This window comes from Phyllobates terribilis, unplaced genomic scaffold (genome assembly GCF_046119375.1).
Source record: "Phyllobates terribilis strain yellow unplaced genomic scaffold, ASM4611937v1 Scaffold_8__6_contigs__length_399053987, whole genome shotgun sequence".
Lineage (NCBI taxonomy): Eukaryota > Metazoa > Chordata > Amphibia > Anura > Dendrobatidae > Phyllobates > Phyllobates terribilis.
This window is the reverse complement of record NW_027362768.1, coordinates 383,784,945-383,845,892: the sequence shown is the minus strand read 5'-3', so window position 1 is coordinate 383,845,892 and position 60,948 is coordinate 383,784,945. Positions and strand designations below refer to the sequence as shown.

The following is a 60,948-nucleotide window of genomic DNA, read 5'->3' as shown; positions in this document are numbered from 1 at the left end:
AAAAGAGAAGCCCCCGATGGCGTACATATACTTTGTACTTTTATACTTTAGTATTTACTTTTCAAAGTATTTACAAATCTTTCGATACTAGAGAATATTTTATTCACAAGAAAACAAGGGGTTAATGTATAAAATGTTCATCAATGAAGCGAGTGACAATTGATGATACGAATCACATAATGAAGAAGGTTCATTATATCCGGCTTACAACCCATCCCATGTAGACCGGTCCTCACTGTCAAGATCATCACCTTCAGCTGAAATACTCTGTGCAGCTGAGAGCCCTGCTATTACCACTATCTAACGCTCAGCCTGTGACTTCCCAGTAGATTAGCACACTGCTCTCCTGAACTACTCTGTGCTGCAGAAGGAGCCCACTTTGCCGGTGACTTTTCGCTTCAGTTGCTGCAGTCTTATTGGATGGAATACCACTTGCAAAAAAAAAAAAAAGAAGATTTTTAAGAGGAAAGAGGATGAAACAAAAAAATCATCAAGCACATATAGACAATAATGAATTCCCGTGGACTCTAATTCCTATGGGTAAGTATTTATAGAAAAAGGACTAGGTAGAGTAATAGTAGTGACAACTCCTGTACCATATACTAGAGAATGTGGCCATACAAATGAAGTCATAGGTCATATGCCATGTTAGTGAAGGCCCTAAGGTTGGATACAATAGTATGGCTCACAAAAAGGATCTATATGGAGAGAATAACAGAATGATGCTTGCCCTAAGGGCAGCACCAACCCAGGCCATTTAACTTACCCATCAGGAATATCGCTGCGTGCAGTCCCGTGCTAAAAGTAACGCCCCAACGCGCGTTTCGCACACCCAGTGCTTTCTCCCCTTGTTATTATATATTTGCAAGTGGTATTTGGAATTATTCCAAGTTTAGGTGCTATGATTGGGGACTCACTCCATAGTTTTTCCTATGTTGATTAAATGGGGAGATATGATATATTTTATCTCTAGCTAATATGTACTATATATGCTTTTGGAGTAGTGTTCAGTCTTATTGGATGTTAGTTTCTTCTGAAATTTGCATTATATAAAACAAAGATAAAAAATCGAATCGGTTTATATAAGAAGATTATTGATCACTCTGGTTTCTTGCTATCGCGGGGTCCGTGAGATTCCCGCCGCTTGTCGTGTTGGCGCCACATGATTACTGCACCTCCCAGGATTCTGCTGTCTTTCCAGTTACAGCTTCACTGAGCTCCTGAGTTTCTTGTTCTTCTGTTTTCTGACACGTGCATAGAACGACGATAACAAATAGAAGGATGAGAACGAGGCCGACCATCTGCAAGAGAGAAGAAAAGACTCAAATGCCAAGATGTTAAAGTGCAGAGAATAACAATTTTCTTTGCTGTGCTGCCGCACACTATATGTACTGTTTTTCAGTGCTTTATGTCTTTCCTTCCCTTGCTCTATTGCTGAGTTGTGATATCTTCTCACTATCAGGATGTCTAGTGTGTAGTATAATATAGAACATTACACACTGTATATGATGTGTATTTGTGCTTAAAAGTTTACATACCCCGGCAGAATTTTTCCTTTCTTGGCCTTGTTTCAGAGAATATGAATGATAACAAAAAACCTTTTTCTCCACTCATGGTTATTGGTTGGGTGAAGCCATTTATTGTGTTTTCTCTTTTTAAATCTTAATGACAACCAAAAACATCCAAATGACCCAGATCAAAAGTTCACATACCCTGGTGATTTTGGCCTGATAACTAGTGTTGAGCCACCCCCGTAGTGTTCGAGTTCGGTTCGTCGAACACCCGTGTGTTCGCCGAACTGTTCGTCGAACACCTTCGAACACCGTTAAAACCAATGGCAGGCAAACAAAAACACATAGAAACACATAGAAAACACCTTCAAAGGTGTCCAAAAGCTGACAAACTGCTCAGAAGACACAACTAACACATGGAAAAGTGACAAGTACATATAGTCATGCGAAAAGAAAAGAGGTGGAGGAGTAAAAGGAGGGGGAGACACAGATATAGGCATGTCATGCCCTTCTAAAATCCAAAAAGTGAGAAGCCGACACGGCCAGTCCGTTCCTGCCTGTGCCACCTCTGTGTCGCCGGGTTTGTGCCAGAGCCGCGGTGAACCCTGATGGCCAGCCCCCCTCTCCCAATACTGGTGCCTGTCCGCCGGTGGGTCGAGGCCCCCCACGGTGGGGGGGGGGGGGGTAACATCTGCAGAAGAAAGACCATCTTCCAGCCAAACTAAGATGTCGACTTCTTTTCGTGGACAATGTGATACGATCCCTTTCTTACGGACACGCCCATCGCTACAAATTCTAGATGAGGCACAAAAACAGCAGGTGCTTCAACGGATATCAAGTGCTCCTTCAAGTGGGCTCTCCATCACCTCAATTTCAACATCACAAATACTCCAGTCCTCAGAGGTTTCACCCCAATCGCACTTGCTTCCTCACAGCTCCCAAGTCTCCAGCTGCCCGTCTGAGTATGAGGTAACACAGATGGCTGAGTCTGCCCAGCTGTTTACTCATACTATAGCCTGGGAAACGAAGGTCTGCTCCAGAGCTTCTGTTAATCCAGATGAGGAAATGATCTGATCCGATGCCCAGAATCTTTATAAGTTGGATCCAGGACCAGATGAAGAAGGTTCTGAGCATAATGTAGACCCTTGTTCCCAAACTGTAACTCCTGTTGGTGGAGACAATGATGAAGACGATGATGAGACTCAAATACCTGATTGGAGCGACAACTTGACTTTTCGGTCAGGGCAGGAAAAGGTTGGCTCTGAGGGCGACGGGTGTGATAACACACAGGGTGATGATGACGAGGTTGGAGATCCCACTTACTGTCAACCCACAGTCAGACAGTCGATGAGGTCAGCAGAGGAGGTGGAGGAGGATGTGACTAGCCCTGGGGATGGGGATGACTCGGTACCCGGGCATTTGCCTGGCCTTGGGGATGTCGCGGTGGTCGGCTCCCTGGCCCGTACCCTGGGGTCTCTCTTTAAAAGGGTGGATAATTGTTAATTTTATAAGAGTTCATGACGCCACCTGTGGTATCTGGTGACAAGCACCAGCGCTGCAGCAGTCCACTGAGGCCGGTGATAAGGCAGCTCGATGGTATAGCTCCCCACAGGTGGAGCTAGGTCTCAGGGCAGCGTATGCAGGTGGAATGCAGGACAGGCGAGACCCAGCTGGGTCAGAGCAAGAACGGGAACGGACACGGTAGTCACTTCAGTACCTTTTACTGGTGGAAATTCAGGCACATCCCGGAGCACTGTAGGGTGAAGGGTGCATATCAGGATCCTCCCCAATGAGCGGGTGTAGGGCCTCCTGTTTCTTGCCTCTGCGTAGTAAGTTTCTGACCTGCCTGGAGCTAGGCCTAACTTTGTCTCTGTCCTGCGCTGGCTGACCTTGTGGTAGGGCCTTCTCTTGGAGTTCACGCTCCCAGTATGCGGGGCCTAAGCGTCTTCTGGCTCTGTTACATATCAGCACCTTAGCGATCCTGGGACTTGTAGTTCTCCAGGGATTCCGGTTATGCCTTACTGGGTCATAGAGATACCGGTAAGCTCGGATCCTGTGTCCGGTAAATGCTTCGGGGTGAGCTGGTTAAGCTCCTCTGCCCCTTATGTACTAACTCGCCACTCGCCTTCGGCCTACTCGGGCCCTCACTAGGCTATACACACTAACGGCAGCTTGCCGCGCTTCACTGATCTTACGGCACCGGCACACCTTAAGCTCTATCTGGGCTCCCTGAATCTAGCAAGCAGGAGCCTCGTGCTCCACTGCTGAACTATTAACTGCGTTCTCTAGACTAGACTGAGCTCCACTGCAGACTGACCTCTCTTAGGCTTCTCTACTGCAGGAACTCTTCAGAGGAACTGAACTGCCTAGCTCCACCTTCCCTATTTATATCCCTAACGGGCTCCCTCTGCTGGTCTGAGGTGGAAGGTGGAGATGTATGAATGTTTATGGGGGCCTCTTGTGGAGGATTCCATCAATGCACTCTTGTAGGATCTGTGATACCAAGCGCAGCGGGGCATCACAGATGCTATTGACGACGAGGTTAGGTTGCGCCTTCCTGAACAGAGACTTAGTACTGGAAGCACGTCAACAACTGCATCCTCAACCACAACTCTGCCTCTGACCACAAGTCGTAGTGGCTCTTCAGGTCACATGGGCTCTAAGCCTTGCATAGCCTGGGCATTTATTCAGATCGATAAGGATGACCCAACTCGTGTTATCTGTAATATTTGTCAGCAAAAGCTAAGTAGAGGCCAAAAAATACATAGTTTGAGTACTTCATGCATGTACCGTCACATGGATATGAAGCATAAGTTGCAGTGGGAAGCTCACTGTGCTACAATGCGGCCTAGCCGGCTGGGCCAACCACCATCTGCCCCATCTTGTGCATCCGCAGCCTCTTCATCCTCTGTGACTGGGGGGACAGCAGTCACACATGTTTTTGGACGCAGACCTGCCACCTCTTTACCCGCAACAGCCAGTGTGATTGGCAGGTCGTCAGTTCATTGGGAAGTGGAAACACCTGCTAGTGTTGAGCGCTCTCCGACATCGAGAGCACCACCTTTGGATCAAGGCAACCTAACATGTCCGCCTGCATCTTCCTCACAGACGGGCAGTTGACGGGGACACCCTATTCAACACCGTCTAAGCACAACAGCCAGCCCTCGGTCCCTCAGATGTGGAAAAGTAAAAGACCATTTCCTCCTAGCCATGAGAAAGCTAAGAGGTTGAATTTCCCCATCTGCAAGCTGTTGGCTACAGAAATGCTGCCTTTCCACCTGGAGGACACAGAGGATTTTCAAGACCTTATGTCCGTCACAGTGCCCCAGTACCAGATGCCCAGTCGGCACTACTTCTCAAAGAAAGGTGTGCCTGCGCTCCACTAGCATGTCGCACACAACATCACCGCTTCTTTGAGAAACTCTGTGTGTGACAGGGTGCACTTCACCACAGACACTTGGACGAGAAGGCATGGACAGGGGCGTTACATGTCGCTGACTGGGCACTGGGTAACTATGGTGACAGCAGGACAAGGGGCTGCTGTCCAAGTCTTACCGTCCCCACGAGTTGTGTGTTAATCCTCTTTATCTCGAACTTCCTCCACTGCTTCTGCCTCCTCAACCTCCTCTCGGTCCTCCACCTGCACCCAAAGCCTGTCTGGTAATGCCACCTGCTTCCTAACTGCGCAGAAGGAATCCTGCACACCTCCTTACTATGCTGGCAGCAGGGCTCAACGCATCAGTGTTTACTTTGAAATGTCTGGGAAATGTGAGTCACACAGCTGAGGAGTTTTGGTCAGCTCTGGAGACCCAGTTTCATGAAAGGTTGTCTCCACTGGACCTGCAACCAGGGAAGGCCATGTGCGACAATGCTGCAAACCTGGGTGCGGCACTTTGCCGGGGCAATGTCACACACGTGCCTTGTATGGCTCACGTGTTGAACCTGGTTGTCCAGCAATTTTTAGCCCACTATCCCGGACTAGATGGCCTTCTGCAGAGTGCACGGTCGCTGTGTGCTCACTTCCGCCGTTCGCATCCCGCAGTTCAACGACTTACATCTCTACAGAAGTCGTTGGGCCTGCCAGTTCACCGGCTGAAATGCGATGTGCCGACACGGTGGAATTCAACTCTGCACATGTTGCAGCGACTGTGGCAGCACCGACAAGCCCTGGTGCAATACGTTCTGACGTATAGCCTGGGCCAACGAGATCCAGAGGTGGGGCAAATCACGCTGGAGGAGTGGTCTCAGATCAGGGACCTATGCACCCTTCTGCACAGTCTTGAAATGGCGACGAAGATGTTTAGTGCTGATGGTGCCATTATCAGCATGACTATTCCGGTGATTTACATGCTGGAGCACATGTTAAACAGAATTCGGAGTCAGGTGGTGGGACAAGAGGAGGTGGAGGAAGTAGAGGAGGAGTCGTATGCGGAAGGGATAACATCTCCAAGGTCCAGACGGTTGGCAGCAGCAAGGCGGCAGGCATGGGAGGGTGGGGGGGCGGGATTAACCAGGGCGCGTGGTAGCAGCCAAACTGTTGAGGAAGGTGCAGGAGCCGAGGAAGAAGTGGAGGACGAACTGGCAATGGGCATGGAAGACTCATCAGATGAGGGAGACCTTGATCACATTTCTGTTGTGCGAGGTTGGAGGGAGAGGGCAGAGGAAGGAAGCATGATTCTTACCTCGCTACCAACACAACAAGGACTTGGTCCTTCTGGATGCGCAAGACACATGAGTGCCTTCTTGCTGCACTACCTGCAACATGACCCCCGGATTGTCAGAATTCGAAGTAATCCTGACTACTGGGTTGCCACACTCTTAGATCCCCGGTACAAAAGTATATTTGCCGAAATAATTCCTGCCATAAAAAGGTATTGACGAATGCAGGAGTATCTGTTGCAGAATCTTACATGTGCTTTTCCACAAAACACCAGTGGTGCACGTAGTGAATCTCACAGTTCTAACTTGCCAACGGTGGGACTGTCGAGTCTTCATCACTCAAACAGTAACAGTAACACAGTATCTGCTGGTAACAGCAATTTTGTGGAATCGTTTCACCACTTTTTTAGACCATCCTTTGCAAGGCCACAGGAGACAAGAAGTCTGACACATAGTCAATGCCTAGAGAGGATGGTACAGGAGAATCTCCAAGTGAACATCGAAGCCATGACTGTGTCACTGGACCCTTGCTCATTTTGGTATTCCAATCTTGAAAAATCGCCGGAGCTCGCCACTCACGCCTTGGAGATCTTGTCATGCCATGCAGCCAGCGTTCTCTCTGAACGTGTGTTCAGCGCTGCTGGTGGTGTGCTGACAGATAAGCGCACGCGGCTGTCCACTGAGAATGTAGACAGACTCACGTTCATAAAGATGATCAAATCATGGATTCGCAAGGAGATTTCTACCCCTGTGTCATCCTTGGGAGACTAAAAGCTTGGGGATTTGGTAAAATCACCTCACCAACCGTTTTAAGCAACAGTGGGGCAATTGATGCCACTTAACCCTAGAACGCATGACCATAAAAATCTACACTTTCACATACCTGGGGCCCTTTAGGCCCGTGTGCAAATAACATGGAATAACTCAAACTCAAATAACAAACAACTATATACATGAAGAATACCTAGAGTTTCAAAATTCTAACTAAAGCAATCTTGCAGAAAATAGAAAACAATTAAATGGGCGGGCCTGCAAGGCCACAGGTATGCGTTCTAGGGTTAAGTGGTGTCTGTGCCACAATTTTGGGAGTCCCCTTGCTGTGTCTTACGTGACGTTGGCATCGTCAATTCCAGGTGGGTTTGGTCGCACCCCCCCCTTTTAACTGTAAGAAACTACATACACTATGGCTTGGGGTAACACAGATGGTTGAGTCTGAAGAGCTGTTTACTCAGAGGTCTGCTCCAAATCTTCAGTGTCTGCTAGTCAGCGTAGAATTTTTAACTGCATCTAGCCTAGGCAATACTTTGGGCGTAGTAGCCCAGCTGCGAAGCAAGCTGCACCGCCTGTGTATCTAATAAGAATTTTTAAATTAATCTAGCCTAGGCAGACTGTGGGGACCCCCAACCAAACCCAGATGCTCAGCCCCCTTACCGCCCCCCTTTCATGGACAACCCAATAATGTAACTCTTACAACTGGATGGGTGAGGATCGGTCACAGCTTTATTAACTCTTTATACTCATTCCATTAGAAAGGCATTTTATTTCTAAAATAATTCAGCTTGTTGCAGCATGCCCTGGGTCCCCACTCCGGCAAGTTGGCCAACAAGTGTAACTCTCCAACATGTCCTTTCTATTTCCAGGCCACGGAGAATCCAGCGTACTCGTATGCAGGACTCTGACCCCCACCCATCACTCTTAACGCTTGTTCCACTCCGTCCTGGAGTCCTGACAGGAATATGTCCAGTCCAATATCTATTAAGTGAACACCGTCGGGCCGTATGAGGCCTGCTTTATCTCCTTCCAGTTGTCGGTGTCGTATCACTACACCGCCTCTGTCTCTTCTAAATTTTGCCATCCGAATATTTATTACCCGCCTTGTCCATTCGATGGCCGTGATGTCTCGCGCACCTTGCCATACCGCTATCGGCACAATCTCTGACCATACTATAGCTAATTTTGTGAAAAATTCTCTGAAGCGCTCAGTGTCTAGTTTCATTATTGCCATTAGTTATGCGCTCTTGTGATGACCTAGGTTGTTTCCCCCGGCCTGTATAACTAAGATGACCGGACCTCTTGCCTCTCTCCCTACCTTGATTACCTCCATTAGTACCTGTGGCCATAGCAGGCCTCTAATACCTCTCCAGTTGAAATATGTGTTATGAAACTCTAATTTCCTCCCGCCTGGGCGGACTTTCGCCCTTTTTTGTGCCCAATATATATACGAGTGGCCTATCACTCACACTGTTGGCTTAGCGTCACCTGTAAAAGAAACAAACCACGTTAGGATAACAAGTCCGGTCTTATGTATCTCGCCAAACACGTGGATCGCCATCTCCCTATCCTCTGAACTTCCGTTTCTGACAGTCCTGCTCTTGCTGCTTCCGTGGCCGCACCTATGCGGAATGAGTGTGTCCCGTAATCTTTGGGGTGGTTCTCTGCCGATGTTATGCATTTATTAAATATAGCTTGGAACAGGTATCTTGATAATGGCGTCCCATCAATGTGTGATAGGAACAAATTACTTTGTGATCTGATGGTTAGATATGTTTTTACTATTGTTACCCGACTCAGTGTACCGTTTGTTGGTTGTAGAAGTACCCAAGTACCCCTGCCCGCTGGAACCGTTTTTGATTGGTGTATGCGTACACGTATTGCATTATTGGCTATGACTACTTCCTGGTGTAATAAGCGTCCACTGGTGGTAATTTTGGATTGAGGGACTAATTCGCTTATACATAGCACCCCGAAGAAGGCGATCGCAAATGCAGTAGACATTAGTGTTGCTTCAAATTGTGAGTGTCATGTTAATGGTGTTAGGGATAAGATGTGAGAAATCAGTTTTAGTGACACGGGACGGGACGTCTACATTCCTGACTTGGCTGACCCCTTTTCCACCCTTTTATGGATTGTCTGATGATGAATCTTTGTCACATCTCCCCAATTCAGTAGTTGGAAGTGAAATGCTACTCCGGTCAGACACCGCTGCGCTGACGCCCCTGATATGCCCCTCATCATTAGCTGGTGGAGAAATTCTATGGTGACTTGTGATCTGGCTTGTTCACATTGGTCAACCCGTCTGCCTGCTACTAGTCGTGTCCACTCTTCCCATGCCTTACCGTATGCTTGCCACGTTGACGGGGCAACTGACGCTCTGATTAATGGCATCAACTATTCGCCACTAGATCCCATAGGGAGGGTGGGCAACTGTTGCCCGATGGGTGGGCGTTGTGGAAGAGCTCTGTGAAAATCTGCCAATTGAATTGTTATAAAGAGTTAGCAGCAGCTTTAGACCCCTCAGCATCGTGGCTCGCGCGGACCCATACATTGTGTTTTAGGCACAGGAATACTAGCCTGCGTAGTAGGCCTAGCACTGGGAGAGACGATGATGCCATCTTATTAATGCAGTGCGCTAGGCTGGTGTTTTGTGTTATGAAGCGTATATTTTTGTTAGCCAGGCGCGCGCCCCATATTTCTATTGCTACCACTATTGGGAAAAATTATTTTCAGGGCTAGATGCAGCTAAAAATTATTATTAATTTCAAAGCTGGTGGAGCTTGGTATAGATGGCCTAATACAATGAGTCCCACACACTGCTAGAAGCCCAAATATTTTTTCAAAGGTAGATGCAGATAAAAATTATTTTTAATTTGCAACCTGATGGAGGTCAGTATAGATGGACTAATAGAGAAAGTCCCACACACTGCTAGAAGGCCAATATTTTTTCAGAGCTAGATGCAGATAAAAATTATATTCAATTTGCAACCTGATGGAGGTCAGTATAGATGGACTAATAGAGAAAGTCCCACACACTGCTAGAAGCCCAATATTTTTTCAGAGGTAGATGCAGAAAAAAATATATTCAGTTTGCAACCTGATGGAGGTCAGTATAGATGGACTAATACAACAAGTCCCACACACAGCTAGAAGCCCAATATTTTTTCAGAGGTAGATGTGTAGCACCCTGAGGACTCGGCTGCTACAGGGGTATTGCACCTCAATCCAGAGGTGTGGTATTCCACTCCCGGGTAAGGATGGAGTGTGGGACTGAGCTCAGCTAGCTGCATGCACTACACTCATCCCATTTCCGGGGGACAGATCAATGGTACTCCCACTAGGTGAATGTGCAGGTACGACAGTGTCTGTCCCTGGCTGGAGTGGGAGGGGGGGTGGAACATCCCAGTAGTGTAGGGGCAGATAGGGGAGGGGCTCTGGGCATAGAGGTAGGAGCCCATTGGGTGCTAGTCACCTGGGCTCACACATAGAGGGAGTATATATGGTGGGCACCATCTAGAGATAGGGTCAGTCAGTCTGTCAGGAGAGTTCTGAGGAGGAGTTCAGCCAGGAGGGCTGACAGGGAGCTGTGGCTCCGGCTGGGCCCAGCTCCAGGGCCAGGCCTGAAGCAGAGAGGAAGAGGAAGAAAGGCCCAGAGGCATAAGACCAAGAGGGAACCCTGAGATCCCACGAGTGAGCTAAAAAGGGTGAAGGGTTGGCAGAAGAGGGCACCGGATCCCAAACTGACGGAGGCAAAACATCCTTAATCAGGAACCGGAGGTCGTGGTCAAGTTTTGCCACGACCCTCACCACATTCACCAGGAAGGTACACCACGAGTAGGGTCGGGAAAGCCTTAAAAGGTTTTACCATATAGAGGCCCAAGGGAACCGGACAAAGGTGGATCCCTGGTGGGGACGGCCAGCAGAAAGAGAGAGAGGGGAGCTCAGGACCACGCTCTGGAACTGCCTGGAGGTTAGCCGAGTCCCGCACCTGGTGGACGCAGCACGGCTCGGGTGGTCACTCCCGGCCGAAGTGACTGAAGCAACACCAGTGAGTAAAAACCCTGAAACTGCATCCCACGTCTCTGTGCCTCCTTACCGCACCATCACAACCTTCATCATCTACACCTGCTGCCCTGAGGCCGTACCCCTCCCGTTGGGGGTTATATCATCTACGCTGCACAATTATAACACCGGCCTCAGCGGACTGTCTTGCAGCAGCGGCCCTAAAGCTGCATTCAACGGGTGGCGTAGTCGTCCAACATCTACCGCTAATACATCGCCGCTCAGTTTGACTCCCTGGGCACGGACCGGGTCACCGCCACGAGACTACAACCCTCAACAGATCCGGCTCCGGGTAAGCTCCCGTGCGCGCGATGCCGCGCGACGAAGGCCCAGGGGCGCGTCAACTTTTGGCGTAGTCGGCAGGATTACGTGCCCGCAACCACCGGGTACTGCGTGCCTGAAGAAAAGTTCATATTTACCGTAAAAAGAAGTCTTCCGCCGGTTCCGGAGGGTCCCCGCCATCGGACGCCATCTCGGATCGTTTCCCGCCGTTTGCCCGCCATCTGCAGTCTTTTCCCGCCATCCACAGAGTTTCCCGTCATTGGGAGACGGTTCCCGCCATCTGAGAAGATTTCCCGCCCTGGCAGAGCGGATGCCATTATGGGCGTGCCAGAGGGTGGCAAGAGACTACCTCCCATCGTGGGCCTGGTCCCAGAAGAGCGCCAAAAGCAAAGACCGCCCCCACCAGCAGAGACTGCAATGATAGAGATGTCCATCAGCGTGGGGGGACTGCCCCTGGAACTGACAATCACCAAGTTGCCCCGGGACCACCCAAAAAGTGGGCGGATCAAGAACAAAAGAGAGAGGATGGGTGCAGCCTGGAGGAGTCTGGAGAGATCGCACCCGGAGATGGAGGGAGAGTCAGGCAGCACCGACCCTGTGGTCAGGAGCCTGTTGCAGGCCGCCATCCCCGAAGGCCTGGTGGAGATTCTGGCACAGCTCCCCCGAGATCGGGAGCATGCACAGACCGCACTGGAGGGCTTGGCTCGGAAGATGGCCCGAGTGCAGCAAGAAGTGCTGGCCGAGTGGAGCAGGGAAATGGCCCTGCAAGCTGGAACCCGCCAGCAAAGGCCGCCACCCGCAACGAGGAGCACGCCTGCCCCTGAAGATGGTGCAGGAGGGACGAAGGCCGGAGACGACGCCGTGGAAGGAGCTGAAGAGATGGAGGCAGGTAAAGGGGACGTCACCACCCCTAGCCTAGTAGCCGTAAGCCTGCCCCAGCTCCCCGTCGCAGAGCCCGAAATCCCCCTTACCGAGCCCGTTGCTGCACCGTCACCGCTCCAAACTAGGCCTCAAGCGGCAGGAGCCGCGGCCGCGCCCTCTGTGACGTCACGCGCCTCAATCCAGAGCGTGGCCAAGCAGGAAACGCCACCGGCCTGGTCGCAGGGCCGAGTACCCCCGGGCGCCGCAGTTCCAACAGCGCCCTCTACCTCCACTAAGCCATCGGCCTGGTCGCAAGATCGAGTACCCCCGGGCGCCGCAGTCTCCAAAGCGCCCTTCATCTTCAGGGTGCCGCCGGCCTGGTCGCAAGGCCTGGTGAATCCGGGCGCCGCTACCACCACCGCGCCCTCAACCTCCACTGTGCTACCCTTGGGTGAAGACCTGTTCACGCAACATACTTGCCCGGATGGGCAGCCCTTTGTGTGGCCTCCGGAGTACACCACTCCCCGACTCCAGAAGGAATGGCCTCTGTGTGAGCCCCTGATTCCGGCTCCGGCACCCGCCAAGATCACCCCACTCCCGTTGGAGGAGGCGCAGTTCGCATGGGACCCCACTGGAGAAAACCTCATCGGGTTCACCCAAGAGACCCGGGCGGCCGCAGCCCAGCGAGCGGAGTGCTGCCGGCAACAACTGGAGGTCTTCGACAGGGAACGGCGAGAGAGGCGGGTCCGCGAGGAGCGGCTGCAAGTTCAGAGTGCGGAGCAGAAACGTCGGACCCGGCGAAACCCCCGTGCAGCCCACGGTCCCCGCGCCACCGGGACCATAATCAAGTTCCAACTGGAGCACGGTTGGGGCTTTATCCGGCATCACAGAACCCCCGGCGACGTCTTTGTCACCCGCAGAGATGTCGAGAGTCATCTGCCGGAGGGACACAGAGGACGTGACCTTTACCCGGGTGACGAGGTCACCTTCACCCGGCATCAGTGTGCTAAGGGACCATATGCTCTTCATGTGCACCGACTGACCGAGGAAGAGCTACAGTGCGAGGAGGAACAAGAGGACCCGGACGGGTTTGAAGACTACCCGCGGGAAGGAGCAGGAGGACGCCGTTACTGAAGTACGGTAAAGTGGAACTGTAAATAGTTACCCGTAAGGGTACAAGAACTGCTGCTAATTAAAATATGGTCCCCGTTGGGACTAGTGAATTGTTCCCATGTGTCCCTATCCCTAACCAGGCCGAGGACTGTGAGCAGCCATCCCTTTATCCCCACTGGCCGAGGACTGAGAGCGGCCACCCTGTAAATAGTTGCGCTTCCTAAGGCGCCCCCTAACGGTTTTATAAGGAACTGTTTTTGTGACTGTTGCACTTTTACCTGGTCATAAATTGCACCGTGGCCAGAAGATCAAGAGTGTGTTTTATATATGAGAATGTTTTATATGCAAGAGTTTTATATTGAAAGTTAATGTGTTTTATATGTAAGTGCACTTTAAAAATTTTTGTATGTTTTATATTGTTTTGCTCTTTTACAGCCCGAGGATGTGCTGTGGTTTACCAGGGGGGAATGTAGCACCCTGAGGACTCGGCTGCTACAGGGGTATTGCACCTCAATCCAGAGGTGTGGTATTCCACTCCCGGGTAAGGATGGAGTGTGGGACTGAGCTCAGCTAGCTGCATGCACTACACTCATCCCATTTCCGGGGGACAGATCAATGGTACTCCCACTAGGTGAATGTGCAGGTACGACAGTGTCTGTCCCTGGCTGGAGTGGGAGGGGGGGTGGAACATCCCAGTAGTGTAGGGGCAGATAGGGGAGGGGCTCTGGGCATAGAGGTAGGAGCCCATTGGGTGCTAGTCACCTGGGCTCACACATAGAGGGAGTATATATGGTGGGCACCATCTAGAGATAGGGTCAGTCAGTCTGTCAGGAGAGTTCTGAGGAGGAGTTCAGCCAGGAGGGCTGACAGGGAGCTGTGGCTCCGGCTGGGCCCAGCTCCAGGGCCAGGCCTGAAGCAGAGAGGAAGAGGAAGAAAGGCCCAGAGGCATAAGACCAAGAGGGAACCCTGAGATCCCACGAGTGAGCTAAAAAGGGTGAAGGGTTGGCAGAAGAGGGCACCGGATCCCAAACTGACGGAGGCAAAACATCCTTAATCAGGAACCGGAGGTCGTGGTCAAGTTTTGCCACGACCCTCACCACATTCACCAGGAAGGTACACCACGAGTAGGGTCGGGAAAGCCTTAAAAGGTTTTACCATATAGAGGCCCAAGGGAACCGGACAAAGGTGGATCCCTGGTGGGGACGGCCAGCAGAAAGAGAGAGAGGGGAGCTCAGGACCACGCTCCGGAACTGCCTGGGGGTTAGCCGAGTCCCGCACCTGGTGGACGCAGCACGGCTCGGGTGGTCACTCCCGGCCGAAGTGACTGAAGCAACACCAGTGAGTAAAAACCCTGAATCTGCATCCCACGTCTCTGTGCCTCCTTACCACACCATCACAACCTCCATCATCTACACCTGCTGCCCTGAGGCCGTACCCCTCCCGTTGGGGGTTATACCATCTACGCTGCACAATTATAACACCGGCCTCAGCGGACTGTCTTGCAGCAGCGGCCCTAAAGCTGCATTCAACGGGTGGCGTAGTCGTCCAACATCTACCGCTAATACATCGCCGCTCAGTTTGACTCCCTGGGCACGGACCGGGTCACCGCCACGAGACTACAACCCTCAACAGATCCGGCTCCGGGTAAGCTCCCGTGCGCGCGATGCCGCGCGACGAAGGCCCAGGGGCGCGTCAGATGCAGAAAAAAATATATTCAGTTTGCAACCTGATGGAGGTCTGTATAGATGGATTAATAGAACAAGTCCCACACACAGCTAGAAGCCCAATATTTTTTCAGAGGTAGATGCAGAAAAAAATATATTCAGTTTGCAACCTGATGGAGGTCTGTATAGATGGATTAATAGAACAAGTCCCACACACAGCTAGAAGCCCAATATTTTTTCAGAGCTAGATGCAGACAAAAAATTATTTTGAATTTGCAGCCTGATGGAGGTCAGTATAGATGGACTAATACAACAAGTCCCACACACAGCTAGAAGCCCAATATTTTTTCAGAGCTAGATGCAGACAAAAAATTATTTTGAATTTGCAACCTGATGGAGGTCAGTATAGATGGACTAATAGAGAAAGTCCCACACACTGCTAGAAGGCCACATATTTTTTCAGAGGTAGATGCAGAAAAAAATATATTCAGTTTGCAACCTGATGGAGGTCAGTATAGATGGACTAATACAACAAGTCCCACACATTGCTAGAAGCCCAATATTTTTTCAGAGGTAGATGCAGAAAAAAATATATTCAGTTTACAACCTGATGGAGGTCTGTATAGATGGATTAATAGAACAAGTCCCACACACAGCTAGAAGCCCAAATATTTTTTCAGAGGTAGATGCAGATAAAAATTATTTTTAATTTGCAACCTGATGGAGGTCAGTATAGATGGACTAATAGAGAAAGTCCCACACACTGCTAGAAGGCCAAATATTTTTTCAGAGCTAGATGCAGATAAAAATTATATTCAATTTGCAACCTGATGGAGGTCTGTATAGATGGACTAATAGAACAAGTCCCACACACAGCTAGAAGCCCAATATTTTTTCAGAGGTAGATGCAGAAAAAAATATATTTAGTTTGCAACCTGATGGAGGTCTGTATAGATGGATTAATAGAACAAGTCCCACACACAGCTAGAAGCCCAATATTTTTTCAGAGGTAGATGCAGAAAAAAATATATTCAGTTTGCAACCTGATGGAGGTCTGTATAGATGGATTAATAGAACAAGTCCCACACACTGCTAGAAGCCCAAATATTTTTTCAGAGGTACTGTAGATGCAGATAAAAATTATATTCAATTTGCAACCTGATGGAGGTCAGTATAGATGGACTAATAGAACAAGTCCCACACACAGCTAGAAGCCCAATATTTTTTCAGAGGTAGATGCAGAAAAAAATATATTTAGTTTGCAACCTGATGGAGGTCTGTATAGATGGATTAATAGAACAAGTCCCACACACAGCTAGAAGCCCAATATTTTTTCAGAGGTAGATGCAGAAAAAAATATATTTAGTTTGCAACCTGATGGAGGTCTGTATAGATGGATTAATAGAACAAGTCCCACACACAGCTAGAAGCCCAATATTTTTTCAGAGGTAGATGCAGAAAAAAATATATTTAGTTTGCAACCTGATGGAGGTCTGTATAGATGGATTAATAGAACAAGTCCCACACACAGCTAGAAGCCCAATATTTTTTCAGAGCTAGATGCAGAAAAAAATTATATTCAATTTGCAACCTGATGGAGGTCAGTATAGATGGACTAATAGAATGATGCTATGCCCAAAAGATTTTACTTCACTAGGTGCAGTAAAAAAATTGGTATTCTATACACAGGTGGTATATCTTGCAACACAGATAGGCTACTCCACTGACTAACACACTCTGCAATAGGCCAAAAAGGATTAGCTTTGCTAGATTCAGCCAAATGCTGTGAAAAAAACTTGCACAGCACTGGCACAGACCTGCCTGGCAAAAACTGATAGGAACTGATGTAACCTAGTCCTGAAAAGGACTCCAATTACAATTAGTCTTTACTCCCACAATCTATATATTTAAGAGCACAGACCTGCCTGATAAAAGTCATAGGAAATGCTGTAACCTAGTCCTTAAAAGGATTGCAATCACAACTATTCCCTACTCCCAAGCTATCTGTAGATTTGTGCGAAAATTGGCTTGAAATTAACAAGGTATAGCGCACACAGCAACAGCGGTGCCGTCTAACACGCAGCTGCAGCAGTGAGAAAATGGTGGCGACGGGGAAAATGGCTTGGTCTTATAGGGCAAGGACATGTGACATACACTGCCAATGACACATGCCCTTGCTTGTGTGAAAAAAAGCACTTCGCTCCGTGTGTGCGCTGCTGATAGGCTGACAGATTGCGCCTCCCCACTGTAAATGCGGGAAAGAGAAAAAAAAAATGGAGATCTTCATTGTTCCTGCAGAGATCCATCCCCTGCCCCTCCCCCCACCCCGCTGTACACTCAAACTGCGTATTAACATTAATTTTCATCATTACTGAGAAAAAATCCAGTTAAGATTTTGGTGCACGAACAGTTATCGAACATAACCTCGAACAGCCGAATTTTTCTCAAATTGTTCGTGTTCGCCGAACGGCTCGAACACCGCCCAAAACAGCTCGAATTTGAGATTGGCGAACAGTTCGAGTAGAACAACGCTCATCTCTACTGATAACATGCACAGAATTTGACACAAATGCGTTTGAATGGCTACTAAAGGTAACATCCTCACCTGTGACCTGTTTGCTTGTAATCAGTGTGAGTGCATAAAAGCTGAGTGAGTTTCTGGGATCCAGACAGACTCTTGCATCTGTCATCCAGCCACTGACGTTTCTGGATTGTGAGTCATGGGGAAAGCAAAAGAATTGTCAACGGATATACGGGAAAAGGTAGTTGAACTGTATAACACAGGAAAGGGATACAAAAAAAAATATCCAAGGAATTGATAATGCCAGTCAGCAGCGTTCAAACTGTGATTAGAAAATGGAAAATCCAAACCACGGTCAGGTAGACCAACAAAAATTTTGGCCACAACTGCCAGGAAAATTGTTCGGGATGCAAAGAAAAACCCACAAATAACATCAGCTGAAATTCAGAACTCTCTGAAAACTAGCGGTGTGGCTGTTTCAAGATGCACCATAAGGAGGCACTTGAAGAAAAACGGGCTGCATGGTCGAGTCACCAGAAGAAAGCCATTACTGCGCAAATGCCACAAAGTATCTCGCCTACATTACGCCAAACAGCACAGACATAAGCCTCAAAACTTCTGGAACAAGGTAATTTGGAGCGATGAGACCAAAATTTAACTTTTTGGCCACAACCATAAACGTTACATTTGTAGAGAGGTCAACAAGGTGTATGATGAAAGGAACACCATTCCTACAGTAAAGCATGAAGGTGGTTTGCTGATGTTTTGGGGATGTGTGAGCTACAAAGGCACAGGAAATTTGGTAAAAGTTGAAGGAAAGATGAATGCAGCACGTTATCAGCAAATACTGGAGGCAAATTTGCCCGGAAGCTGCGCATGGGACGTACTTCGACGTTCCAACATGACAATAATCCAAAACACAAGGCCAAGACAACCTGTCATTGGCTACAGCAGAACAAAGTGAAGGTTCTGGAGTGGCCATCTCAGTCTCCTGACTTCAATATCATTGAGCCACTCTGGGGAGATCTCAAGCGCGCAGTTCATGCTAGACAGCCCAGGAATTTACAGGAACTGGAGACTTTTTGCCAAGAAGAATGGGCAGCTTTACCATCTGAGAAAATAAAGAACCTCATCCACAACTACCACAAAAGACTTCAAGCTGTCATTGATGTTAGAGGGGGACATACATGGTATTAAGAACTGGGGTATGTGAACTTTTGATCATGGCCATTTGGATGTTTTTGGTTGTCATTAACATTTAAAAAGAGAAAACACAGTAGTTTGACAATAAATGGCTTCACCCAACCAATCACCATGAGTGGAGAAAAAGTTTTTTTGTTATCATTCATATTCTCTGAAACAAGGCCAAGAAAGGAACACTTTTGAGCACAACTGTAACTATATATATGTATATATGTAGCGCCCCGAGGGTTCGGCCGCTACAGGGGTATTTGTGACACCCCAGGGGTCTGGTTGCCACAGTAATAGAGATATTATGTCTGACAGCAAGTGGGAGGTTTCTCTGGTCAGGAGCCCTAAGCATGCAACACGGCCCACCCAGACCTGGGAGGGGAGGAATCTGCCCTTATAAACTGGGTCTGGGGCGGGATTAGGTTAGACAGAGACAGAGCCTGCAGAACAAGCAGAGCAGTCAAAGCCTAGAGTGAAGCTGCAGACACAGGAAAAGATACATCAGGAGCTCTGTAGGAGCAGAGGCAGAAGGCCAGGGGCTGTGAGCAGAGATATAGCTCGCCCTGGCTGAAGTTACTAAAACCGGACACAGGAGTCTGAGGCTATGGGGACTGATATATACCCAGCAGCAGAAACCAGCCGGCAGGGGATTCCAGGTCCTCTGGCCATAGAAGCCCGGAGGCTCAGTCACAAAGAAGGGACCAGCGCCGCCATCCAGGAGCGGAGGCTAACAGAAGGCCCCAAGTCACCAGCCATACGGGTGAGCACCACACGGTATACTCAGGGACGTGGGCTACTTGTAACCGCTGACAGCAAGGTAGCCAGGAAGAGTGCAGATAAACGGGGAGGCCTACAACTCCACCTGGCCGGGGGAACTCCTGCTTGCTCGCAGACTGACCAGGCCCCTTATACTAGCCAGTACTCCCGGGAGGGTCTGCCTTGTACCATTAGTAAAGACCCTGAACTGCACCTCACGTCTCTGTGATTCCTTGCCGCACCAGCACCATTAGCACTGGGACCCTCACACCATCACTCCCATCATCTCTCACATTAGCTGCCCTGAGGCAATACTTCTCCCGTGGGGAGTTATCCCATACTCGGCTGCGCAAACAACATCAGCCTCAGCGGTCGGCAGCGCAGCGGCGGTCCCCACTGACCGCAATCCACGGGTGGCGTAGTCGGACATTTGCTATACATTAAGACTGCCACTGGTTTGACCACCCTGGGCACGGACCGGGTCACCGCCACACGGAGACTAAAACCCCCAGCATTCTACAACAGGCCCGGTTCCGGGTTCCCCTGCACAACACAGGCCCAGGGGGCGCGTCAACTTTGGCGTAGTCGGCAGGATTTCGTGCCTGCAGCCACCGGGTACTGCGTGCCTGAAAAATAGACTTTTATACTTACCTGTGGTGAAGTTTCCCGCCATTCGGAGCCGATTCCCGCCATCAGACGCCATCTTGGACCGTTTCCCGCCGTCTTCTGCCTTCTTCCCGCCATTCGCAGCTGCTTCCCGCCTTCGGACGCCATCTTCGGGACGCCGCACAGGAAGAAGAGGGGCGTGGACGCCGAAAGCGCGCGAGATCCGAAGCTCCGCCCCACGCTCCGCTCCACGCTCTGACGCTGCGCAAGGTCCTGGAAGGGAGGAAGAGCGACGCTGACGTCATCGGAGCGCGACGCCAGGTCCTCAACCCCGACGATCGACTGCGGAGCCGCGGCCTACGGAAGAAGAGCATCGCAAGGTAGGCCACGGTCCACTAGGGGGGGAAGGAGGATGCCGGATACCGAGGGGAACTCCACTGCCACAGCCACCGCCAGCGCAACCGCTGCAGCAGTCATGCCATTCACCATGCCCTATATCCCGGGGGCAACCTGGCTACCCCAGTACTCAGGGGAGTCACATACTCTAAATGACTTTAGAGAAAGACTGGATAGCCTCTTCCAGGTGTACCCTCTCACAGAAGAGCAAAAAGTGAGCATCCTGGTGGCCCAATTAATCGGGGCAGCCCAAAGGGAGGTAAAGTCCTGGCCACCTGGGAGGAAGAGGACTGTCAGAGAAATACTAGCCCTGCTGAAAGACACATTTGATACCCGCACCTCAGCCGAAATAAAGCTCAGATTTTACGGGTGTAAACAGCGGGCACATGAGAGTATAAGAGACTATGCTCTAAACCTACAAGAGGCCCTGAGAGCCATTAAGCAGGCAGACCCTGACAGCGTGGGAAATGAAGATAAGCTGTTGACTGAACAAGTTATTGAGGGTCTACTGTGCAATGCCCACCGAACCCAGTTGCGGGCAATGGCCTTACAGGACCCTGACCTGGACTTTGCACAGTTCAAGGACAGAGCCATCCGGGTGCTCCGAGAACCGGCACCAGGTGGCGCTGTGACCCACAGGCGCCCTGCTATCACTTACCACCAGGGGACGGCGCCCTTGTCTGCAGGGCCTGTGGGAGCTGATGCGCAGGCTTTAAACAGTGACCCGGCTACAGACCTGCACCATCAGGTCCAAGAGCTGACTAAGAGCGTTGCCGCGCTAACCAGAACTGTGCAGTCTTTACAGGTATCTTCTCCAGGAAAGATCCAGCTGGCATCCGGACCGGAGGACGTCCCGTGGCGCCGACTGAGGAGGACCCCACGGGCCAGAGGAAGACCCAGCGACAGATACAACGAGGACGGACGACCCATCTGCCGCCGCTGCAATCGACCCGGACATGTGGCAAGGTACTGTCATTTAAACGAGCACAACCTGGGGTAGAGGGCCAACCCCCAGGCATAAGACTATCAGGCCCATCAAACTGGCGTGATAAATACGTAGGGGGACGTCCAATCTTGCCTGTGGTACTGGATGGCATTCCTATGAGTGCCCTACTAGACACTGGGTCACAGATGACCACCGTCCCGTATGTGCTCTTTAAACAGTACTGGAATGACTCGGACATAACCCGCTACCCAGATGACGACCTGAGTATCATCGCCTGCAATGGTCAGCCCGTGCCGCAGGTGGGATTCAAAGAGGTGACCATTAAGATCGGTAAAGTCGAACTGGCGGCAAAAGGACTGATTATAGTGGACATAGACCGTCATGAGAGTCACCCTAGAATAACCTTGGGAACTAATGTGATTGAAAATTGTCTTGCAGAGGTGATTCTCATTTTACAGTAGGTTGCCAAGAACACCAGTTCCGGCCAGCGGCGTGTGCTCCAAAAAGAGATCCGGGCACTGATGAAGTGGCAACAGGTGGAACTATCTGGTGGTGAGATAGGTAGCGTAAGAATGTGTGACCCGTTCCCTATTGCCATGCCCCCAAAAAGTGAGATGATGATTTGGTGCCGGGCAGCTATTGGTCTAAGAGGTAGAGACTACCAAGCAATGGTAGAACCCGTCTACTCAGACAGTAGGCCCACCATTTTGACAGCACGGGGGGTGGTCGATGTACGCCATGGGAGGGTGCCCGTTCGCATCATAAATATCGGGGAGAGAGAAGTACACCTGCCCCGGTATGCCACGCTAGCCAAGTTGTTCACCATCAACCAGAACTCTGTACAGGCCGTGGAACCCTTGCCTCCATCTCAACCAAAGGAAGGTAACGGCTCTAAGAAACCAATGGAGGACTGGTGTCAGCAACTGCATTTGGGTACTGACTCCACTCCCTCACACGAGAAACAGGGAGTCTATCGGGTGGTTCGAGAGTACGAGAGAGTGTTTAGTAAACACCCGCTAGACTTCGGGCGAGTAAAGGGGGTAGAACACCACATCCCCAAGGGAGACCATCCTCCCATAAAGGAGAGATACCGACCCGTACCCCCGGCACACTACCAACACGCCAAGGGGATGCTTAGAGACATGAAGGAGGCTGGGGTAATCAGGGACAGCTGTAGTCCCTGGGCAGCTCCACTAGTCTTAGTGAAAAAGAAAGACAACACCATGAGAATGTGTGTAGACTACAGGAAGGTCAACCGTATCACACACAAAGATGCGTACCCGTTACCAAGGATAGAAGAGTCCTTAGCTGCATTAAAATCTGCTAACTTCTTCTCTACTTTGGATCTCACTAGCGGGTACTGGCAGGTTCCTGTAGCAGAGGCGGACCGGGAGAAGACCGCATTCACCACCCCGATGGGTCTCAGCGAATTTAACTGTATGCCGTTCGGGCTCTGCAACGCACCAGGAACCTTCCAACGGTTGATGGAATGCTGTCTCGGACACCGGAACTTCGAGACGGTCCTGTTATACCTGGACGATGTCATCGTCTATTCCAAGACCTACGAGGACCACCTGAAACACCTGGCAGAAGTGTTCGAAGCTCTGGCAAACTACGGCCTAAAGGTGAAACCCTCCAAGTGTCACCTCCTGAAACCAAAGGTGCAATACCTGGGACACGTGGTGAGTGCTGACGGAGTGGCTCCTGACCCTGATAAGATCACCGTGATTAAGGACTGGCCAAGACCCTCCAGCATAAAGGAAGTGCGGCAGTTCCTCGGGTTGGTAGGCTACTACCGAAGATTCATTCCCGATTTCACCAAAATAGCAGCCCCTATGCAGGACCTCCTGATAGGTCAATCTCGGAAAGCCAAAAACCAGAAGCCGCCCTTTAGGTGGGAAAAGCTGGAAGAGGAGTCCTTCTGCCAGCTGAAGATGGCCCTCAAGGGGGATGAAATCCTGGCATATCCAGACTACAGCCAGCCCTTTATCCTCCACACGGACGCAAGCAACATCGGGCTAGGAGCTGTACTGTCCCAGATCCAGCAAGGGAAAGAACGGGTAATCGCTTATGCCAGCCGAAAGCTATGGCCCACGGAGAGGAACCCTGAGAATTATAGCTCATTCAAGCTGGAGTTCCTGGCAGTAGTGTGGGCAGTGACCGAACGTTTCAAGCATTACCTTGCCTCCTCCAAATTCACCGTGTACACGGATGACAACCCGTTGACACACCTGGACACTGCAAGGCTCGGTGCCCTGGAACAAAGATGGATGGCCCGCCTGTCCAACTTTGAATTCACCATCAAATACCGGGCAGGACGCTCAAATGCCAACGCGGATGCCCTGTCTAGAATGCCGAACTTACCGGACGTAGGGGAAGATCCAGAAGATCTGGAAGAAGTTGAGCTCCCTGCGTTCCACCGTCATGGGATTACCCTGTATTCCCACCGTGTGAAGGACAGGCGCTCCGTGACGTTCAATCCCTTGCCCCACTACAACTGGGCGGAGACGCAAGACAGTGATCCCGCAGTCCATTTGGTGAAGGAAATGCTGACCCAGGCCGATGCCCGTCTTGACCCAGATGCTCCGGAGGAGACCAAGCAAGTGTGGAAGGAGAAAAGTAAGCTGTTCCTCTACAGGGAGAAGCTGTGCCGGAGAATGGTTAACTCTCGAACACATGAGTTGACCTGGCAGGTAGTGGTCCCAAGACGAGACGCGGCTATGGTTCTGGAGGCATACCAAAATGGAGCAGGGCATTTCGGATGGAAGAAGCTGGAGTTCTTGTTGCGTGAACGGTTCTACTGGGTAGGCATGAGAGGAGCCATCGAGAGGTGGTGCAGAGACTGTGGCCCGTGCCACCTGAGAAGAAAAGACCGAGCCAGCCAGAAGACTCCCCTGCAGCCCATCATCACCAGACAGCCACTGGAACTGGTAGCCCTGGACCATGTGAAACTGGCTCCAAGCAGATCTGGGTATGTCTACGCCCTCACAATCGTAGATCATTACTCCCGGTTCCTGGTGGTGGTCCCGGTCAAGGACTTAACGGCTCAAACAGCAGCTAGAGCCTTCCAGCAGCACTTCTGCCGTCCACACGGGTACCCGGACCAAGTGTTGACAGACCAAGGACCAGCCTTCGAAGCGGAGGTCTTCCAGGAGTTCTGCAACCTGTATGGCTGCAAGAAGATAAGAACAACGCCCTATCACCCTCAAACCAATGGACTCTGCGAGAAGATGAACCAGGTGGTGATAGATCTGCTAAAAACATTGCCCCTGGAAGAACGCAGTCTGTGGCCTGAGAAACTGCCCAATCTGGTGGACCTGTATAACCACATCCCTGTAGGTTCCACCAACTGTACCCCGGCTTACCTAATGAGAGCAAGACCTGGTAAGCTGCCTATTGACCTGGATATGGGAGTCCTGACACCTGAGGACACCTCGCCAGAGGCAGACTGGGATATAGAACGGCAGCAGCAGTATCGGAAAGTACAGGAGAGCGTCGAGCGAAGTCTGTCTCAAGCTAGAGAAAGGCAAGAAAAGGCTTATAACCAGTATGCTCCCGCTGTTCCCCTGGTACCTGGAGAGCAGGTCTTGAAGAGGAAGAGGCGGCTCCATAAGTTGGACGACCAGTGGGAGAAGGACCCGTACACCGTACTGCCATCAAGCCATGAGAACCCAAAAATCTGCGTAATCAGTAAGGATGGAGGAGAAACCACAGCCATTGTCTCCAGAGACCACCTGAAGAAGTGTCCCGAGCAGCTGCAAAGCCCTGAAGAAGATCAAGGAAACCCTCAACCCGCAGAGGAAAGGGAAGAAATGATCAGTACCGTACTCGGAGACTTCCCCCGGTCTTGGACACAAGTAAACGGCGCTGTCGTGGTACCCGTCCTCACCTTTCTCCAGCCAGCCCTGCAAGTGCCTACAGAGGAACCGGTAGAGCTGGAAGAGCAGCCGGCCCAAGAGGCAGAAGAGTCCACACCAGCAGTACAGGAGGATCAACCCTCTGCTAGTAGTGAGCCTGCCGTGCCCCTAGTGAGCCAAAGAGTGCGCAGACAGCTGCCCAGCTTACCCATAACACCTCCTACACCCTGTAGTGCAGAACCAGTTAGTGAACTCCGTAGGTCCACTAGAGTCACTAGAGGTCAGATGCCCGCTCGCTGGAGAATCTAAACTAATGCACTGTGAATTAATCTGTTTCTTGAAAATGTTTATGGTTTATGTTTGTTGCCTGTTATTAATTATGTTTCTCAGTTACCTTGCAGATTTTTATGGACTAACAGGTTATGGAAGCTGGATAACCGGAACAGTTTTGTAGATAGTTGCACCTTGGTGCCTCTTGCGAAGACGGCCGCGGAAGAGAAAACCTGTCTGGCGTGGCCTCCTTGCGGCCCAAAGTAGTTAGTCTACCCTTGCAGCCATGCCCAAGGACAACGCAAGGGGTTTGCTTTGGACAGGTCCCCTACTTCACTTAAAGCTTCACCTTGGGTGATATGGACACCCGGTTGCGGACACGCCGTGACCTTTAAAAAACTAAAGCTTCTTGTAAATATGTTATTGTGTTATTGTTATACCCTGTATTTATGTTTTAAAAATGTGTTTAGTCCCGGAGTACTAAAATTTACTAGGGGGGAATGTGACACCCCAGGGGTCTGGTTGCCACAGTAATAGAGATATTATGTCTGAGAGCAAGTGGGAGGTTTCTCTGGTCAGGAGCCCTAAGCATGCAACACGGCCCACCCAGACCTGGGAGGGGAGGAATCTGCCCTTATAAACTGTGTCTGGGGCGGGATTAGGTTAGACAGAGACAGAGCCTGCAGAACAAGCAGAGCAGTCAAAGCCTAGAGTGAAGCTGCAGACACAGGAAAAGATACATCAGGAGCTCTGTAGGAGCAGAGGCAGAAGGCCAGGGGCTGTGAGCAGAGATATAGCTCGCCCTGGCTGAAGTTACTAAAACCGGACACAGGAGTCCGAGGCTGTGGGGACTGATATATACCCAGCAGCAGAAACCAGCCGGCAGGGGATTCCAGGTCCTCTGGCCATAGAAGCCCGGAGGCTCAGTCACAAAGAAGGGACCAGCGCTGCCATCCAGGAGCGGAGGCTAACAGAAGGCCCCAAGTCACCAGCCATACGGGTGAGCACCACACGGTATACTCAGGGACGTGGGCTACTTGTAACCGCTGACAGCAAGGTAGCCAAGAAGAGTGCAGATAAACGGGGAGGCCTACAACTCCACCTGGCCAGGGGAACTCCTGCTTGCTCGCAGACTGACCAGGCCCCTTATACTAGCCAGTACTCCCGGGAGGGTCTGCCTTGTACCATCAGTAAAGACCCTGAACTGCACCTCACGTCTCTGTGATTCCTTACCGCACCAGCACCATTAGCACTGGGACCCTCACACCATCACTCCCATCATCTCTCACATTAGCTGCCCTGAGGCAATACTTCTCCCGTGGGGAGTTATCCCATACTCGGCTGCGCAAACAACATCAGCCTCAGCGGTCGGCAGCGCAGCGCCGGTCTCCACTGACCGCAATCCACGGGTGGCGTAGTCGGACATTTGCTATACATTAAGACTGCCACTGGTTTGACCACCCAGGGCACGGACCGGGTCACCGCCACACGGAGACTACAACCCCCAGCATTCTACAACAGGCCCGGTTCCGGGTTCCCCTGCACAACACAGGCCCAGGGGTCGCGTCATATTGCACCTCAGCCCAGAGGTGTGATATTCCACTCCCAGGTAAGGATGGAGTATGGACCAGGGCTCAGTTAGCTGCATACAGCACACACACCCCATTTCCGAGGGACAGCTCAACGGTGCTCCCACTAGACAGAAGTGCAGGCACGACCGACTATGTCCCTGCCTGGAGTGGGGAGGGGGGGGTGGAACACCCAGTGCTGTAGGGGCAGATAGGGGTTGGTTCCTGAGCGTAGGAAGGAGCCCATTGGTTGCTGGTCACCTGGGCTCATGGTCAGAGGGAGGTATAAAAGGTGGGCACCATCTTAGATCTAGGTTCGTTCGTTCAGTCAGAGGAGAAGACCGGGAGTGGAGGCTCTGTAGGAGCTCCACTCAGGAGCGGGCCTAGAGAGAGGCCAGAAGAGAGAGAGAGAGAAGGTGAAAGGGAGCTGTGATTAAGTCTCATCCCAGCTCCACGAGAAAGGAACAGAAAGGAACAGAGAAAGAGAAGGAGAGACAGAGAAACAGAAGGGCTCAGGAACAAGAAGGTGGAAGGGACCCTAAGAACCCACGAGAATCCAGGGTGAAGGGTCGGGCAGATTAAGGGTACCGGATCCCAAGTTGGTGGAGGAGAAACTACCCTCAGCCAAAGACCGGTCGTCGTGATCATTTATTGGTGCGACACCTCATCAAACCTGCTAGGAAGGCACCATATAGGACAGCGGAGGACGGGGCCCACGTTTAACTGCACAAGTCCGCGGCAGCTGGACAAAAGTGGGTCACTGGTGAGGCAGGCCAGAGAAAGGATTAAAGGGGGTCCTGTGCCATGCTCCTGAACTGCCTGGGAGTTGACCGAGCCCCACACCTGGTGGACGCAGCACGGCTTGGGCGGTCACTACCTGTACAGAAGTGACCTGGAGTACCTGAACTGTGAGTAAACAACATTGGACTGCAGTACGTTGTCTGTGTGCTCTTTCGCTCCTCCAGCACTATCAGCACCGGGACTCTCACTACCATCACTCCCACCATCCACTACACTGCCCTGGGGCCGCACTCTTCCCGTGGGGAGTCACACCATCCCAGCTGCATTCATCATCAGCCCCAGCGGACTGCCTTGCAGCGGCGGTTCCTAATAACCGCAATCCACGGGTGGCGTAGTCGGACATTATCTGAAGCACGTAGCAGACTACCATTGGTCTGACCACCCTGAGCCGCGGGACCGGGCCGCCACTACTACCCCCATCGTTCCCCTATCGCCCGGATCCCCGTGCCCCACGGCCCAGGGGGCGAGTCATATATATATATAGTTACAGTATATTTATATATATATATATACAGTGCATTGTGAAAGTATTTGGCCCCCTTGAACTTTTCTACCTTTTGCCACATTTCTGGCTTCAAACATAAAGATATAAAATTCTAATTTATTTGGGAAGAATCAACAAGTGGGACACAATCATGAAGTGGAATGAAATTTATTGGATATTTTAAACTTTTTTAACAAATTAAAAATTGAAAAGTGGGGGGTGCAATATTATTCGGCCCCTTTAAAGTCAGTGCAGAAGTTCAGTGAGGATCTCTGAAGGATCCAATGTTCTCCTAAATGACTGGTAATGATACATAGGATCCACCTGTGTGTAATCAAGTCTCTGTATAAATGCACCTGCTCTGTGAGAGTCTCAGGGGTCTCTGCTCTGTGATAGTCTCAGGGGTCTCTGCTCTGTGATAGTCTCAGGGGTCTCTGCTCTGTGATAGTCTCAGGGGTCTCTGCTCTGTGATAGTCTCAGGGGTCTCTGCTCTGTGATAGTCTCAAGGGTCTCTGCTCTGTGATAGTCTCAGGGTTCTGTTTCAAGTGCCGAGAGCATCATGAAGACCAAGGAACACACCAGGCAGGTCCCAGATACTGTTGTGGCGAAGTTTAAAGCCGGATTTGGATACAAAAAGATTTCCCAAGTTTTAAACATGTCAAGGAGCACTGTGCAAGCGATCATATTGAAATGGAAGGAGTATGAGACCACTGCAAATCTACCAAGACCCGGCCGTCCCTCTAAACTTTCATCTCGAACAAGGAGAAGACTGATCAGAGATGCAGCCAAAAGGCCCATGATCACTCTGGATGAACTGCAGAGATCTACAGCTGAGGTGGGAGAGTCTGTCCATAGGACAACAATCAGTCGTACACTGCACAAATCTGGCCTTTATGGAAGAGTGACAAGAAGAAAGCCATTTCTCAAAGATATCCATAAAAAGTCTCGTTTGAAGTTTGCCACAAGCCACCTGGGAGACACACCAAACATGTGGAATAAGGTGCTCTGGTCAGATGAAAACAAAATCGAACTTTTTGGCCACAATGCAAAACGATATGTTTGGCGTAAAAGCAACACAGCTCATCACCCTCAAAACACCATCCCCACTGTCAAACATGGTGGTGGCAGCATCATGGTTTGGGCCTGCTTTTCTTCAGCAGGGACAGGGAAGAGGGTTAAAATTGATGGGAAGATGGACGGAGCCAAAGACAGGACCATTCTGGAAGAAAACCTGCTGGAGTCTGCAAAAGACCTGAGACTGGGACGGAGATTTATCTTCCAACAAGACAATGATCCCAAACATAAAGCAAAATCTACAATGGAATGGTTCAAAAATAAACGTATCCAGGTGTTAGAATGGCCAAGTAAAAGTCCAGACCTGAATCCAATCGAGAATCTGTGGAAAGAGCTGAAAACTGCTGTTCACAAACGCCCTCCATCCAACCTCAATGAGCTCGAGCTGTTCTGCAAGGAAGAATGGGCAAGAATTTCAGCCTCTCGATGTGCAAAACTGATAGAGACATACCCCAAGCGACGTGCAGCTGCAATCAATAATATATATATATATAATGTGTATATATATATATATATATATATATATATATATACAGTATATATATATATTTATATCTATCTTTGTACACTGTGTATATATATATATATATATATATATATATATTATTATTATTCATTATTATTATTATTATTTATTATTATAGCGCCATTTATTCCATGGCGCTTTACATGTGAAGAAGGGGTATAATACAAGAACAATTACAATAATCTTGAACACAATGTGACGGTGACTGGTACAGGTGGAGCGGGGACCCTGCCCGCGAGGGCTCCCAGTCTACAAGGGATGGGTGAGGATACAGTAGGTGAGGGTAGAGCTGGTCGTGCAGCATTATTTGTGGAGTGGTGGTTACTGCAGGTTGTAGGCTTGTCAGAAGAGGTGGGTCTTCAGGCTCTTTTTGAAGGTTTCCACGGTCGACGAGAGTCTGATGTGTTGGGGTAGAGAGTTCCAGAGTAGGGGGGAAGCACGGGAGAAATCTTGCATGCGATTGTGGGAGGAGGAGATAAGAGGGGAGTAGGGAAGGAGATCTTGTGAGGATCGGAGGTTGCGTGCAGGTATGTACCGGGAGACTAGGTCAGAGATATATGGAGGAGACAGGTTGTGAATGGCTTTGTATGTCATGGTTAGGGTTTTGAACTGGAGTCTCTGGGCAATGGGGAGCCAGTGAAGAGATTGACAGAGAGGAGAGGTGGGGGAATAGCGGGGGGACAGGTGGATTAGTCGGGCAGCAGAGTTTAGGATGCATTGGAGGGGTGCGAGAGTGTTGGAAGGGAGGCCACAGAGCAGGAGGTTGCAGTAGTCAAGGCGGGAGATGATGAGGGCGTGCACTAGTGTTTTTGCAGATTTAAGGTTGAGGAATGTGCGGATCCGGGAGATATTTTTGAGTTGGAGTCGGCAGGAAGTGGAAAGGGCTTGGATATGTGGTTTGAAGGAGAGTTCAGAGTCCAGGGTTACCCCGAAGCAGCGAGCTTGATGGACTGGGGAGAGTGGGCAGCCATTGACTATGATGGATAGGTCAGTTGGGGGGGTTGAATGAGATGGCGGAAAGATGATGAATTCTGTTTTGTCCATGTTAAGTTTTAGAAATCTAGCAGAGAAGAAGGATGAAATAGCAGACAGACATTGTGGGATTTTGGTTAGTAAGGAGGTGATATCAGGTCCAGAGAGGTAGATCTGTGTGTCGTCAGCATAGAGGTGATAATGAAAGCCATGAGACTCTATGAGCTGTCCCAGGCCTAAGGTGTAGATGGAGAAGAGCAGAGGTCCTAGGACTGAACCTTGGGGGACACCGACAGATAGGGGGCGAGATGAGGAGGTGGTCTGTGAGTGAGAGACACTGAATGTCCTGTCTGTTAGATATGAGGAGATCCAGGATAGGGCCAAGTCTGTGATGCCGAGAGATGAGAGAGTTTTTAGTAAGAGGGAATGGTCCATTGTGTCGAAGGCAGATGACAGGTCTAGGAGGAGGAGGACAGAATAGTGTCACTTAGATTTGGCGGTTAGTAGGTCGTTGCTAACTTTGGTCAGTGCAGTTTCAGTAGAATGGTGCGGTCGGAAACCAGATTGTAGGTGGTCGAAGAGGGAGCAGGAGGAGAGGTGGGAGGACAGCTTAGAATGACGTGTTGTTCAGTAGTTTTGAGGCATAGGGGAGAAGTGATATGGGACGATAGCTAGACAGAGAGGATGGGTTAGGGGAGGGCTTTTTGAGGAAGGGTGTGATTAAGGCATGTTTGAAGCATGAGGGGAAGACACCAGTTGTTAGTGACAAATTGAAGAGGTGGGCTAGGGCTGGGATGAAGATAGTGGTAAGGTTTGGGATGAGGTGGGACGGGATTGGGTCAAGTTTACAGGTGGTGAGGTGTGATTTGGAGAGTAAAGAGGAAAGTTGATCTTCCGTAATGGTGGAGAATGTGGTTTTGGAGGAGGAGGGTTGAGTAGGTGTGGGGAGGGGCTGTGGGGGCTTTAGGCAAAAGCTTTGTCTGATGGTGTCAATCTTCTGTTTGAAGAATGAGGCAAAGTCTTCAGCTGAAATAAGAGGAGAGGAAGGAGGATGGAGGAGAGAATTGAAGGTGTTGAATAGTTGTTTGGGGTTGTGAGACAGGGAGGATATGAGAGATGAGAAGTATGTTTGTTTTGCTGCAGTGAGTGTGGACTTGAAGGTAGTGAGGGACTGTTTGAATGCGATGAAGTGCTCATTGGAGTGGGACCTTTTCTATCTACGCTCAGCAACCCTGGAGGCCCGTCGCAGTTCTTTAGTTAGGCTGGTGTGCCAGGGTTGTCTGTTGATTGCGCGAGCTTTGGTATGTGTGAGGGGGGCGACCGAATCGAGAGCTGCAGCTGTTGTGGTGTTGTATAAAGTGGCAGCAACATCTACATCATGTAAGGAACTAATGTCTGTAAGAGGGAGAAGGGATTCAGAGAGTGAGTGTAGGTCAAGGTGTTTGAGATTTCTGCGAGGGTATGCAAGTTTGTGAAGTGGGGATTGTTGCCCTGGAGAGGAGAGGGTAGAGAATGCAAGTAGGTTGTGGTCAGAGAGAGGGAGAGGTGAGTTAGAGTGGTTAGATAGGGAACAGAGGCGGGTGAAGATGAGGTCCAGCGTGTGGCCGTCTTTGTGGGTGGGTGTGGAAGACCACAGGGTAAGACCAAAGGAGGAAGTGAGGGATAGAAGCTTAGAGGCGGCTGAAAGGGAAGTGTCAATGGGGATGTTGAAGTCTCCCATGAGGATAGTGGGGATGTCAACGGAGAGGAAATGAAGTAGCCCAGTGGTGAAGTGGTCAAAGAAAGTGGTGGCTGATCCTGGGGGGCAGTAGATGACAGCCAGTTGGAGGTTGGAGGGGGAGTAGATGCGCACGCAGTGCACTTCAAAAGAAGGGAGAGTAATTGAGGGTGGCAGTGGGATATGGGTGAAGGAGCAGTTATCTGAGAGGAGGAAACCTATTCCTCCACCGTGCTTGCCGGTGGGGCGGGGGGTATGGGAGAGGTGGAATCCGCCATACGAAAGTGCGGCAGGAGAGGCCGTGTCAGAGGGGGTGAGCCAGGTTTCAGTGATGCCGAGGAAGGAAAGCTTGTTAGTGATGAAGAGGTCGTGAATGTAGGAAAGTTTGTTGCAGATGGAGCGAGCGTTCCATAGAGCTCCTGTTAGGGGGATTGGGGAAGCGGGGGCTGGGCGGATGGGTATAAGGTTAGAAGGGTTACGAGAGTTTGGGATAGATTGTGGGTAGGAGGTGGAAGTGACTGTGGGGATGTGGTGAGGAGGGCCAGGATTTGGAGAGATGTCGCCAGCAGTGAGGAGGAGCAGAGAAAGCATTAGTAGGTGGGAGCAGGAGAGGGCATGAGGTGGCTGTCTGTGTTTGGAGACAAAGGATTGTATGTTGATGAATAGCTCTGAGGAGGAGGTGAGATGGGTGGGGAGGATGGAGGGAGAGATGAAGAGTTCCTTACTAGGTGTAGGGATTAGGGGTGGTTGTAAGAAGTGAAGGATTAAGGGGGTGAGAGTGAAAACAAACACAAACATTGCTTACTGTGACTTAGTATCCAGTTACCTTCAGTTCACTTCAGATTCAATTCAGAATTAATTCATATTTCTCACACTTAAGCAATGGACACTTAAGGTGATGGACACAGACTAAAGTCTGACACAGACTCCTGGCTCACAATATATTTATATATATATATATATATATATATATATATATATATATATACACAGTGTATATAGATAGATAGATACATTTAATATATTAGTATAATAACATATTATTATTATTATTATTATTAATATATTATTCCCCATATATAATATGTATGTAGACGTGATGGAATTGATGTGGATTTGAGGTGCAGATCACACACCACATATTCAGAGCTGGATAAAGTACGATAGATGTGGGGAGGTCATTTCATGGCAGATAAAAACAAGTATATGAAGAAGTAGTATATGAAGAAGGCCAAAATCAATTTTCGTAGGATATAAAAAAAATTGTCTCCTGCCCTCATTCATGCTCTCAATGTGTTCGACCCCAAGGCTGTAGGTCTGGTGGGGGGAGAAACAAAAAACAGGCGCAGATCTAAGTGTAGATGTATATATATATATATAGAAACAGAAGAAAAATGAACTGCTCACCTTTAGCAGATCTTGTACCAAGGCTTATCGACCAATTCTGGTCTAATGTGGGTAGCTGGTCCACTGGTATGCAGCTTCTATCTGGATTAAACGGATCTCCCAGCTGGAGTCCGTAAGAATAGGGTTCAGAGTATGTATCCAGCCAATTGAGCGCTCCCAGGGTCACAAGGAATGATTATCCAAAAAAAGGATTTAATTCTTCAGAAGATTTATTCAGGTTGGTAAATAGATAAAACTTATAAATAAAACAACGCGTTTCGGCTATTAAAATTAATAAAAATAAAAATTCTTTCCTTTCTTTTTCTATCCCTTTAAGAGGAGAAAATAAGTGCATTAGTAGAAAAATCTATACCATGAACCTGAATTTAAGAAGATTTTCATTCAATAGGTATATCAATGAAATTCAGATAAGGGGAGTAAAAAATAAAAAATAAAAAAACGCATAAAAACGCATCAAAAAACGCAACAAAAAACGCGAGAAAAAAAAAAAAAAACGCGAGAAAAAAAAAAAAAAGGGATAGAAAAAGAAAGGAAAGAAAGAGAAGGAGAAAGTATAATATCTTCATTACCAAAATTTTATTATGGAAAATTTTATTATGACAAATTTTATTATGACAAATTTAGCTGCTCTATAATTTGTTTATTCTATAATCAGAGGAAAAAGCTGGAAAATCCTAACTCTGAGAAAGCTGAGTCTCTATAGAATGGGATTTGGGCGTTCCAACTCAAACCAATTTACATGTGATTAGGATAATTATTTCACTAGGTAGGTTTTTATAGTGACTATATAACCACCACTATTGACTCTCTTACATTAGACCTGAGGAAGGCTATATATCTTTAATTTTAATAGCCGAAACGCGTTGTTTTATTTATAAGTTTTATCTATTTACCAACCTGAATAAATCTTCTGAAGAATTAAATCCTTTTTTTGGATAATCATTCCTTGTGACCCTGGGAGCGCTCAATTGGCTGGATACATACTCTGAACCTCATTCATGCTCTGAGAATCTGGGTAAAAAAAATCAATTGGGTAGGAGCACCAAAAGGCTAAGGCCGGCCCTGGTCCGATATTGTGAGATGCGCTGGAAAACCTAAGACTTATAGAGATCGCACCGAGCAATGCAAAGTACCTGTATAACTTTATTTTTTGCATATCAATTTGAATTCTGATTTCTCGGTAACGGAGGCACAGGCCGGCCATGTAAAGGGATCGCTGGACTCCTCTGTGAAAGATCTACATGTGCATATAAATAGTTTTGGGGGTGAAATCCTGCTGAAAGACTCCTTTTTAGAGGAATGTGCCTTTTAACGACCTTGGTGCACCTTTTGGCTGCTGTATGCCAGTATTACAATTTACTCTTTATTGTGGCATAAACAATGAAGAATCTGCCACCTCTGCCAAGTTCCTTGCACGCCTCAACAAGTGGTTGGAGCTCAGGTGGCGTAAAAAGCACCAAACGTAACGTTTTTGTGCAACTGCAGAACTTGTGAAAACTGTTTGCTGATCAGCCAAAGGCTTGTCTTACATTTGTCAGAAAAACATCTAGATGACCCCAAAGACAAAGATAAAACTTTTTGGGGCATGGCAACTGTGAAATCTGGTGTAAAACTGACACCACATTTCACCATAAGAACATTATATCAACAGTGATGCAGTGGTGGTAGAGTCAGGGTTTGCAGCTGCTGGGGGTGGTAGTGTTAGGGTGTGTGGCTGCTGCTGCTGGTGGTAGTATAAGAGTGTGTGGCTGCTGGTGGTAGTGGTGTCAGGGTGCGCAGCTGCTGGTGGTGGTGGTGGTGTAAGAACATAAGAACATTATATCAACAGTGATGCAGTGGTGGTAGTGTCAGGGTTTGCAGCTACTCGGGGTGGTAGTGTCAGGGTTTGCAGCTGCTGGGGGTGTTAGGGTGTGTGGCTGCTGCTGCTGGTGGTAGTATAAGAGTGTGTGGCTGCTGGTGGTAGTGGTGTCAGGGTGCGCAGCTGCTGGTGGTGGTGGTGGTGTAAGAACATAAGAACATTATATCAACAGTGATGCAGTGGTGGTAGTGTCAGGGTTTGCAGCTACTCGGGGTGGTAATGTCAGGGTTTGCAGCTGCTGGGGGTGTTAGGGTGTGTGGCTGCTGCTGCTGGTGGTAGTGGTGTAAGAGTGTGTGGCTGCTGCTGGTGGTGGTGTCAGGGTGCGCAGCTGCTGGTGGTGGTGTAAGAGTGTGTGGCTGCTGGTGGTAGTGGTGTTAGGGTGCGCAGCTGCTGCTGGTGGTGGTAGTTTAAGAGTGTACGGCTGCTGGTGGTGGTGGTGTCAGGGTGTGCAGGTGGTGGTGGTAGTGTAAGAGTGTGTGGCTGCTGGTGGTAGTGGTGTCGGGGTGCGCAGCTGCTGCTGGTGGTGGTGGTAGTGTAAGGGTGTGTGGCTGCTGGTGGTAGTGGTGTCAGGGTGCTCAGCTGGTGGTGGTGGTGTAAGAGTGTGTGGCTGCTGGTGGTAGTGGTGTCAGGGTGCGCTGCTGCTGGTGGTAGTGGTGTCAGAGTGCGCAGCAGCTGGTGGTGGTGGTAGTGTAAGAGTGTGCGGCTGCTGGTGGTGGTGTCAGAGTGCGCAGATGGTAGTGGTAGTGTAAGAGTGTGTGGCTGCTGGTGGTAGTGGTGTCGGGGTGCGCAGCTGCTGCTGGTGGTGGTGGTAGTGTAAGGGTGTGTGGCTGCTGGTGGTAGTGGTGTCAGGGTGCGCAGCTGGTGGTGGTGCTGATGGTGTAAGAGTGTGTGGCTGCTGGTGGTAGCGGTGTCAGGGTGCGCTGCTGCTGGTGATAGTTGTGTCAGGGTGCGCAGCAGCTGGTGGTGGTGGTAGTGTAAGAGTGTGCGGCTGCTGGTGTTAGTGGTGTCAGGGTGCGCAGCTGCTGCTGGTAGAGGTAGTGTAAGAGTGTGCGGCTGCTGGTGGTAGTGGTGTCAGGGTGCGCAGCTGCTGCTGGTAGAGGTAGTGTAAGAATGTGCGGCTGCTGGTGGTAGTGGTGTCAGGGTGTGCAGCTGCTGCTGGTGGTGGTAGTGTAAGAGTGTGCGGCTGCTGGTGGTAGTGGTGTCAGGGTGCACAGGTGGTGGTGGTAGTGTAAGAGTGTGTGGCTGCTGGTGGTAGTGGTGTCAGAGTGCGCAGCTGCTGATTGTGTAAGAGTGTGTGGCTGCTGGTGGTGGTGGTAGTGTAAGAGTGTGTGGCTGCTGGTGGTAGTGGTGTCAGAGTGCGCAGCTGCTGATGGTGGTGGTAGTGTAAGAGTGTGTGGCTGCTGGTGGTAGTGGTGTCAGGGCGCGCAGCTGCTGCTGGTGGTGGTGTAATAGTGTGCGGCTGCTAGTGGTGGTGGTGTCAGGGTGCGCAGCTGCTGGTGGTGGTGGTAGTGTAAGAGTGTGTGGCTGCTGGTGGTAGTGGTGTCAGAGTGCGCAGCTGGTGGTGGTCGTGGTGTAAGAGTGTGTGGCTGCTGGTGGTAGTGGTGTCAGGATGCGCAGCTGCTGATGGTGGTGGTAGTGTAAGAGTGTGTGGCTGCTGGTGGTAGTGGTGTCAGGGTGCGCAGCTGCTGGTGGTGGTGTAAGAACATAAGAACATTATATCAACAGTGATGCAGCGGTGGTAGTGTCAGGGTTTGCAGCTGCTGGCGGTGGTAGTGTCAGGGTTTGCAGCTGCTGGGGGTGGTAGTGTTAGGGTGTGTGGCTGCTGCTGCTGGTGGTAGTGTAAGAGTATGCGACTGCTGGTGGTAGTGGTGTAGGTGCGCAGCTGCTGGTGGTGGTGGTAGTGTAAGAGTGTGCGGCTGCTGGTGGTAGTGGTGTCAGGGTGCGCAGCTGCTGCTGGTGGTGATAGTGTAAGAGTGTGTGGCTGCTGGTGGTAGTGGTGTCAGGGTGCGCAGCTGATGGTGATAGTGTAAGAGTGTGCGGCTGCTGGTGGTAGTGGTGTCAGGGTGCGCAGCTGCTGGTGGAGGTAGTGTTGAGAGTGTGCGGCTGCTGCTGGTAGTGGTGTCAGAGTGCGCAGCTGCTGATGATGGTGGTGTAAGAATGTGTGGCTGCTGCTGGTAGTGGTGGTGGTAGTGTAAGAGTGTGCGGCTGCTGGTGGTAGTGGTGTCAGGGTGCACAGCTGGTGTTTGTGGTGATAGTGTAAGAGTGTGTGACTGCTGGTGGTAGTGGTGTCAGGGTGCGCTCCTGCTGGTGGTGGTAGTGTAAGAGTGTGCGGCTGCTGGTGGTAGTGGTGTCAGGGTGCACAGCTGCTGGTGGTGGTGGTAGTGTAAGAGTGTGTGGCTGCTGGTGGTAGTGGTGTCAGAGTGCGCAGCTGCTGATGGTGGTGGTAGTGTAAGAGTGTGTGGCTGCTGGTGGTAGTGGTGTCAGGGCGCGCAGCTGCTGGTGGTGGTAGAGTAATAGTGTGTGGCTGCTGGTGGTAGTGGTGTCAAGGTGCGCAGCTGCTGATGGTGGTGGTAGTGTAAGAGTGTGTGGCGCTGGTGGTAGTGGTGTCAGGGTGCGCAGCTGCTGGTGCTGGTGGTATAAGAACATAAGAACATTATATCAACAGTGATGCAGTGGTGGTAGTGTCAGGGTTTGCAGCTGCTGGGGGTGGTAGTGTCAGGGTTTGCAGCTGCTGGGGGTGGTAGTGTTAGGGTGTGTGGCTGCTGCTGCTGGTGGTAGTGTAAGAGTATGCGACTGCTGGTGGTAGTGGTGTAGGTGCGCAGCTGCTGGTGGTGGTGGTAGTGTAAGAGTGTGCGGCTGCTGGTGGTAGTGGTGTCAGGGTGCGCAGCTGCTGCTGTTGTTGATAGTGTAAGAGTGTGTGGCTGCTGGTGGTAGTGGTGTCAGAGTGCGCAGCTGATGGTGATAGTGTAAGAGTGTGCGGCTGCTGGTGGTAGTGGTGTCAGGGTGCGCAGCTGCTGGTGGTGGTAGTGTTGAGAGTGTGCGGCTGCTGCTGGTAGTGGTGTCAGAGTGCGCAGCTGCTGATGATGGTGGTGTAAGAATGTGTGGCTGCTGCTGGTAGTGGTGGTGGTAGTGTAAGAGTGTGCGGCTGCTGGTGGTAGTGGTGTCAGGGTGCGCACCTGCTGGTGGTGGTAGTGTAAGAGTGTGCGGCTGCGGGTGGTAGTGGTGTCAGGGTGCACAGCTGGTGTTGGTGGTGATAGTGTAAGAGTGTGTGACTGCTGGTGGTAGTGGTGTCAGGGTGCGCTCCTGCTGGTGGTGGTAGTGTAAGAGTGTGCGGCTGCTGGTGGTAGTGGTGTCAGGGTGCACAGCTGCTGGTGGTGGTGGTAGTGTAAGAGTGTGTGGCTGCTGGTGGTAGTGGTGTCAGAGTGCGCAGCTGCTGATGGTGGTGGTAGTGTAAGAGTGTGTGGCTGCTGGTGGTAGTGGTGTCAGGGCGCGCAGCTGCTGGTGGTGGTAGAGTAATAGTGTGTGGCTGCTGGTGGTAGTGGTGTCAAGGTGCGCAGCTGCTGATGGTGGTGGTAGTGTAAGAGTGTGTGGCGCTGGTGGTAGTGGTGTCAGGGTGCGCAGCTGCTGGTGCTGGTGGTATAAGAACATAAGAACATTATATCAACAGTGATGCAGTGGTGGTAGTGTCAGGGTTTGCAGCTGCTGGGGGTGGTAGTGTCAGGGCTTGCAGCTGCTGGGGGTGGTAGTGTTAGGGTGTGTGGCTGCTGCTGCTGGTGGTAGTGTAAGAATATGCGGCTGCTGGTGGTAGTGGTGTAGGTGCGCAGCTGGTGGTGGTGGTAGTGTAAGAGTGTGCGACTGCTGGTGGTAGTGGTGTCAGGGTGCGCAGCTGCTGCTGATGGTGATAGTGTAAGAGTGTGTGGCTGCTGGTGGTAGTGGTGTCAGGGTGCGCAGCTGATGGTTATAGTGTAAGAGTGTGCGGCTGCGGGTGGTAGTGGTGTCAGGGTGCGCAGCTGCTGGTGGTGGTAGTGTTAAGAGTGTGCGGATGCTGGTGGTAGTGGTGTCAGGGTGCACAGCTGGTGGTGGTAGTGTTAAGAGTGTGTGGCTGCTGATGGTAGTGGTGTCAGGGTGCGCAGCAACTGGTGGTGGTGGTGGTAGTGTAACAGTGTGTGGCTGCTGGTGGTAGTAGTGTCACGGTGCGCAGCTGCTGGTGGTGGTGGTAGTGTAAGAGTGTGTGGCTGCTGGTGGTGGTGGTGTCAGGGTGCGCAGCTGCTGGTGGTGGTGTTAGTGTAAGAGTGTGTGGCTGCTGGTGGTAGTGGTGTCGGGGTGCGCAGCTGCTGCTGCTGGTGGTGGTGGTAGTGTAAGGGTGTGTGGCTGCTGGTGGTGGTGGTGTCAGGGTGCGCAGCTGGTGGTGGTGGTGGTGTAAGAGTATGTGGCTGCTGGTGGTAGTGGTTTCAGGGTGCGCTGCTGCTGGTGGTAGTGGTGTCAGGGTGCGCAGCTGCTGGTAGTGGTGGTAGTGTAAGAGTGTGCGACTGCTGGTGGTAGTGGTGTCAGGGTGCGCAGCTGCTGCTGGTAGAGGTAGTGTAAGAGTGTGCGGCTGCTGGTGATAGTGGTGTCAGGGTGTGCAACTGCTGCTGGTGGTGGTAGTGTAAGAGTGTGCGGCTCCTGATGGTAGTGGTGTCAGGGCGCGCAGCTGCTCGTGGTGGTGGTGTAATAGTGTGCGGCGGCTAGTGGTGGTGGTGTCAGGGTGCACAGCTGCTGGTGGTGGTGGTAGTGTAAGAGCGCAGCTGCTGGTGGTAGTGGTGTCAGGGTGCACAGCTGGTGGTGGTGGTGGTGTAAGAATGTGCGGTTGCTGGTGGTCGTGGTGTCAGGGTGCGCAGCTGCTGGTGGTGGTAGTGTAAGAGTGTGCAGCTGCTGGTGGTAGTGGTGTCAGGGTGCGCAGCTGCTGGTGGTGGTAGTGTAAGAGTGTGTGGCTGGTGGTGGTGGTGTCAGGGTGTGCAGCTGCTGGTGGTGGTAGTGTAAGAGTGTGCGGCTGCTGGTGATAGTGGTGTCAGGGTGCGCAGCTGCTGGTGGTGGTGTAAGGGTGTGTTGCTGCTGGTGGTGGTGGTGTCAGGGTGCGCAGCTGCTGGTGGTGGTGTAAGAGTGTGTGGCTGCTGGTGGTGGTGTCAGGGTGCGCTGCTGCTGGTGGTGGTGGTGTAAGAGTGTGTGGCTGCTGGTGGTGGTGGTATCAGGGTGCGCAGCTGCTGGTGGTGGTAGTGTAAGAGTGTGAGGCTACTGGTGGTAGTGGTGTCAGGGTGTGCAGCTGGTGGTGGTAGTGTAAGAGTGTGCGGCTGCTGGTGGTAGTGGTGTCAGGGTGCACAGCTGCTGGTGGTGGTGTAAGAGTGTGCGGCTGCTAGTAGTGGTGGTGTCAGGGTGCGCAGCTGCTGGTGGTGGTAGTGTAAGAGTGTGCAGCTGCTGGTGGTGGTGGTGTCAGGGTGCGCAGCTGCTGGTGGTGGTGGTAGTGTAAGAGTGCGCGGCTGCTGGTGGTAGTGGTGTCAGGGTGCGCAGCTGCTGGTGGTGGTAGTGTAAGAGTCTGTAGATGCTGGTGGTAGTGATGTCAGGGTGCGCAGCTGCTGGTGGTGGTAGTGTAAGAGTGTGCAGCTGCTGGTGGTAGTGGTGTCAGGGTGCGCAGCTGCTGGTGGTGGAGGTAGGGTAACAGTGTGCGGCTGCTGGTTGTAGTGGTGTCAGGGTGGGCAGCTGCTGGTTGTGGTAGTAGTTTAAGAGTGTGCAGCTGCTGGTGGTAGTGATGTAAGGGTGCACAGCTGCTGGTGGTGGTAGTGTAAGAGTGTGCGGATGCTTTTGGTAGTGGTGTCAGGGTGCGCAGCTGCTGGTGGTGGTAGTGTGAGAGTGTGCGGCTGCTAGTGGTGGTGGTGTCAGGGTGCGCAGCTGCTGGTGGTGGTAGTGTAAGAGTGTGCAGCTGCTGGTGGTAGTGGTGTCAGGGTGCGCAGCTGCTGGTGGTGGTGGTAGTGTAAGAGTGTGCGGCTGCTGGTTGTAGTGGTGTCAGGGTGCGCAGCTGCTGGTGGTGGTGGTAGTGTAAGAGTGTGCAGCTGCTGGTGGTAGTGTTGTCAGGGTGCGCAGCTGCTGGTGGTGGTAGTGTAATAATGTGCGGCTGCTGGTGGTAGTGGTGTCAAGGTGCGCAGCTGGTGGTGGTAGTGTAAGAGTGTGCAGCTGCTGGTGGTAGTGGTGTCAGGGTGCGCAGCTGCTGGTGTCGGTAGTGGTGTAAGAGTGTGTGGCTGCTGGTGGTGGTGGTGTCAGGGTGCGCAGCTGGTGGTGGTGGTAGTGTAAGAGTGCAGCTACTTGTGGTAGTGGTGTCAGGGTGCGCAGCTGCTGGTGGTGGTGTAAGAGTGTGTGGTTGCTGGTGGTGGTGGTGTCAGGCTGCGCAGCTGCTGGTGGTGGTGGTATAAGAGTGCAGCTGCTGGTGGTAGTGGTGTCAGGGTGCACAGCTGCTGGTGGTGGTGGTGTGAGAGTGCAGCTGCTGGTGGTAGTGGTGTCAGGGTGCGCAGCTGCTGGTGGTGGTAGTGTAAGGGTGTGCAGCTGCTGGTGGTAGTGGTGTCAGGGTGCGCAGCTGCTGGTGGCGGTGGTGGTGTAAGAGTGTGTGGCTGCTGGTGGTGGTGGTGTCAGGGTGCGCAGCTGCTGGTGGTGGTAGTGTAAGAGTGCAGCTGCTGGTGGTAGTGGTGTCAGGGTGCACAGTTTCTGGTGGTGGTGGTGTAAGAGTGTGCAGCTGCTGGTGGTAGTGGTGTCAGGGTGCGCAGCTGCTGGTGGTGGAGGTAGGGTAAGAGTGTGCGGCTGCTGGTTGTAGTGGTGTCAGGGTGGGCAGCTGCTGGTTGTGGTAGTAGTTTAAGAGTGTGCAGCTGCTGGTGGTAGTGATGTAAGGGTGCACAGCTGCTGGTGGTGGTAGTGTAAGAGTGTGCGGATGCTTTTGGTAGTGGTGTCAGGGTGCGCAGCTGCTGGTGGTGGTAGTGTGAGAGTGTGCGGCTGCTAGTGGTGGTGGTGTCAGGGTGCGCAGCTGCTGGTGGTGGTAGTGTAAGAGTGTGCAGCTGCTGGTGGTAGTGGTGTCAGGGTGCGCAGCTGCTGGTGGTGGTGGTAGTGTAAGAGTGTGCGGCTGCTGGTTGTAGTGGTGTCAGGGTGCACAGTTTCTGGTGGTGGTGGTGTAAGAGTGTGCAGCTGCTGGTGGTAGTGGTGTCAGGGTGCGCAGCTGCTGGTGGTGGAGGTAGGGTAAGAGTGTGCGGCTGCTGGTTGTAGTGGTGTCAGGGTGGGCAGCTGCTGGTTGTGGTAGTAGTTTAAGAGTGTGCAGCTGCTGGTGGTAGTGATGTAAGGGTGCACAGCTGCTGGTGGTGGTAGTGTAAGAGTGTGCGGATGCTTTTGGTAGTGGTGTCAGGGTGCGCAGCTGCTGGTGGTGGTAGTGTGAGAGTGTGCGGCTGCTAGTGGTGGTGGTGTCAGGGTGCGCAGCTGCTGGTGGTGGTAGTGTAAGAGTGTGCAGCTGCTGGTGGTAGTGTTGTCAGGGTGCGCAGCTGCTGGTGGTGGTAGTGTAATAATGTGCGGCTGCTGGTGGTAGTGGTGTCAGGGTGCGCAGCTGGTGGTGGTAGTGTAAGAGTGTGCAGCTGCTGGTGGTAGTGGTGTCAGGGTGCGCAGCTGCTGGTGTCGGTAGTGGTGTAAGAGTGTGTGGCTGCTGGTGGTGGTGGTGTCAGGGTGCGCAGCTGGTGGTGGTGGTAGTGTAAGAGTGCAGCTGCTTGTGGTAGTGGTGTCAGGGTGCGCAGCTGCTGGTGGTGGTGTAAGAGTGTGTGGTTGCTGGTGGTGGTGGTGTCAGGCTGCGCAGCTGCTGGTGGTGGTGGTATAAGAGTGCAGCTGCTGGTGGTAGTGGTGTCAGGGTGCACAGCTGCTGGTGGTGGTGGTGTGAGAGTGCAGCTGCTGGTGGTAGTGGTGTCAGGGTGCGCAGCTGCTGGTGGTGGTAGTGTAAGGGTGTGCAGCTGCTGGTGGTAGTGGTGTCAGGGTGCGCAGCTGCTGGTGGCGGTGGTGGTGTAAGAGTGTGTGGCTGCTGGTGGTGGTGGTGTCAGGGTGCGCAGCTGCTGGTGGTGGTAGTGTAAGAGTGCAGCTGCTGGTGGTAGTGGTGTCAGGGTGCACAGTTTCTGGTGGTGGTGGTGTAAGAGTGTGCGGTTGCTGGTGGTGGTGGTGTTAGGGTGCGCAGCTGCTGGTGGTGGTAGTGTAAGAGTGCAGCTGCTGGTGGTGGTGGTGGTGTAAGTGTGTGGCTGCTGGTGGTGGTGGTGTCAGGGTGCACAGCTGCTGGTGGTGGTGTAAGAGTGTGTGGCTGCTGGTGGTGGTGGTGTCAGGGTGCGCAGCTGCTGTTGGTGGTGGTGTAAGAGTGTGTGGCTGCTGGTGGTGGTGGTGTCAGGGTGCGCAGCTGCTGTTGGTGGTGGTGTAAGAGTGTGTGGCTGCTGGTGGTGGTGGTATCAGGGTGCGCAGCTGCTGGTGGTGGTAGTGTAAGAGTGTGTGCAGCTGCTGGTGGTAGTATCAGTGTGTGCAGCTGCTTTACTTCACTTTTCTCATGGGTGATATAGCCGTTGAATAAATGTATAACTTCAATAAATGGAGGCCAAATTTTGTGTTTTCTTCTATTCTTATCTTATATGAAAATTTGCTGGATGATGTCATAAATTACATTTACATGAGACAATTTAGCAAAATGTAAACATGTAAATGCATCTCACCTCTGTCCACTTTACTTGGACAGTTAAACAGCAGAATTTCTGTACAAAACAAGCAGCAGAAAAAACGCAGCATTTATGCTACATGTGAACATGGCCTAAATGTCCAAACAAAGTGGATGTGATTTCAGACGCTGCTGAACTGTGCAGTTTTGAAGCATTTTTTTCTCTATAAACTTTTATCTGGAACCTGAAAAAAAAAAGTTGCATTTTCAAGCGCAGAATCAAATCTTTTAAATAAAAGAAATTCCGCAAGAAGGGTGCCCCCCTCTCGTAGGGAACTTAATAGGGAGTAGAATATCTGATATTAGGAGGATGAAATACATGACAGCCATCTTAAATGATAGAATAGCTTCATTTTATACAATTTGGGCTACTTGTGACTATTACTGGGCACAACATAGTAGCTGACTGGTCTATACTGCCCTTCCCTGTCTGTTTCTGTTTTTGTCTCTTTTGTCTTATGTCAAATCGTTGGTTTGGAAGGATTTTTGTGAATGCCGGAGGACCTAAGGGTGGGGGGCGATGAGCTTGTTTACCGGTTCACTCTATCCCTGACCCTTCTGATTAGAATAAGTATGCTGGTATTAAGTTCTAAGATAAAGAAGGTCTTCTTAGTTATATAACTGTTTTTGCTCCATCTTTTTTAATCATTTGACATGCTAATAGTTGTCTGTTATATTTTATACTTTAATAAAAATTACAGTTTAACCCCTTTACAACCCAAGGTGGTTTGCACGTTAATGACCAGGCCAATTTTTACAATTCTGACCACTGTCACTTTATGAGGTAATTACTCTGGAACGCTTCAACGGATCCCCCTGATTCTAGGATTGTTTTTTTGTAACATATTGTACTTCATGATTGTGGTAAAATTTCTTTGATATCATTTGCGTTTATTTGTGAAAAAAATGGAAATTTGGCGAAAATTTAGAAAATTTTCAAAATTTGAATTTTTATGCCCTTATTTCCCACACGTCTACTTCACATCAGCACAATTTTGGAACCAAAATTTTTTTTTTATTAGGGAGCTATAAGGGTTAAAAGTTGACCAGCGATTTCTCATTTTTCCAACAAAATTTGCAAAACCATTTTTTTAGGGACCACATAATATTTGAAGTCACTTTGAGGGGTCTTTACGACAGAAAATACCCAAAAGTGACACCATTCTAAAAACTGCACCCCTCAAGGTGCTCAAAACCACATTCAAGAAGTTTATTAACCCTTCAGGTGCTTCACAGGAAATTTTGGAATGTGGAAGAAAAAAATGAACATTTAACTTTTTTCACAAAAATGTTACTTTAGACCCAATTTTTTTTTATTTTCGCAGGGGTAACAGGAAAAAATGGACCCCAAAATTTGTTGTGCAATTTTCCCTGAGCACTCGGATACCCCATATGTGGGGAAAAAACACTGTTTGGGCGCACGGCAGGGCTCGGAAGGGAATGAGCACCATTTGACTTTTTGAATGTAAAATTTGCTTGAATAATTAGCGGACTTCAGGTTGCATTTGGAGAGCCCCTGATGTGCCTAAACAGTGGAAACTCCCCACAAGTGACACCATTTTGGAAACTAGACCCCTCAGGGAACTTATCTAGATGTGTGGTGAGCATCCTGAACCCCCAGGTGCTTCACAGAAGTTTATAGCATTGAGCCGTAAAAATAACATTTTCACATTTTTCCCACAAAAATGTTTTTCAGCCCCCAATTTTGCATTTTCATAAGGGTAACAGGAGAAATTGCACCATGCAGTTTGTTGTGCAATTTCTCCTGAGTAAGCCGATACCCCATATGTGAGGGAAAAAACACTGTTTGGGCGCACGGCAGGGTTCGGAAGGGTAAGGAGCGCCATTTGACTTTTTGAATGTAAAATTTGCTTGAATAATTAGCGGATGTGCCCCTGATGTGCCTAAACACTAGAAACCCCCCACAAGTGACACCATTTTGGAAACTAGACCCCTCAGGGAACTTATCTAGATGTGTGGTGAGCACCCTGAACCCCAAGTGTTTTACAGAAGTTTATAATATGGAGCCGTGAAAATAAAAAAATCTAACTTTTTCCACAAAAATGATGTTTTAGCCCCAATTTTTTTATTTTCACAAGGGTAAGAGGAGAAAATGGACACCAAAAACTTTTGTGCAATTTCTCCTGAGTACGCCGATACCCCATATGTGGGGAAAATACAGTGTTTGGACGCACGGCAGAGTTCAGAAGGGAAGGAGCACTGTGTGACTTTTTTAACGCAAAATTGGCTAGAATCGAGAGCGGATGCCATGTCGCGTTTGGAGAGCCCCTGATGTGCCTAAATAGTGGAAACCCCCCACAAGTGACCCCATTTTGGAAACTACACCCCTCAAGGATTTTATCAAGGGGTAGAGTGAACATTTTCAACCCAGAGGTACGACACAGAATTTTATAATATTAGGTCATCATATTGAATAAGTTGTCATTAATCTTGAGCGCAAGTGCTCGCTACTTGAGTTTGCATCGGGTACTCACGTATGCACCATGTATTGCGCATGGTCGAGTGACATCGTTGAGTCCCCGCTAGCATGTTTTACGGTTGTTAGACACCCAAAAAAAAACATGCGGGGATCGCTCGTGCATGGCAGGCAATCCCTGCGAGGTTTTTTTGGCCGCGAAGCATATGGGGCGGAGACTCGAGCACCCGCGATACTCAATGCATACCCGAGCACCCGATGTAAACTCAAGTAGCGAGCACTTGCGCTCAACACTGGTCGCCATATCGTCATCTTTTTTTTTTACTTTTGAAAAAAATCCCAACCCCAACTCTAACCCAACCCCAAGCCCAACCCTAACGTTTATTTTTGACGCCGTTCCTCGTGCTGTATAAGTGATTAGACGACTTTATTCTTCGGGTCGGTGCGATTACAGAGATACCAGAATCATATGGGGTTTTGTAAGTGTGTGTAGCTGCTGGTGGTAGTGATGTCAGGGTGCGCAGCTGCTGGTGGTGGTAGTGTAAGAGTGTGCAGCTGCTGGTGGTAGTGGTGTCAGGGTGCGCAGCTGCTGGTGGTGGAGGTAGGGTAAGAGTGTGCGGCTGCTGGTTGTAGTGGTGTCAGGGTGGGCAGCTGCTGGTTGTGGTAGTAGTGTAAGAGTGTGCAGCTGCTGGTGGTAGTGATGTAAGGGTGCACAGCTGCTGGTGGTGGTAGTGTAAGAGTGTGCGGCTGCTTTTGGTAGTGGTGTCAGGATGCGCAGCTGCTGGTGGTGGTAGTGTGAGAGTGTGCGGCTGCTAGTGGTGGTGGTGTCAGGGTACGCAGCTGCTGGTGGTGGTAGTGTAAGAGTGTGCAGCTGCTGGTGGTAGTGGTGTCAGGGTGCGCAGCTGCTGGTGGTGGTAGTGTAAGAGTGTGCGGCTGCTGGTGGTAGTGGTGTCAGGGTGCGCAGCTGCTAGTGGTGGTGGTAGTGTAAGAGTGTGCAGCTGCTGGTGGTAGTGTTGTCAGGGTGCGCAGCTGCTGGTGGTGGCAGTGTAATAATGTGCGGCTGCTGGTGGTAGTGGTGTCAGGGTGCGCAGCTGGTGGTGGTAGTGTAAGAGTGTGCAGCAGCTGGTGGTAGTGGTGCCAGGGTGCGCAGCTGCTGGTGTCGGTAGTGGTGTAAGAGTGTGTGGCTGCTGGTGGTGGTGGTGTCAGGGTGCGCAGCTGGTGGTGGTGGTAGTGTAAGAGTGCAGCTGCTTGTGGTAGTGGTGTCAGGGTGCGCAGCTGCTGGTGGTGGTGTAAGAGTGTGTGGTTGCTGGTGGTGGTGGTGTCAGGCTGCGCAGCTGCTGGTGGTGGTGGTGTAAGAGTGCAGCTGCTGGTGGTAGTGGTGTCAGGGTGCACAGCTGCTGGTGGTGGTGGTGTAAGAGTGCAGCTGCTGGTGGTAGTGGTGTCAGGGTGCGCAGCTGCTGGTGGTGGTAGTGTAAGGGTGTGCAGCTGCTGGTGGTAGTGGTGTCAGGGTGCGCAGCTGCTGGTGGCGGTGGTGGTGTAAGAGTGTGTGGCTGCTGGTGGTGGTAGTGTCAGGGTGCGCAGCTGCTGGTGGTGGTAGTGTAAGAGTGCAGCTGCTGGTGGTAGTGGTGTCAGGGTGCACAGTTGCTGGTGGTGGTGGTGTAAGAGTGTGCGGTTGCTGGTGGTGGTGGTGTTAGGGTGCGCAGCTGCTGGTGGTGGTAGTGTAAGAGTGCAGCTGCTGGTGGTGGTGGTGGTGTAAGTGTGTGTGGCTGCTGGTGGTGGTGGTGTCAGGGTGCACAGCTGCTGGTGGTGGTGTAAGAGTGTGTGGCTGCTGGTGGTGGTGGTGTCAGGGTGCGCAGCTGCTGTTGGTGGTGGTGTAAGAGTGTGTGGCTGCTGGTGGTGGTGGTGTCAGGGTGCGCAGCTGCTGGTGGTGGTGGTGTAAGAGTGTGTGCAGCTGCTGGTGGTAGTATCAGTGTGTGCAGCTGCTTTACTTCACTTTTCTCATGGGTGATATAGCCGTTGAATAAATGTATAACTTCAATAAATGGAGGCCAAATTTTGTGTTTTCTTCTATTCTTATCTTATATGAAAATTAGCTGGATGATGTCATAAATTACATTTACATGAGACAATTTAGCAAAATGTAAACATGTAAATGCATCTCACCTCTGTCCACTTTACTTGGACAGTTAAACAGCAGAATTTCTGTACAAAACAAGCAGCAGAAAAAACGCAGCATTTATGCTACATGTGAACATGGCCTAAATGTCCAAACAAAGTGGATGTGATTTCAGACGCTGCTGAACTGTGCAGTTTTGAAGCATTTTTTTCTCTATAAACTTTTATCTGGAACCTGAAAAAAAAAAGTTGCATTTTCAAGCGCAGAATCAAATCTTTTAAATAAAAGAAATTCCGCAAGAAGGGTGCCCCCCTCTCGTAGGGAACTTAATAGGGAGTAGAATATCTGATATTAGGAGGATGAAATACATGACAGCCATCTTAAATGATAGAATAGCTTCATTTTATACAATTTGGGCTACTTGTGACTATTACTGGGCACAACATAGTAGCTGACTGGTCTATACTGCCCTTCCCTGTCTGTTTCTGTTTTTGTCTCTTTTGTCTTATGTCAAATCGTTGGTTCGGTGCGATTACAGCGATACCAGAATCATATGGGGTTTTTATGATTGACAGCTGTCACACACTAAAAGACACATATTTTGTAAAATCTAGTTTTTGCATCGCCATATTTTGAGAGCTATAATTTTCCCATATTTTGGCCGACAGAGTCATGTGATGGCTCGTTTTTTGTGGGATGAGTTGATGTTGTTATTGGTGCCATTTTCAGGCATGTGACATTTTTTGATCGCTTTCTATTCCGATTTTTGGGAGGCAGAATAAACAAAAACCAACAATTCAGGAATTGTTTGGTTTTTTTATGCCGCTCCTCGTGTAGTAAAATTGATAAGGCAGCTTTATTCTTCGGGTCAGTACGTTTACAGCGGCACCACATTTATATTGTTTTTCTATGTTTTGGCACTTTTACACAATAAAGCTATTTTATAGAAAAAAATATTTTTTTGCATCGCTTTATTCTGAGAGCTATAACTTTTTTATTTTTTGGCTGATGGAGCTGTATGGCAGCTTGTTTTTTGCAGGACGAGATGACGTTTTCAGCGGTATCATTTTTATTTATATTCGTCTTTTTGATCGCGTGTTATTCCACTTTTTGTTTGGCAGTATGGTGATAAAGCATTGTTTTTTACTTCATCTTTTATTTTTTTTTTACTGTGTTCACTAAAGGGGTTAACTAATGGGACAGTTTTATAGGTCAGGTCGTTCCGGACACGGCAATACCAAATATGTGTACTTTTATTGTGTTTTTTTTTCATAATAATATTTATTGATGGGTACATTATATTTTTATTTTTGGTGGATTCTATATATATATATATATATATATATATATATACAGTGGTGGCCAAAAGTATTGGCACCCCTACAATTCTGTCTGATAATACTCAGTTTCTTCCTGACAATGATTGCAATCACAGATTCTTTGGTGTGATTATCTTCATTTAATTTGCTTGCAAGGAAAAAACACAAAAGAGAATGAAGCAAAAATCAAATCATTGATCATTTCACGCAAAACTCCAAAAAAGGGCCGGACAAAAGTATTGGCACCCTCAGCCTAATACTTGGTTGCACAACCTTTAGCCAAAATAACTGGGAACAACCGCTTCCAGTAACCATCAATGAGTTTCTTACAATGCCCTGCTGGAATTGTAGACCGTTCTTCTTTGGCAAACTGCTCCAGGTCCCTGATATTTGAAGGTGCCTTCTCCAAACTGCCATTTTGAGATCTCTCCACAGGTGTTCTATGGGATTCAGGTCTGGACTCATTGCTGGCCACCTTAGAAGTCTCCAGTGCTTTCTCTCAAACCATTTTATAGTGCTTTTGGAAGTGTGTTTTGGGTCATTGTCCTGCTGGAAGACCCACTACCTCTGAGGGAGACCCAGCTTTCTCACACTGGGCCCTACATTATGCTGCAAAATTTGTTGGTAGTCTTCAGACTTCATAATGCCATGCACACGGTCAAGCAGTCCAGTGCCAGAGTCAGCAAATCAACCCCAAAACATCAGGGAACCTCCGCCATGTTTGACTGTAGGGACCGTGTTCTTTTCTTTGAATGCCTCTTTTTTTTTCCTGTACACTCTATGTTGATGCTTTTTCCCATCTACTTTTGTCTCATCTGACCAGAGAACATTCTTCCAAAACGTTTTAGGCTCAGGTAAGTTTTGGCAAACTCCAGCCTGGCTTTTTTTATGTCTCGGGGTAAGAAGTGGGGTCTTCCTGGGTATCCTACCATACAGTCCCTTTTCATTCAGACGCCGACGGATAGTATGGGTTGACACTGTTGTAGCCTCGAACTGCAGGGCAGCTTGAACTTGTTTGGATGTTAGTCGAGGTTCTTTATCCACCATCCGCACAATCTTGCGTTGAAATCTCTCGTCAATTTTTCTTTTCCGTCCACATCTAGGGAGGTTAGCCACAGTGCCATGGGCTTTACACTTCTTGATGACACTGTGCACGGTAGACACAGGAACATTCAGGTCTTTGGAGATGGACTTGTAGCCTTGAGATTGCTCATGCTTCCTCACAATTTGGTTTCTCAAGTCCTCAGACAGTTCTTTGGTCTTCTTTCTTTTCTCCATGCTCAATGTGGTACACACAAGGACACAGGACATAGGTTGAGTCAACTTTAATCCATGTTAACTGTCTGCAAGTGTGATTTAGTTATTGCCAACACCTGTTAGGTGCCACAGGTAAGTTACAGGTGCTGTTAATTACATGAATTAGAGAAGCATCACAGGATTTTTCAAAGGGTGCCAATACTTTTGTCCACCCCCTTTTTTTAGGTTCGGTGTGGAATTATATCCAATTTGGCTTTAGGACAATTCTTTCTGTGTTTTTTCATTGAAGACAAATTAAATGAAGATAATAAGACCAAAGAATTTGTGATTGCAATCATTTTCAGGAAGAAACTGAGTATTATCTGACAGAATTGCAGGGGTGCCAATACTTTTGGCCACCACTGTATATATATATATATATATATATATATATATATATATATATATATTTAAAAAAAAATTAAATTTTGTTTTACTTTTATACTTTGTCCCACTATGGGACTTTCACTTTTTTTATTCTGATCGCCTGCACAGCATAGGGATGGAGCACCATCCCTGTGCTATGCAGGCTGTCAGCGCTGCACAGGGAGAAGATAGTTTGGTCATTCACTGCCCATGACCAAAATATCTTCCTGCTCTCTGGTGACCCGGATGTTGTCATGACGACATTGGGTCGTCATGGCAACATCCGGGAAGCCGCGGCAGACAGCGCTGCAGGCCGGCAGGAGAGGTGAGTATTGCGATCACCTCCCCTTGCCACCACAATGCTGCGATTGACTTCGATCACAGCATTGCGGGGGTTAATGTGTCGGGAGCGGTGCGGGACATAGTACCGGGTGTCAGCTGTGACAATCAGCTGGCACCCAGCGCCGATCGCGCCCGCACAGCCTGTGTGTGTGCGCGATAGCAAAGACGTATTAATACGTGTCAGGCTCTTAATGCCCAGGGCGCAGATACGTATTACTACGTCTTGGGCTTTAAAGGGGTTCAAAAAATAAATAAATAAAAATTTCGCAAACACACTATAATCAGGGAAGATTGTTATGGCATCATTTGGTCAGGAGACCTGTAAAAATGTGCAGAAAGTAAAGTACAAAAAAACACAGCATTTATGCTACGTGTGAACACAACCTCAGCGTTACATTTTTATTACATTTTTTATCGGTTTAATGGAGAAAAAAATCAATCACGTAATTATTTTTACATTTATCAATCACCACAAAATAATCTGATCGCTGTGTTGTGCAGAACATTACGACTACAGGGACACCAAATATGTTCATGATACATGCTGATTTGTGATGTTTATTTATTTATTTTTTGAAAAAAGCAAATTAAAAATGACATTTGTGTTTGTTTTTCATCATTTTTTAGTAATTTTGTAGGAAGAAAAAAAACCTGAATTGTATTTTCCCACTAGAATGCTGGGACTGTGTACAAATGCATCTTTATGTACTAGTATAATCTGCCTGTGGGTTGAGAGCCTGAAATGCATCTTCAAGTATAGAAAATTCTCCTGCACTTGTCAATACAGGCTGTGGCCAATACCTTTAGCTGCTGCTTGCAATGATAGAGACTGTGGGTTTGAGTATCGGGGAGACCAGATCTTAAGAAAAAAAAATTACATTTTTATAATTATTTTTCATTATTTTTTAGTAGTCTTATAGGACGAAAAAAAATCTGACTTTTATCCTCCCTCTAGGTTCTACATCTGTACATAACAGTATATTTCTATGTACCTGTATTCTTCAGTCTACATAGAAATACACTGTTATGTACAGATGTGTCTCTATGTATCAGTGTAATCTGTGTGTGGAGTCAGAGTCTGCAATGCAGCTTCAACTATACAAAATCCTTCTATGATCAGTGCAGGCTGTGGCTCATAGCTTTAGCTGCTGTCTGCAATAATACAAGTTGTGAGTTCGACCAGGTCTCAATAAAAGAAAATAATTGTTTAATTAAATAATGTAAGTGTGCAGAGATGAGGAGGAGCTACGAAGCGATGAAGACTCCAGAGAGAAGAGAGGGGTGAGAGAAGTGAGTATTGGAAGTTGGGACAAAGCCTTGACGTAGCAGGATAGTGCCCCCTCATATTGGCACAGTCCCACTGAATCCAGGACAGTTGGGGGGCTATGCATTTGACAAGCCAGAAACTGTATTGAAAACAGCAGCTTCAGGTCTATTTAATACCGTATGTAGTTTATATTGTGAAATTTGGTGACAAATCGACCTTAATGAACATCTCCAGATTACAGGTCTCTTGTGGCCATAAAGCAGATCTCTAAATGCTGTTAAGAAAAGTTCCAGCAAAATGTCTGCCCCATAATAAAGTACAGAATATAAAAAAGATATCAACAACTATGTGGTATAAATTAGTAAAACTTCTGGGGGATACACTCTCTGTAAGCCCTGCCCGCTTGTCAGTGTAACGCTGCGACGCCGGAGTGTTGCAAAGTTTTTGTTACCCCAGGGCCCCCAAAATGGTCACATGCATACAACTTGTCCTACAAGAAAACCCCCAATAAATTGTCGTTGATGGAAAGTAGTTGTTACAGGGTTACGTAGTTCACATGGTCGTTCCCAGGACGTTACTGCTGGATCCTTTTGAGATCCTGTCTCACCTGAATGATCTGCAGGACGTGTTGCTTCACTGTCGTCGTGATCACAGCAGATTCAAAGAAACAATTAAAGTATCTTCCATCAGTGACCAAGATGAGGATCCAGAAGATGGGAGCTCTGAAACTCATTACAAACTTATACAAAGGCTTGGTACAGCAGGAGCAGCACCTTCTGCCGCAGCAGTCGCAGTCCTTGCAATCTTGGTAGGTGCAGGGACCTTGTTCAATGTCTTCAACAACATGTCTTGTTCCACACCGATTACAGCACCAGCAGGAACAGACGAAGATGCAGAGGATGGCCGTGGTACCGACAATAAATATCAGACTGTACAAAATTTGAAGCCATTGGATATTGGGGCAGATAAACTCCGTTTCCATGAGTTTCTCTAAGCCAAGAAGTATCAAAGCGAGGAGAGGAGCCCCGGCCAGGTCAATGTTAGATCGGATGATCTTAGCGAGGTCTTTTGGTCTCTGCATTTCATTAAATAACGCTCACACTTCTGTGCCTGAAACTGTAATGTGCCAAGGTTACAAAGCTTACTTTCACTTTACAGAAGCTAATTGTTTCTTTATTGGGTGTAACGGACTGTAAAAACACAAAGACAAAGGAGTATCAGAGCAACTGGAACATAACAATACAATCATTAGTAATAACATTACAATTTTTACCTATCGGAGCCTTTTGAAATGAAGATTCAGAGTGACCAGTGATAAAGTGTCTATTATCCCACAATATGGTGAAAAGATTTGAAGTTAAAATAAACAAAAAGATCCAGTTCATTCATTCCAAAATTAATCCAGTCAGTGGGGAAGCACGGAAAGCACGACACTGCATGACGGTTTAGATAGATATGTCCAAGAAAGGTAAAAGATCCAGTATATATAAAAAAAAATCACATTTTATTTAATCCATTAAAAAAGTGAAAAAATAGACATACACTGGGTGCGGAAAGTATTCAGACCCCTTTAAATTTTTCACTCTTTCTTTCATTGCAGCCATTTGGTAAATTCTAAAATGTTCTTTTTTTTCTCATTAAAGTCCACTCTGCACCCCAAAAACAGAAATGTAGAAATTTTTGCAAATTTATTAAAAAATAAAAACTGAAATATCACATGGTCATAAGTATTCAGACCCTTTGCTCAGACACTCATATTTAAGTCACATGCTGCCCATTTCCTTGTGATCCTCCTTGAGATGGTTCTACTCCTTCATTGGAGTCCAGCTGTGTTTAATTAAACTGATAGGACTTGATTTGGAAAGGCGCACACCTGTCTATATAAGACCTCACAGCTCACAGTGCATGTCAGACCAAATGAGAATCATCAGCTCAAAGGAACTGCCCAAGGAGCTCAGAGACAGAGTTGTGGCAAGGCACAGATCTGTCTATATAAGACCTCACAGCTCACAGTGCATGTCAGACCAAATGAGAATCATCAGCTCAAAGGAACTGCCCAAGGAGCTCAGAGACTGAATTGTGGCAAGGCACAGATCTGGCCAAGGTTACAAAAGAATTTCTGCAGTACTCAAGGTTCCTAAGAGCACAGTGGCCTCCATAATCCTTAAATGGAAGAAGTTTGGGACCACCAGAAGTCTTCCTAGACCTGGTCGCCCAGCCAAACTGAGCAATCGTGGGAGAAGAGTCTTGGTGAGAGAGGTAAAGAAGAACCCCAAGATCACTGTAGCTGAGCTCCAGAGATGCAGTAGGGAGATGGGAGAAAGTTCCACAAAGTCAACTATCACTGCAGCGCTCCACCAGTCGGGTTTTTATGGCAGAGTGGCCCGATGGAAGCCTCTCCTCAGTGCAAGACAAATGAAAGCCCGCATAGAGTTTGCTCAAAAACACATGAAGGACTCCCAGACTATGAGAAATAAGATTCTCTGGTCTGATGAGACGAAGATAGAACTTTTCTACATTTCTGTTTTTTTTTAGTCAAGATGGGGTGCAGAGTGGACTTTAATGAGAAAAAAATGAACTTTTTAGAATTTACCAAATGGCTGCAATGAAACAAAGAGTGAAAAATTTTAAGGGGTCTGAATACTTTCCGTACCCACTGTATTTAATCTGGAAAGATAGGCAGTGTTTATAAAATATACAAAATGATACAAAATGGGAACAAAACAATATGATATATAGTACACTCTGCACCCCATTTTGACTGGAAAAAAAAACAGAAATGTAGAAATTTTTGCAAATTTATTAAAAAAGAAAAACTGAAATTTCACATGGTCATAAGTATTCAGTCCCTTTGCTCAGTATTGAGTAGAAGCCCCCTTTTGAGCGAGTACAGCCATGAGTCTGACTCGCCCCCTGGGCCGTGGGGCACTCGGAACCGGGCTTCAGGGCAATGCTGGGAGTAGTAGTGGCGACCCAGTTCCGTGGCTCAGGGTGGTCAGACCAGTGGTAGTCTGCTATGTGCTGTAGGTAATGTCCGACTACGCCACCTGTGGATTGCGGTCAGGGCTAACCGCAGTTCAGGGTCTTTATTAGAACAGGTAATATGACCCAGAAACAGGCCCGGCTAGGAGGGGGCCTGGATGTCTGAGAGCAAGTGGGAGGCTGGCCCTGGTCAGGGTGAGGGTGTAGGCCTACCGTGCTCCCTGTGCTCCTTCTGGCTATTTCCCTCCTTATAGGGTAACAGCCCACGTTCCCGAGCTCACCGTGTCCTCTCGCCCGTATGGCTTGCAACTTGGGTCCCTTTCTACTCCCGGCCTGGTACGGCTTTCCTGGTCCCTTCTACTGTGGCGGAGCCTCCGGGCTTCTTAGGCCAAGGAACGTACAGTCCCCTGCGAACTGGTTATCTGCTGTAGGATGTGGAATCCTCACAGCCTCAGACATCAAAGTCTGGTAGATTAGTCTCTTCGTCTGCCAGGACAGGCGCACTTCGCCTCTTGTCCCTGGCTCGTGGCTCTCCTACTGCCGCACGTCCTCTTAGTCTGCAACACAACTGTCTGTCCCTGCTCTGGGACACTTCTCTATCCAGAGACAGGTTGTCCAGTTCTCCCTAACCCTGCCCCAGCTCCAGCTTTTATAGGGGCAGCCTGCTCCCCCTACTGGCCTGGGACAGGAGGTGCTGCATGCTAATGGTCCTTGACTAGAGGACCTCCCCCTTGCTCTCAGACACAGCTTTATTATATTTGTGGCATCCAGGCCAGGGTGACACAAGTCTTCTTGGGAATGATGCAACAAGTTGTTCACCCCTGGATTTGGGGATCCTCGGCCATTCTTCCTTGCAGATCCTCTCCAGTTCCGGCAGGCTGAATGGTGAACGTTGGTGGACAGCCATTTTCAGGTCTCTCCAGAGATGCTCAATTGGGTTTAGGTCAGGGCTCTGGCTTGGCCAGTCACGAATGGTCACAGAGTTGTTCTGAAGCCACTCCTTTGTTATTTTAGCTGTGTGCTTAGGGTCATTGTCTTGTTGGAAGGTGAACCTTCACCCAAGTCTGAGGTCCAGAGCACTCTGGAAGAGGTTTTCATCCAGGATATCTCTGTACTTGGCCGCATTCATGTTTCCTTCAATTGCAACCAGTCGTCCTGTCCCTGCAGCTGAAAAACACCCCCATAGCATGATGCTGCCACCACTATGTTTCACTGTTGGGATTGTATTGAGCAGATGATGAGCAATGCCTGGTTTTCTCCACACATACTGCTTAGAATTATCACCAAAAAGTTCTATCTTCATCTCATCAGACCAGAGAATCTTATTTCTCATAGTCTGGGAGTCCTTCATGTGTTTTTGAGCAAACTCTATGCGGGCTTTCATATGTTTTGCACTGAGGAGAGGCTTCCATAGGACCACTCTGCCATAAAGGCCTGACTGGTGGAGGGCTGCAGTGATCGTTGACTTTGTGGAACTTTCTCCCATCTCCCTACTGCATCTCTGGAGCTCAGCCACAGTGATCTTGGGGTTCTTCTTTACCTCTCTCACCAAGGCTCTTCTCCCACGATTGCTCAGTTTGGCTCAAGGCCCACCCAATCCTGTATACACTGCTGAATGGGGAAAGGCTTTACTATCAGAAACTTTTAATGTTCAATATATACACAGCTATCATCATAAGTCAGGTATAACAATTTTTTAATTTATGCTTTAAAATGTATCAACTGCACCAGCAGGAGGTAACTCAGGATCAGTACAGGATCAGTAATGTAATGTATGTACACAGTGACTGCACCAGCAGAATAGTGAGTGCAGCTCTGGAGTATAATACAGGATGTAACTCAGGATCAGTAATGTAATGTATGTACACAGTGACTGCACCAGCGGAATAGTGAGTGCAGCTCTGGAGTATAATACAGGATGTAACTCAGGATCAGTAATGTAATGTATGCACACAGTGACTGCACAAGCAGAATAGTGAGTGCTGCTCTGGGGTATAATACAGGATGTAACTCAGGATCAGTAATGTAATGTATGTACACAGTGACTGCACCAGCAGAATAGTGAGTGCAGCTCTGGAGTATAATACAGGATGTAACTCAGGATCAGTAATGTAAGGTATGTACACAGTGACTGCACCAGCAGAATAGTGAGTGCAGCTCTGGAGTATAATACAGGATGTAACTCAGGATCAGTAATGTAATGTATGTACACAGTGACTGCACGAGCAGAATAGTGAGTGCTGCTCTGGGGTATAATACAGGATGTAACTCAGGATCAGTAATGTAATGTATGTACACAGTGACTGCACCAGCAGAATAGTGAGTGCAGCTCTGGAGTATAATACAGGAGGTAACTCAGGATCAGTAATGTATGTACACAGTGACTGCACCAGCAGAATAGTGGGTGCAGCTCTGGAGTGTAATACAGGAGGTAACTCAGGATCAGTAATGTAATGTATGTACACAGTGACTGCACCAGCAGAATAGTGAGTGCAGCTCTGGAGTATAATACAGGATGTAACTCAGGATCAGTAATGTAATGTATGTACACAGTGACTGCACCAGCAGATTAGTGAGTGCAGCTCTGGAGTATAATACAGGATGTAACTTAGGATCAGTAATGTAATGTATGTATGCAGTGACTGCACCAGCAGAATAGTGAGTGCAGCTCTGGAGTATAATACAGGATGTAACTCAGGATCAGTAATGTAATGTATGTACACAGTGACTGCACCAGCAGAATAGTGAGTGCAGCTCTGGAGTATAATACAGGAGGCAACTCAGGATCAGTAATGTAATGTTTGTACACAGTGACTGCACCAGCAGAATAGTGAGTGCAGCTCTTTAGTATAATACAGGATGTAACTCAGGATCAGTAATGTAATGTATGTACACAGTGACTGCACCGGCAGAATAGTGAGTGCAGCTCTGGAGTATAATACAGGATGTAACTCAGGATCAGTAATGTAATGTATGTACACAGTGACTGCACCAGCAGAATAGTGAGTGCAGCTCTGGAGTATAATACAGGATGTAACTCAGGATCAGTAATGTAAGGTATGTACACAGTGACTGCACCAGCAGAATAGTGAGTGCAGCTCTGGAGTATAATACAGGATGTAACTCAGGATCAGTAATGTAATGTATGTACACAGTGACTGCACGAGCAGAATAGTGAGTGCTGCTCTGGGGTATAATACAGGATGTAACTCAGGATCAGTAATGTAATGTATGTACACAGTGACTGCACCAGCAGAATAGTGAGTGCAGCTCTGGAGTATAATACAGGAGGTAACTCAGGATCAGTAATGTATGTACACAGTGACTGCACCAGCAGAATAGTGGGTGCAGCTCTGGAGTGTAATACAGGAGGTAACTCAGGATCAGTAATGTAATGTATGTACACAGTGACTGCACCAGCAGAATAGCGAGTGCAGCTCTGGAGTATAATACAGGATGTAACTCAGGATCAGTAATGTAATGTATGTACACAGTGACTGCACCAGCAGATTAGTGAGTGCAGCTCTGGAGTATAATACAGGATGTAACTTAGGATCAGTAATGTAATGTATGTATGCAGTGACTGCACCAGCAGAATAGTGAGTGCAGCTCTGGAGTATAATACAGGACGTAACTCAGGATCAGTAATGTAATGTATGTACACAGTGACTGCACCAGCAGAATAGTGAGTGCAGCTCTGGAGTAAAATACAGGAGGCAACTCAGGATCAGTAATGTAATGTTTGTACACAGTGACTGCACCAGCAGAATAGTGAGTGCAGCTCTTTAGTATAATACAGGATGTAACTCAGGATCAGTAATGTAATGTATGTACACAGTGACTGCACCGGCAGAATAGTGAGTGCAGCTCTGGAGTATAATACAGGATGTAACTCAGGATCAGTAATGTAATGTATGTACACAGTGACTGCACCAGCAGAATAGTGAGTGCAGCTCTGGAGTATAATACAGGATGTAACTCAGGATCAGTAATGTAATGTATGTACACAGTGACTGCACCAGCAGAATAGTGAGTGCAGCTCTGGAGTATAATACAGGATGTAACTCAGGATCAGTACTGTAATGTATGTACACAGTGACTGCACCAGCAGAATAGTGAGTGCAGCTCTGGGGTATAATACAGGATGTAACTCAGGATCAGTAATGTAATGTATGTACACAGTGAATGCATCAGCAGAATAGTG

At 49.0% G+C, this 60,948-nt stretch overlaps 1 protein-coding gene across 1 annotated transcript; it reads right to left on the bottom strand.

Moving 5' to 3' along the window:
* Positions 1-204: 204 nt before the first annotated feature.
* Positions 205-54,884, bottom strand: LOC141156602 (uncharacterized). The gene is made up of 2 exons (XM_073642802.1): positions 54,370-54,884; positions 205-1,301 (listed from the first exon to the last, which is right to left on the bottom strand). Exons 1-2 carry the CDS (start codon positions 54,841-54,843, stop codon positions 1,167-1,169), a joined length of 609 nt encoding a protein of 202 aa, XP_073498903.1. The 5' UTR covers positions 54,844-54,884; the 3' UTR covers positions 205-1,166.
* Between the last annotated feature and the right edge of the window lie 6,064 nt (positions 54,885-60,948).

Coding starts and splice junctions, on each gene's coding strand:
- LOC141156602 (XM_073642802.1), bottom strand. CDS start 54,843: ATGCAGAGACCAAAAGACCTCGCTAAGATCATCCGATCTAACATTGAC. Junction 1,302..54,369: donor ACGTCCTGCAGATCATTCAG/GTGAGACAGGAT, acceptor TCTCTCTTGCAG/ATGGTCGGCCTCGTTCTCAT.